The sequence below is a fragment of the Pholis gunnellus genome (genome assembly GCF_910591455.1).
Source record: "Pholis gunnellus genome assembly, chromosome: 12".
NCBI classification, from domain to species: Eukaryota; Metazoa; Chordata; class Actinopteri; order Perciformes; family Pholidae; genus Pholis; species Pholis gunnellus.
The window spans coordinates 20,613,178-20,674,125 of record NC_136539.1 but is presented as its reverse complement, the minus strand read 5'-3'; the positions used below and the strand labels follow the sequence as shown (position 1 = coordinate 20,674,125).

At 43.3% G+C, this 60,948-nt stretch overlaps 3 protein-coding genes and 1 long non-coding RNA gene across 5 annotated transcripts; 2 read left to right on the top strand and 2 right to left on the bottom strand.

The window, feature by feature from the left end:
* The first annotated feature begins 208 nt into the window (after positions 1-208).
* idh1 (isocitrate dehydrogenase (NADP(+)) 1) lies at positions 209-7,921 on the top strand. The gene is made up of 9 exons (XM_079170915.1): positions 209-338; positions 1,332-1,462; positions 3,273-3,564; positions 4,232-4,334; positions 4,788-4,965; positions 5,080-5,231; positions 5,391-5,531; positions 5,673-5,835; positions 6,931-7,921. Exons 2-9 carry the CDS (start codon positions 1,341-1,343, stop codon positions 7,022-7,024), a joined length of 1,245 nt encoding a protein of 414 aa, XP_079027041.1. The 5' UTR covers positions 209-338; positions 1,332-1,340; the 3' UTR covers positions 7,025-7,921.
* Positions 7,922-8,811: 890 nt separating this feature from the next.
* epsti1 (epithelial stromal interaction 1) lies at positions 8,812-21,449 on the top strand. Its single transcript, XM_079170835.1, has 10 exons — positions 8,812-9,044; positions 10,160-10,218; positions 10,327-10,410; positions 10,519-10,592; positions 11,152-11,235; positions 13,218-13,291; positions 14,786-14,870; positions 18,396-18,466; positions 18,836-19,032; positions 20,701-21,449. Exons 1-10 carry the CDS (start codon positions 8,878-8,880, stop codon positions 20,838-20,840), a joined length of 1,035 nt encoding a protein of 344 aa, XP_079026961.1. The 5' UTR covers positions 8,812-8,877; the 3' UTR covers positions 20,841-21,449.
* Positions 21,450-21,504: 55 nt separating this feature from the next.
* Positions 21,505-44,903, bottom strand: LOC306704438. 2 transcript variants are annotated; one of them, XR_013767311.1, is made up of 3 exons: positions 44,817-44,903; positions 44,491-44,580; positions 21,505-21,752 (listed from the first exon to the last, which is right to left on the bottom strand). It is a non-coding gene; the product is annotated as an uncharacterized lncRNA (long non-coding RNA). The 2 variants fall into 2 exon arrangements; XR_013767312.1 differs by lacking the exon at positions 21,505-21,752 and adding an exon at positions 38,547-38,604.
* A 3,338-nt stretch (positions 44,904-48,241) lies between these two features.
* tnfsf11 (TNF superfamily member 11) lies at positions 48,242-56,370 on the bottom strand. Its single transcript, XM_079170030.1, has 4 exons — positions 56,100-56,370; positions 53,970-54,005; positions 50,568-50,694; positions 48,242-50,080 (listed from the first exon to the last, which is right to left on the bottom strand). Exons 1-4 carry the CDS (start codon positions 56,298-56,300, stop codon positions 49,647-49,649), a joined length of 798 nt encoding a protein of 265 aa, XP_079026156.1. The 5' UTR covers positions 56,301-56,370; the 3' UTR covers positions 48,242-49,646.
* Positions 56,371-60,948: the final 4,578 nt, after the last annotated feature.

Below are 60,948 nucleotides of genomic sequence, written 5' to 3'. Positions count from 1 at the left end.
AGTGAGGGGATTACACGAAATTCATTTTTAAGTAATCACTCAGAATCAATGAATCTCCAGTCTATGTGGCGGAATAGCGTTATATATCTCGGACCAATCAGTGAGCCACATTTACAGACTCCGCCCAGGCAAATCACGCCCCTCCGGCTTGGTGGGCTTGTCTGATTGGTGGATCGTGTTTTTCCGCTCTTCTCTGATTGGCCAATGTCCCGTGAGGTCGGGATCTGGGTACCTGCCGCACCTCTGCCAGCGTTCGCCACTTTCACCTCTCATTCGGGCATCATTCCGCCTCCTCTACCCGTCTCTGACTGTGCTGTGGACCTTTAAACCCGAACGAGGTAACGCGTCTGCAACATATCGACATAACATAACGTAGCTAACCGCAGAATGAAGTGTTGGCGACGTAACGTGACAGGGAAATGTAACGTGCTGCTCGACTCTTTTCTCATTGCCTCGATACACTGGTTAGCCACAGTCGTGCTATACGGTGGTCAACAAGGCCCATAGTGTTAGAAAACTTCTTCCTGTTGTTCGTGGTGTTTATTAGGAGGCCTATGTTTGTAAAAACCTGCACGTTATACGCTGTGTTGACGGGTTTGCATTCGTCGTCTGACCTGCTAACAGACTGCCTCTGGCTGCTTAGCAGTCCCCTCCCCATCATGCGACGATCCGCCTGCCTGTGTTTCTGCTTTATGCAACTTTTTACAGAGCTTTCCTCTGTAACTTCACCGCCATAAGATAAGAGATCTGCAAGTTGTAAAACGGTGAAAATACCAACAATCAAGTGACCATCCATAACGATTTTCACAGAGAAACGAGGATGAACATTTAAGTCAATAATAGAACAAGATGAAGGGCACTTTAACTTATTCTATTAATGGCTATTAATACGTGTGTTGGCATTGGTTAGGCTTATGCTGCAGGGTTTTGTTTGGCCCATGTTTAAGAGGATTATGGAGTGTATCAGGTGGGGTACTGGTCTGACTACTCCTAGTGGATGCTTTGAATGAATTCATTCATTGAGTCTGCAGTGTTATGTAGAGAGGAACAACCACAGATGTGCTTTTTTAAATGATTGATTGTCCCATTACTTGTTTTTTTGTGCAATCATTTAACGATTTACTCTATGATACCAACAAAAGTATTTATCTTCGTTATTTTAGCTTTAATAAAATCCCTGAGAGAGATGGGTCAGGGGACAGAAGATGTCAGAGATTGGCGTCTGGCGTGTCCCGTCCTTCACCCGCCTCTCTTTCTGTCTCTCTTCTCCGCTGTAGTCCTCCGTCATCTGTCCTAAATGTCTGTGTGTTTTGTCCCCCCGTGTGTCGTAGGACTCAAACATGTCTCAGAAGATCAAGTCAGGCTCTGTGGTGGAGATGCAGGGAGACGAGATGACTCGAGTCATCTGGGAGCTCATTAAGGACAAACTCATCTTCCCGTATCTGGAGCTCGACCTGCACAGGTGAGTACGCCTCAAGTGTGACGACCACAGGGCATCCAGGAGCTCCACTTTGTCTATCAGCTGCTTTCATGTTCCTGTGAATCACGAGAGAACTGATTGGTTACATTGTTTACCCAAATCATTTTCTCTAATTAATGGGTGCATGCGTTTCTTCATTTTTTTGACCTTGTTGCTCCTCTTATCTCCCGCATGGACTTTGTTCAGAGTTGTATGTTATTTGCATGACCTTTTTTACGTGAAGTTCAAGTCCCTAATGTCCCCCCCCCCCCCATCCCTCATAACGAATCATATCTTCAGGCTTCAGTGGGGGAGAGGTAGCCAGCACTTTGGACTTGGACTTCCTTTTTTTAGATAGATGTGATTACATAATCATCACTTCTTGTGGCGCATAGTAAAAAGTTAATGATTTAATGTGCAGCAGGCTTTGGAAGCACACCTTTGATTTAATATGGTGTAATAAATGCTCTGTTTGTATGAACATATCTCAAAAAGTGTCAGGCCACTGGAAAAACAAACTATAACCAATTGGCATTGAGACCTCATCAGGACATTTTGTCAAATTTTATAAATCTCATTTTTAACTTTAAAACCACTTGTAGGGAAATTGATAGCAGATATAAAAAGGGTAAGCATGCGTGTGCATTCAGATAAAAGCATTTTTAAGTGTTACAGGTTGAATAGACGCACGACATCAATTGCTTAAGAACAAACTGGGACAACACACTCGTTAAAGTTTTCTGTCCATCTTGTTATGGCTTGGTGCTGTGTGGAAGGGAAGGGAAGGGAAGGGAGTGGGTGAAAGGTCACGGCTGCTTTCAAACAATGCCAACGGGTTTCAGAGACAGCTCGTACTTGAAGGGAGTGATAAGCACCGAGCTCGATCTCGCTGTATACTTCCTCATCTTACTGGTTTGTTAGGTTCTTTTTGCACAAGTGTAACGAGTGGAGCAACTCTTCCACTTATCCTGGCAGCGGACCCGTCGTCGTTGCACAATCGAGTCCTTGTTTCCTTTTGTCTTTGTGTTGCTGGCTGGTTTTGCAGATCCCCTTCTCTGCTATGCGAGTACCAGGCCTGTAAAGAGCACAGCACTGTGAGAGAAGGAGGCTAAATGGCTGTTCTTAATGCGAACACTGTGTCAGGTCTTCCAAGAAGTTGTAATTAGCGGAGATGTGGGGGGAATAAAGCCCTGGTTGAGTTATTCCTCAAGCTCACGCTCTCTTTCGCGACATATTAACGTCGTTCACGTCCTTTGAATCGGTGATTATGTTGCACATTGCAGCCGGTGTACTGTAACCTTCACAGTTTAGCTTGTAGCCAACTAAAACAGTGGCATATGTTCACTTTCAGTGCTTAGTTGTGCTCCAGGATGTTTGTGCAACTGAAGCATAGATAATCACTGTCCTTCTTGAAACAGAGCGCTCTGTTTTATGGCGTCCCATGCCTCTGCTGTCGAGCTAATGAATGCTCTCCGTGACTGGTCCGTTTCTTCTCCTTTACATCTCTGCTTCTCCTCGTACTTAAAGGCACACAGATATGAATCTTTCGGACTACTGACTAAAATATCTCTGTAGCATTTAGTATCAAAACGTGTCAAGTAATAGGAGCTGCCAGTGAATATTTGACAGCTTGTTTATTTACCAGAATCAGATATTTTCAGCTTTTCTAACTTTTGACAATATTTGACTAACAGGAGGCCAGACATGTTATTTATTAACATGTCAGTAGAATCAAGAATTTCAGGACATCACGGATGCTTTCTCTCCGGTACTTTAAATCCAAACTCTAACCTCTCCGTCTCCTCCTGCGAAGCTATGACCTCGGCATGGAGAACCGGGACGCGACAGACGACCGGGTGACGGTCGAGGCGGCGGAGGCGGTGCGCCGCTACAGCGTGGGCATCAAGTGCGCCACCATCACGCCGGATGAGAACCGCGTGGAGGAGTTCAAGCTGAAGCAGATGTGGCGGTCGCCCAACGGCACCATCCGTAACATCCTGGGAGGCACCGTGTTCAGGGAGGCCATCCTCTGCAAGAACATCCCCCGCCTGGTGCCCGGCTGGATCAAGCCCATCATCATTGGCAGACACGCCCACGGAGATCAGGTACGCTATTGGTTCATGGCTTTGAGTTTAAATACTATTCAACTGCAGATGAAAGGAGCAACGGTAACTGTGCAGCACGCATGTGAGAGTCTTTATCTATAAGCAAATACCAACACCCATTATTATCTGACAAAACCACAACTGCTACTGAAGCATAATATGCTGTGACTGCTGGGTTTGCGGTTAACTCTCGTATGAGCTCGGTGAGTTAACGTTTCATCGGACATTGTAGGGTTGTCAGGAGGGACTTGGTCAATAATTATATTTCACGGGCCGCGCTTTGGACCGTGATGTACCACCTCTACAGCCTGGACAAGCTGCAGCAACGCCACACAACTAAATCATGCGTGAGCTCGAGGCGCTGTGCCAGAGTCAACAGTCCTCTCTGCAGAGAGTTACGCAGGTGAAAGGTCAAATGGCTGCTTGTTACATAGTATCCCATGAATGTCAGAGGTATTCATCTTGTGTACTCTCCTGGTGATGACAGCCTAGTTCCGTCGAGGTGTTTATGACTTGGGCATTGTCGTTTGACCTCCCTCGGTTTTATAGGACGGACCTTCACGCCTCCCTAAAGCTGTCTGTAACGGCTGTGCGGTTAAGTGGGGATAAACGGCAACGTTGCAGCAGTATTATTAACCTTTCGTGTTTCTCAATGTGCTCCCCACAGTACAAAGCCACAGACTTTGTGGTGCCCGGGCCTGGGAAAGTGGAGATGACCTACACACCCACAAACGGAGAGCCGGTTAAATATGTCATCCATGAGTTTGAGGGTAAGAACACATCCAGCCCGCTGCACCGTCACGCTCCCGACCCCCCCCCCCCCCCCCCCCCCCCCACCCCCCCACCACCACCACCACCACCACCACATGTGAAAGATCTGATTAATAACACGACTGGGACAGTTTACTTTTAGTATCACAGATACTAGACGCGTGTGCAGAGCATCAGTCTAAGGTGGGAAATATCGCAGAGCACAGATGTCGGATATCATAAGGTGTGTCAGTCAATGTAACGGAGCTGGACCTGGCAGCACATTTAGCATTGTGTTCACATTGCAAATGAGAAAATATAAGATACGGCTTATCTATATGTGTCAATACTGAAGTAACGAACACACCTGCACAAATATAGGTTTGCAGACTGTGTATGTACATCTGAATGGGATGGTATTCACAGCGTATGTGACCGTACGATACTTAATGCATACGTTTGTGTCCGTCCAGGCTCGGGTGGTGTTGCGATGGGGATGTACAACACAGACAGCTCCATCACAGACTTTGCCCACAGCTCCTTCCAGATGGCTTTGACCAAAGGCTGGGCTCTCTACCTCAGCACCAAGAACACCATCCTGAAGAAGTACGACGGCCGCTTCAAAGACATCTTCCAGGAGATCTACGAGAAGTAAGGACTTTTAAATCACATGCACACTTTCGCTCTCTCTCTCTCACAAGTACACACACTTTTATACCAGAGTTCACAACTTTAACGCGTTGTCCACCTTCTTGTGTGTTCCAGGGAATACCGTGCTAAGTTTGAGGCCAAAGGCATCTGGTACGAGCACCGTCTGATAGACGACATGGTGGCCCAGGCCATGAAATCTGAGGGAGGCTTCATTTGGGCCTGCAAGAACTACGACGGAGACGTACAGTCTGACTCTGTGGCACAAGGTCGGTAGAAACGACACACATCAAAAGTTATGTGAATAAATATGTAGAAACGTCCTTATAACTCCTGCAAAACTGAATCCTAATAAAGAAAATAGAGAAAGCTGATTTTTTTTGCCTTTTCTTGTTCAAAGATGTGCTTTTTGTGTGACTCTGTTTCAGGCTACGGATCCCTGGGTATGATGACCAGCGTGCTCCTCTGTCCTGATGGACGCACAGTGGAGTCTGAGGCCGCCCACGGCACAGTGACTCGCCACTACAGACAACACCAGCAAGGGAAGGAGACCTCCACCAATCCCATCGGTACAAACAGAACGATGCATGGACTACGAGCATATACCCAGACATAACCTCCAAGAAAATACAAAGGTTCTGTTAATGTGATCTATATTAATGTGTAATATAATGTGTTCTCCCCTTCTCTTGTGTGTTTGTGTGCTGCAGCCTCCATCTTTGCGTGGACGCAGGGCCTGCTCCACCGGGCAAAGCTGGACAAAAACGCAGAGCTGCGAGTGTTCTCTGAGGCGCTGGAGGCCGTTTGCGTGGAGACCATCGAGGCTGGTTTCATGACCAAGGATTTGGCGATCTGCATCAAAGGCCTGGCAAAGTCAGTCTCTTCGTTATCTAGCGCTCAATTTATTCTGCGTTTTTTCCGCTGTAGATGTCGAGAACAGGGTTTTTATTTGGTGCAGGATTTTACCCACTTTCTTACCACCGTTTAAAGTCGAGCTGTATGCGTCGTTCAATTTCAGTCACTTAGATACGGCCTTTGTTGTAAATGCATCTTTTGTGCAGAAGATTATTATTATCTTATAAAATTCCATAAATGTCTTCTAACGTTAGCAGAGACGATCCTACATTTAGAGATGACTTGTTTCTGTCTTCAGTTAGCTCGTGTAACATTGATGTGCTAACAAGATAGCTGCTGTGTTCACACACGGGTGCACACTTCTCTAAAATCTGAGATTCAAACCTACTCTAGCAAAAACTCTAAATCCAATCGCTGTCTAATGCGCAAACGGCGACGAAGAAACCTGAAACCTGTTTTGTCAGAACAGAGAGCGAGAGTTAGCATTAGCATAGTGAAAGTCTTGACTGCTAACATGGTGGAGCGTTTGCAGGACCCTGGAGCTTCCTCCAATTATCTATCAAAAAATCCCACGAGATATTATTGTATTAGTGTGTTTTACAACCACTAATGCTGTGTCAGCCACTGTCTGTTACAAGCAAACAAGCTAACAAACAAGATAAAGAAGAAAGACGGAAACTTAATTTACCATAGTCGCCAGCTTTGGTCCACACCAGACTCCTCAGGGTCAAACATACTTGTCCCGGAGATTTTTACGTTTGAATATTCACACATAAAGACTTTCTCAATAATGGAGAAAGAGTAAATATGCTTCCAGCTGCTTTTCAGATTTTATTTTTTAGCAGAATCCATGTTAAACTAAATATTAATCATAGCAGAGTATTTTTACATTTAAAGCTGGAGGGGAACATTAAGCAAACAAAAAAAAAACACTTGTGTTTGAGTTTGTAATAACTCTGTAATAGCATCTTCTTGTCCTTTGTCCACACTGTGAGTTCTACTTTTGATTGAGGCATTCTTCAGTACTGCTATATGGACAAATATAACTCTGTACCTCCCCAAAGTAACGTTAAAGTATACTAAATCTTTTCTCCTCGTTGTCTCTGTTTGCAGTGTGAAACGCGCTGACTACTTGAACACCTTCGAGTTCCTGGACAAGCTGGCGGAGAACCTGAAGATTAAGCTCGCTAACCCGCCCAAACTGTGATCTCACCTCCCAGCCTCAGCTGCTGAACACACACACACACACACACACACATTGAAACATGTACACACAGAGACATCTACACAGCTACTGGAGTTGACGCTGGAGCAGCGAGGAGTGTGCCCGGGTACTCCAGGAGGTCTACGGACTGAAACCATGTCATTCCCTAACTGGGGGGTGTGATGGAGCAGGGTGCCTTGTCCAGGAGGAAGGGGGAGCGGATGTCTCTGATCAGTGTAGGCCGTCATCAGTAGTACACAGCCATACGCAAACATTACCGGTCTCCTGACCCGATGGCTCAGTGACCGTGTTTACCTTTTGATTGCACTAGTTCCCCTGACGTGAGTGTGTTGTCAGTAGTTGCTGGTGGTCTGTGCAACAGACGGAGGGACAGAATCTGCCTGAGGGAGCCCCGGGACCCTCACTGCCTTATTAGTTTTGTGTCAAAGTCATCGGTTGATTCTTGTCTCCCTCTTTTTGTCTTGCAATGTTTTAACAATACCTCAAGCTACCTTTTTATGTTTTAGTGCCTGCTAAAAACCACAGCAGAGCACCGTCGGCCTGTTCTCTAGTTTAACCCCTCGGCGTGGTGGTGGATTGACCACGCATACTATGTTTTACTGTTATGCGGCACCAAACGTTCATTTCTAACATTTACACAAGGACTCTTCTTGCACAACTTGTAAACAAATACAATACATTCCTTTTAGATTTTGTTCTTATTGATGTTGTCAGCTGTTTAAGAGGTGTATTTATTTGTCCTTCCTGTGCGTGTGTGTGTGCGTGTGTGCGCGGCCGTCCAGTATGTCCTGCCAATAAGATCTTCATCAAATATGTTGGTTTTTAATCAATATTGTTGCCGGTTTAGTCCAAATATAACTCACAATAAATGGGTTTTTGAAGAAATATTTGTCCTTTTTGTGTGTGCTGATGTCATTTGAGGCTGGAAACAACTATCAAGTCAATCTGGTGATTGTATTTTTTAATTAAACAATTATTTGTTTTGTCTTTATCATGTTTGGATACATTTTGAGGGCGACGTCTCCAGATATCTTGTTCTGTCCGACCAAAGATATTCGTTTTACACTCGTATAAAAGATTCATCCTCTATTTAAGAGGCTGGAAACACCAAATAATTAGCATTTCTGCCTAAAAAAATACATCAAATGATTCTTTGATTATCAAAATAGTTGCTGATGAATTCAAACTCAGCTTGAGTGTCATGAAATATTTATACGTTACAGAATATGATCATAGTACAAGATGTCTTTCTCTGCCGTCCCCTAAGTTTAAGACGTAAACCAGGGAAATCAAATCACAGCAGCAAACTGTAAAACAAGACGGGAACCTGATTATTAATTTGGTTCAACTGATATTTTGATTTACAGTCATATTCACTAATTTGTTTAAATCAGCAATATTTGTGGTCACAAGGTTTTTATTTATGTAGATGGGTACTAATGTGATAAAATATGAAAGTATTTGTACTAAATATTACACTGTACAGTCATAGCTCCACAGTAATGCAATGTGCAAGCAGGTAACACTGTGTACTCTACAGAATAAATGCTTAAAAATAGATCACAGAATGAGCTCTGCATTGAGTAGTCTATGCAGTAATACAGGAATAGGAGGAATACAGGAACAATAGGATCGGTTGGGAATTGGCAGTTGGATTATTTATTAATTTGACTCTTCTTTTGTTGAAATAGCGCCAACATCTGTTTTTACCAGTAGATGGCGCTATTGCATTAAGGCCCTCCCACCTTTCCGTATTATGCACAATGTGATATAGAATAGCACATCAACAGGACTACAGCCCCATCAGTCACACAGTCTCTCTCAGTGGAGGCATAATGGATCCTAATGATCACAAACGAAGAGACACAGGAAACCAGCCGAAGTCTTTCAACTCTAAAGACGGCACATCAGGAACATCTGGAGGTGAGCAGACACCTGAGAACGCAAACAGAGATGCAGCTGACAGCGGGAATCCACAGGCGACCGGCAGACAGCCGCAATAGTAAGTTACAGTTGTGTTCTACCAAAAAAGGATAAAAGTCTGACACAATACTGAGACACGGACGAGTTGTTGAGTTTATAATGACGTCACAGAAAAGTGTCAGTATTAGTAAACTCTTTAACAATACTCAGCTGGGCTGAACTTATCTCTGTTAGTGTAACATTTCACAAGTTAAATCATCTATTGTGGAACTCGCTGCTGATGTCTTTCACTTTCGTTTCACATGAGAGGGAAACGGTGCCTTCACTGTTTCCCGGAAATCCCAACTTTCACAAAGAACCACACACGTAGGCTAAGTTAAATTAACAAAAAACCTGAATAATAAAAGAAAGAAAAGAAAACACGTTAATAATTTAGTTTTGGGATAGAAAAATAAAATGCTTCAATTAGAAATAAAAGCAACAGCAATGCAATGTTATGTTTCTGTTGATGTGATAAACAGCCGCTGCTTGGAACTTTTTACTTTCAGTTTCCTGTCTCACTTTTAAGACCGAATGCTACTTGGAATATTATTTGTCGTGAAAGCAGCATTTTAATATTTTAGTAGCACATTATGTTGATTTTATCAGCTCTGTATACTGATACAGTTTAATCTAGGGACATTTTATAAACTGATTGTGTATATTGTATTAAAATCTTTGTTTTTAAAGAATGGTGTAACTAAATGTGGAGTTAAGCTTTTCTCTGAAACGTAACATCATCATGTAAGCAAACAGTTACTCAAATGCTCAAGTAAAGTTTTCATTTGATAATGTTTTTATTGTTCGTTTTACTTTTACTCCGAAATCTATCTACACGCCTACCTTTTTCAAAAGAGTTTGAAAAACTTGGATTTATGTCTCAGGTCATGTAAACCTAAATTAACATGTTTTCATAGTATTCTGCGTCATGAGAACACTTTGATTTCTTTGTTTTTTCTTGTTTTTGGTCCATAAATACATTATGAAATGAACCAAAATATGATTATAGCAAGAAATATCTGATCAGAAAATAGGTAAACAAGACAAAACATATTGCTCACCAAGCATTGTGTATCTTAACATTGATGATATTTGACAGTACCCACAGCCCGTTCAGTCCCTAACGAGTCCTTCATGTCTCCGTCCTTGTCTCAGCTCAGGCGCACACACCATGATCCCACCAAATGAATCTCGGCGAAACGAGCTCCGAAGAAGTAGGCTGACGCTGCTGCTCTCATCTATCATACCTGTATCGCTTTGATCTTCATACAAAAAAAAAATGTAATTTCTTTCCCAAATAATGAAGCTTTGTGTTGCTCTAGTCGCTCAGAAAGAAGAGGAGGATCTTCAGAGATGGAAGGAGGCAAACAGAGTCACCTCTGTGCACGTGACTCCAGCGAAGCTGGGTAAACCATAACTACACCCAATGCAAATCATCTTCAACCATTTGTATGACATTACTCTTACTTTATGCGTTGCACATTACTGATATGTAATATGTTTGATTCATCAAGGTGGTAGTGCATCATTGTCTGGAGCCAGGGAGAAGCAGCAAACAGACTCACATTGCTCCAAACTGCAGAAAAGGGTACTTCATCACATTTACTGTTTTAAATCACACGTCCTGTTTATCCTTTGACTCCACATACACCTCAGATAAAATACCTTCTGTCAGTCAGTCTTACAAGGTCTGTGAATTATAGAAGCTTATTGTCACCAGGGCTGGTCGAAAATGCAGTTTGACAATTTATCATTTTCAATGGAAGCATATCGTGATTAAAGTCACAATTACGCCGTATGAATTGATAATAACAAACTAGATTTCTCGTAAAGTCAAATTATTTTTAAGAAAATACTCTTCATTTGTTTAATTGTACATTATACAAAACCATGTTATTATTTGACATAGACTATTTATTTATAGAATAACCAGAAAACACGCTATAAATATAAATATATATCGTTATCGAGATATGAAATGACCGATATTGTGATGGAAGATTTTGGCCATATCGCCCGGTCCTAACATTAACACACCTTTCTTTGAGATGCAGGAAAATACGTTTCAGAGCGTCACCGTGTCCTTTTTCTTTTCTGTATTGGCTGAATCATAAATAGATATTGAATGTGTTTGTTGTGGTTTCAAGCTAAAAAAGCAAGAGTTGGACAAGAAGAAGAGACAAGAGGAGGAGGAGAAGAACCAGAAGAAGAAAGATATACAGAGGGAGAAGGTGAGACCAAGATTAAAACAACAAGATTATGTACTTTGGCAAAAAACCTCTTTACATCAGTCGCCACCTCTTCTATTTATATTTCAGTTCGAGGAAACACATTTCACACATTATATATAGTGAACAGTTGCACCACTTACTCAGAAAACGTCACGTCTGTGCCTCTTCTGCGATGGATATCCCTGGTTGTAATTGTTGAATGGTGCAAATAGACTCACCAGCCCGTCAAAACAGTGCACTGTGCAGAAATAGAAGTTGCAAGCTTGAGCAAGGCGAGTCTGAATTCTTTGTGTATAGAATACAAGAATAAATGTGACAGTGCAGTGTAAGAAATTAATAATTATTTCATAAATGAAAGGCCAAACAGAAATGTCTCCAGCCTCCATGTAAAAGAACTGAAAGTTACAGCAGACCTGCTAATCAATTAAAGTAGACTTTACGACTTGCATTGGATTGCATTAGACTGTACAGGTGTAACTAATAAAGTGGACACTGAGTGTATAATGAACGTCTTCTCAGGAAGGCTAAGGGAATCCTATGCTGAATACAGCGCAACCAAAGAAAACACATGCAAATAGACCAAACACATTTAAATAAAGAAATCTACAATCATTCAGCACAACAAAACTCCACTGCAAGAGAAACGTGCAGCAAATACAGAGATACTGATACTCTACGTTTTTGAAGGGTGCATATACATTTTAGTGGTGTTTTTTGGGTGGTGGTAGGAAGATGTGTGGACATTTCTCCCTGTGGGAGTCTCACCCTCCCACTGCATGGCACTAGTTTGTCTTCCATCAGTGAGAAACAATACAATTGTTAGCCTCTAGATGTCAGTAGAGTCAAGCCTGCTCCTGAGCTGTAGCGCCGCGTGCCAGAGCAGAGTCTTCCCTCACACAGCCCACCAGCTTCAGAGCCACTTGGTTAATGGTCTCATGGGTTTCCAGCAACCGAAGACAAGCTCATCCTTCTGCTCTCAGACGTGTTTCACTCCACAGTCTGGCCCCGCTTATATGGTCTAATAGTGGTTGATTGACTGCTCCAGTTATGTGGAAGGGTCGTTAATTATTAAGACCAGAGCTGTGTTCCACAGACCCTGTCCTGTTGCGCCATGACCTCCGTGAAGCCATAGGAATGTACCGGTAATCCAGCAAACAGATGCATGTGAAACGGCCACTTCTTCGTCTGTAGACGTGATCTAACAAGAGGCTGGCAGAAACGTGCCTCTGGGTCATAAATCCATCCTGACCCACTTTGGTTTGGGAGGGTTCGGGGTGGAAAATTATTCAGGGTTCAAACCACAAAAAACTGAGAATGCTACAGCTCATCACTGCTCCTGGACAGCCTGCCTCTTTGATTTGTTTTTACAGTGAATACATACTGTAACAGCCGACACGGCCGGGCTGCTCACGGCGCTGGTGCCAGAATACGATCTCAAAATGAAAATACTTTTGTCTCTATCCAGCAAAATACACTGCAATTACAGGGGACTAAACGGGATTTCCATCTCTTTATATGACAATGGCATTGAGAAAACGGGATCCATCATCTTACAAAATATCACATAAGATATAATTGAGGATGTTTTCTAAGAAGCTTGATCTTGTAGATGATGGAATCTTTTACATAAATATTTTAAAATACCACATCTTTTGACATGTTTCTCGTGGACTTTTTTATTGAATTGTTGAACGTGATTGAACCGTATTTATTGCTTTCATTGTTTATCTTCATAACATCATCAACTTGAAAGACACGTTTTTCATGACAGACAGCCAGAAGAAGTACTGTTCACGTAGTACACATGTGAATGTCATCTGTAAATAGTGTGCAACAGAACACTTGGTTATGTTCTACAGCAATACCTGCAGCCCACATACCATACATGTTGAATGTGTAACTGCATGTTGATGCATGGTGGCAGCACGCCATGCCTCAGGCTGTGTGCTGTGGTGTGACTGCTGTCTGTGATGCATTTGCAGGCTGAGCGCCTGGAGGAGAGAAAGCGACAGGACGAGCAGAGGAGTAGAGAGCAGCACAGCCACAATCATGCCAGGTCAGCCCCGATCAGGTTAACTCGGGCCTCGTCACTGTCACTGCGCTGTATTGTGTTGTTTCTGTGTGTCGTGTTGTGTTCTTTCTTGCTCTGCATTCGATCTATGAGCATCGGATGTCACAATATCCAGACCTTTACAGAGGAAGCGCCCGATGTCTGATCCTCTGCTGACCTATAAATGTCTCTGGAGTTTTAGCAAGCTGCATTCAGAAAACAGCAACAAAAAAACATATCAGGGGAAGCATGAAGACAAGGCAACATTAGCTTCACCTCTGATTACCCCTGATTACCTTTTCAAACTTGTAAACAGGCCCAATGCCTCTTTTCTACTTGTGTAAAATAAGAAATGATTTTCTTGGAAGCAGCGGTGCACCTTCATAAAGTTGTTTTAGTTGCAAGAGACAGAATAAACAAGAATAAGAGTTTACAACCATGCTGCACAGCAGTGCTTTGAGCTAAATGTCAGCCGGCTAACATGGACAATGCTAACATGCTAAAGGGCCAGTGTGTAGCATTGCAGGGGATTCTTTAGAAGAAATGTAATATAATATTCATAACTATGTTTTCATTAGTGTATAATCGCCTGAAATTAAGAAAAGTATTTGTTAATTTACAGCTAAATTACAGCTGAGGCAACATGAATGTGTGACACACATTTTATGACAGTATTGACAGTACAAACACTTCACTTAAAGCCACATGTAAGAGGAAAGGTCAGTAGGGTGTCCATGTCCTCTTGAAGTGATCCCTTCTTCTTTTCTCATGCAGATTATCATCTAATTAGCATTAGTATATTTATTACATTAATAAAAAGTGCCTGGGTGATGTCACTTAAGTCACTACTTCAGGGCCATAGAGGACATTATCCAACTGTTTTCACACACTGAGTAGCACTCCCCATGACGAGTGAATTGACTTTGACATGTAAAATGAGTGTAGTGCCCCTTTAAAATAAGCAGGGATTTTGGATAATGTAGTGAATGTATATACAATAATGATTTAGAGTGTTCTCCGTCTGCACAAGGTTTTCATGCTGTATTCTCCAACAGTGCACCAGACCGCTCTAAATCAATTACCCTGACAGTCGAGATGTTATTGGAATATTATACAAAGTCGGCTCTGGGGGAAATGGCTTGTCAAGTAGCATCTCTGGCGTCTTTACAAGAGAAACAAAAACAGGAGACAGCAGACCAATGTGTGAACCTGAAGAAACAATGAAGAGATTTAGAAACGGGGCTGAGGAGCTGGAGTGGGACGGCACACAGCTCTTGAAACGGGGAGAGCGGTGTCAGTGAGGGACAAACAAACTTGGTCAACCTTGTGGAAAATCCAGTACTGTCTGTATCCAAGGCCTGCGGAGCATCTGTGGCGTAAACAAATACTCCTTCATACCTTATTTATCAGTGTATGTATATGTGTGTGTGTTTCCATCTTTGTCTTTTTGAAATGTGTAACTGCAAGACAGGAGATATGACTCCTGTGTATTTATTCTAGGACGAATGAGAGTTTTCTGCAGAGTTTGGAGAGGACAGCCCCAGGTCCGCTGGCATCCAGCAGTGCCGCACACACGTCATCCAGGGTAAGCCAGCAACCACATAGTGTGTGTGTATGTGTGTGCACTTGTATGTGCTCTCACATGTTTGTGTTTACGTACATGCCATCAGCCTGTGTGCATGTAAACTATAGAAATAAAACAGAGGTAGAACGAACATTCCCTCTCAAATCAATGTTGCAGGATGGTCAGACCGGCGTCCATTTTGTATTGTGAACTGTTGTAGCGGGCTAACTTCCATAAACCATAATGACTCAAGACAAGTCCCGTACTCGCTGAGGTGAGATTTTGCAGTAACGACCAAAACGAGCAGATCATTTCACAGCTTAATGCTTCACACAGTGTAAAAAAAGCACATTGCTATCGCCAAATGAGTGACAACTTTGTTCAGTTTATTTCCTGTTTCCAGTGTAGCATTAAAGCATGGTGGAATAAACAAGCTAGTTAGCCAACTAGCGGACAGCTGGCTAGTTAGCTGGCCAGCTTGCTAATACCGCCATGCTTTAATGCTACACTGGTTACAGGAAATGAGCCAAAAAGCGTCTGGTAGCCAGCAGCGGCGCTGGGTCTTATTGTCCCTCTTTGTTACTTATCATGGCTCCGGAGAAAGACAAGCTAACTAGCTAACTAGCCAAGCATCCGTCTGCAGAGCAGCATTTTTATTTAGTACCAGTCAAATGAACAGTTCAATGTCCATTCTGCTCCAATTCTATTTCTGAGATGTAGGCACATATGTGCTTGAATGCACACACACACACACACACACACACACACACACACACACACACACACACACACACACACTTGCTCTGTGGGTCTCAGGGTTCAGTGTTGAGTCTCATATCTGTGGCCGTGGGGGTCGGAGACCGAAGCTCTGTGGTTATTCACACCAATAGATCTTTGTGAGCTGTTTCCTGAATAAATACTCTCGAGTGCGGAGTTTTCATCATCCGGGGTATTAAGCGGTATCCCCAGTGGGCCGGGTGGGGTTGAGGAGCCAGATCCCCCTGTAATTATCTCCTGGTCAGAGCCGGGGCAACACAGCAGTACAGCATGCTCATGCTCGTGTAAAAAGGAAGTGTAAATACACATATGCCACTGTTTTTCCTCTCCCTTGCCCCTTGATGCTGCCTGGCTGTCGGCTCCTTTCCCTCTCTTTTGTTTTCACTGCTTCCTTTTTCTCAGCCTCTCTTCCTCTCTGCTGCTGTTGGTTTTCCTGGGAGGGAACGGAGTGGAAGGCGGAGTTCAAGGGACTTCCCAGAGTTCACACTGAGCAGAGACCGAGACAAAACATGACATGACTGCGAGGAGTCTGCGGAAGGCAGAACAAAGCGGAATAACCTGCGCTAGTAAAAGTACCTGGAGGAAACCCAAGCCCCCCAACAGCCAATCACACGGCACGTCAGTCAAAACGGGGGGCAACCCTCGTTGTGAATAACTTTTGTGGGGGTTTAATGGCTGCTATAAATCTAAGAGGCCACGGTTATTCTTAGCTCGGAAAACATGCATTTATTGGAGAGTGCTGACAGCTTCTGTCAGAAAGTCAGATAGTAGTTATGCTAATGGTTCACCCAGCCTGGTGTCTGTCAGTGATGTTACACCAGAGAAGAAGAGAGCGTGCAGGAAATCACCCCGAGGGGACACTGTGTATGTTCCACACTATATCAGGCCGCGAGCGGATTATGTGGTGACGGACAACACTGTTAAAACTGCACACTCAGCTCCCTCGGTGGACGGAGGAAATGTTTTCTTTCTGGTCTTTTTCTCATCGTTGTGCCTTTCGTCTCTCTCTCTCTTTTTCTCACAGAGACTTTTTCACCAAACCTTTTTTTTTTGTATGTGAGAGACAGAGAGAGAGAGAGAGAGAGAGAGACCTTGGGTCAAACTATGGTGGAGAAAGAAACAGAAAGCAGTCAGTTACAGTAATAAAGCAGTCTCTTGTTTTATGGTGGGACACACACACACACACACACACACACACAGTAACACACTGACAAGCTAAATGGATTATACAGTTCACTGGATGATTCCAGGGTAACAGACAGCAACAGAGACTCACCTCGTCCCGCCTTCACGTCTCACTTTGTCTCAACTCGCTTTGTCTCCTCTCATTGCGTCTCCTCACCCATTACGTCTTCTCCTCTCCCGTCTTCTTGTCTCCCCTTGTTTCGTCTCATCTCATTTCCTGCATTCTCCTCTCCCTTCCCTTTCTCTCCTTTCCTTCCCCGTCTTATTGTCTCCTTGCCTGTCTTGTCTCATCTTGCCTCTTTTTTCTCATCTCCTGTCCTTTCCTTTCCTCTCCTTTCTTATCCTTTCCATGCCTACATTCCTTTTACCTTCTCATCACTTTCCTTTCCTTTCCTTTCTTCTCATTTTATCCCCTCTCCTTTCCTCTTTTCCTTCTGACTCTTATCCTCTCATTTGATTCCCTCTCCTTTCCTTTAGTTTATTTTCCTTCCCTCTCCTTGCCTCTTATTTCCTTCCGTCTCCTTTACTGACATCTACTTCTCTCTCCTTTCCCATCATTTCCTTCCCTCTCCTCTTTTGCCATTTACATCCCTCTCCTTGCCTCTTATTTCCTTCCCTCTCCCTCTCCTCTCCTCTCCTCTCTCGGACTCTCCCAGGCTGCAGCTCTCCCAGATAGACGTCACAGATTAGGAGATGAAAGCTTGCGGCCGCGGAGCAGCAAAAGTCAAACTTCTTGATGTGGTTCTTAGTGGGACCCTGGGATCTGTTGTTCTTTCTGCAATGGCTCCATAAGACAGATTGATCTCCCCTTCATATCCTCTATTAGTGGGCGTGTGTGTGTGTGTGGTGTGTGTACATGTGTAATGTGTGTGTCTGAGTGGGAGATTTTATGCTAAGCTTTGATGGGAGCACACAGGTGGGCTGTGAGAGAGAGAGAGAGATGTGTGTGTGTGTGTGTGTGTGTGTGTGTGTCTGAACAGTAAATACATGTATCCATGTTGAAAAGAAAATAGACATAATTCAGTTTAAATCTGGGTTAATAAATGTGCATTGAGTAATATTGGCTCAACAACATGTTAACAAGTTCTCCACCTAGAAAAGCTGCTTTGTGCGCCTTCTACAAGAAACTGATAGGACAGAGCTGGTTATTGCACAAGCCAAGAAACACTCATTGAACCTCCTCCTCCTGTGTTTTCATATTTTTCTGCTTATACTGCCGATATTTTGCTCAAACCCATAATATAGTAATTCTGTTCATGCATATATATGCTTTACTCGGCATGTTTGTCATTGCGCTATGTTCATAAGTATTGCATGCATTTGCTTTTCTGTGTATTTCCCATTTGCATTGGAATGTTTTCATTTCCACACCCTGATACTTCGGGAGTGATCTTATCATATTCCATGTCACACCTACAAATACCTTACGTTCAGCGGAGCCCTTTCAGGCCCCCCGTGGAGTTTTCCAGTTAACCTTTGAAGTTAGTGCTGCTCAGACACAATTTATGTCTTTCTCAGTTTCCAAAAGCACATTACCTTTAAGCCATCGTTTCCTTTATACTTTGAATAATGTTGTTTTGTCAGAGTGGGGCCGCGGAGAGTAAACCGAGAGAGGACTTGACAGGTGTGAGAGACGAACAGCAGGAACGCAGGAGGTATGTACAACATGTTTACACACTGTTATATTTAATTATGGTTCTGTCTCCCGAGATAAAAGGTGATTAAACTTTGAGCACTTCAAGTGCACAGAAGAATGTGCGGCGTCAGTTGGAGGACTCTCTGCACAGTGGACTCAACAAGATGAATCGTTTGTTTTGTTCATCCTTGTGCAATGACACCAGTACGGACTGGCCGGGTCGCTGAATGTTTACTGTGCAGTTTACTAACCAGTTTATTGAAGTTTTAAAAGCTTTCAAACACATCCCGCTCAATGCCGTTTAGAGCCTGCCAGCATGTGTAGTGATAAAGTACAGCATTAGTGTGTTTTATGTGACGCATTAGTTTGAGTCATTGTATTTTGACAGGGTGAATCAAGCCTTTCTGGACAATCTCGAGGGTCAAGGCAGGGGGAGCGAGAAGGACACAAAGGAAGAAGGCGTTTGGGAGTCCCCCCCCGAGGATTTTAGACACCGGCCGTCCAACCCCCGTGGACACCAACTCCCGCCCTCTCAGCCGACCCCAGACCCGGATCAGTGCTTTGCCGACTGGGCAGATGAAGCCGGTGAGCCTGTCTACTGTTTCTCACGCCTCATGGCTCAACGCTGGTTAACCAAACCTAAATCAGACATGTGACGATAGTTGCCCACCTCATCCTTTCTCAGAAGGACTGTGATTGTCTGTTTAGTCTGCGTTAAATCAAAGGCTTTACGTGCTTCACATATGTAGGCAGGAAGTTATGCGTGGTACGTAGTGATGCCGTAGCTCCGGGCGTTCAAATCCTGCTGATACTTGTAGTTGGTGAGAAATGTCTGTTTGTGTCGATGAGTGTGCGTAAGAAAGTATTTCCCCTCCTTCTGGACACAAACCTTACGTAAGATGGATTGAGCAATATACTCAACACATTTTAAGCGTTTGTTGACAGGACGCAGAGAACATGTCTGACAACAACACACTGAATTGGGCTCCTGTCAATCAGAGAGGAAAATTCTCAGGAACACGGGCGAGACTGACTCTCGGCATGCAGCCAAACGACAACAGTCGTGTCCTTAATTGGCCCGGATTCACATACTGGGTTTGATACCTGACTGGCTGCCATACAACACAAACATTATTACCTGCTGCTCTTAATAATTTGCTGCTGCTGCTGCACGTGTGCATGTGTCACTCGTTCTTTCTATAATTTATTCTTTAGTTTCTTTTATTTTGTAATACTTGTTATAATCCAAATATCGAACCTTTTTACATATATGGCACTTAAAGGGGAGACATACACGTATCTTGCTCATTTTCAGGTTTATTTGGGGTTTCCACTAAAACATGTTTACATGCTTTAATGTAAAAAACAACATTATTTGACTCATGCTGAAATCCTCCGTTTTAGCGCCTGTCTCTTTAAGCACCCCCTCCCGCACCACAGCCTCCTCTACTGTAGCTGACAGGTCAAAGAGGTCAAAGCGTCTTATTGTGCAGTTCATGAATCCTCCTCTGTCTGGTATTCAGGCTCTTGTCCGACCTTACAGCCCGACTATCTGTCCATCCAAACAGAGGTTAAAGCTAACTTACCCCAAGAATATCTCAAACCTTCAGCCCTGGCACCGCCACCGCGGGGACAATTCTGCATGTCGGAATCCCACAACATCCTCGATCCGTGTCAGGCTGCGTCCGCCAGCCCCGGTCTATATTTTACCAGCCCGCTTGATCGGGTCTTTCCGTGCTGTAACTACCTTGCCAGAGCCAATCTCCTGCGTGATCGTGTGACGGCCTCTCTCGTCTGTCCCCTCACTGCTGCCCAGGCCTGCATTTAAACCGGACCAGCCCGTGGCAGGGAGAACCACCGGGCGTCCGATTCCGGATGATGTGGGTAGTTGTAGGGAAGAGATGCCAAAGTGGTCAGACAGAAGAGCTTTCAAGCTGCCTGAAAGACATGACTGCAGACTCCTGAGTCCCTCTTTATTTCTTCTCGTTTTAGTGGATTTTTTTAACTAAACAGCTGACTAAAGAGCATTTTGGGGATTGCCTCACAGATCGTGTGTGCAAATGTTCAACAAAATAAATCCCCAACAAGAAAAGAATAAAACATGTGTCTCGTCTGCTGTGCATGAGAATGACACTGCGCTGTGCTGTATGGGATGACAATCAAAGAGCCCTCTTTTTCAACAGGGGCCTTGTGGGAACAATGATGAATAAAGTGGGATCCATGAGGATGATTTCTTTCCTGTGTGCTTTCCAGATCCTGACTATGATTGGGCCTTGGTGAAACTGAAGAAGAGCTTTCCAGACTGCAGCAAAGTCTTCCTTGAGGACATCCTGGACCAGTGCAACAACGACTACGAGCAGGCCTACACACTACTCCACTGCACGATGAATTAAACGGTATATACATGTTTAACGGGAGGACTGTCTCTCCTTTAATATTGAGTTTGACACTTTGGGAGTCGGGCCAAGTAAAAGTGCATAACCAGCGCTCATGATGCTAAAGAAACGATAGACTTGAGGTACCTACCTTGGTGGTGGATGTAAATGCTGACGGCACTACACTGCTGCATTGATTATATACCTACAGAGCAGCATGTGCTTATTTTAATCTGTTTTTGATAATGCCATTGTAATTGAGTGTTTGCTGTCTTTTATCTGTCTGCATGCACTCGTGAGTCATGTCGGGTTTTCGCCCTGACGTCGAGTTGAATTGATGTTCGTTTTTCACCACGTTGAGCTGAAGGTCGTCGCCATGACTCACGATCTTCAGATCATATTTGGGGCTCTTAATTAAATCAGCGTGCGGAGATGGAAGAAAAGCTCTACCCACATACATGATGCTTTTTGTTTGTCTTATAATCAAAGTCACATGGGGGTGTATCTATTGCAGGATTCTTCAGGACAACAAAAGATTTTAAATCCAAATGGGATTTTCTTTAGAAAGGGCTTCAGTGTAAAGGCACAATAGCTTTAGAGGACTCCAATAAAACGGCTTCTTGAGAACTCAGTTTGTCAAAGCTCTCTCTTTCATCAGTGCCTTATATCGGACAGGGTGGGGTTTCCAGGTGGGCAGCTGGCACAGAGCGGCTGTTGAAGCCGTAAACGTCAGCCTCATAACAGCACTGAGGCCGGACAGCAGAGATGGTTATCACCTGACCGAGGCAACAGAGAACAAAGGGTGGTGCCTCTCAACACGGGGGACCAGAAATCCCCTTCTACTCCGGCATGAAGTCATGCAGGAGGCGTTTCTCTGCTGATGTCATCCAGCAAATGTCTTTGCGCTGGAGATTAGCGAGAGCCCCAATTCTGTAAAAGAAATCTGGACTTTTTAAAATATAGCAGCAACGGCCAATAGGAACAATTATAATTATTATTATCAGAATCAGGTTTGTTGTCAAGTTTGTTTTCACATACAAGGAATTTGCCTTTTGGTTCATAACAATAAACATAGGAGAAAAATAAAAACAAGCACTGCAAAAGTCAAGAAACATAAATATAGAATAGAACAATGTACAATAAAAAACTATTAAAATATGTACACTACACTACGTTTAACAATAAAGCTCTGCAGCAGTTCACAGTATGAAGTCTAAAGAATGTGTGCAATGTATACAGAGATACAAGTGGGAAGGGGATCCTGGGCCTTGTTGAAGAGGAGAAAATGTTCTGTGTATTTGTATTATTGGTGATAAACATAACCATATATTTATAACTATTGTGATACTGTGATGTCTCCATATAATGCAGCAGTGTGTGTTAACATGTTAAGGAGAACAGCTTTATTTGGGTTACCAAAGTAAGAATAAAAAAACCTGATTTAGTTATTGTAGGTTAGAGTTCAGTGTGGGTGGGGAATCATTAGATTCAGATGTGTACCGCTATCAAGTAAAGAGGAAAAATCTTGAAATGAACTGGCTGTGTGAACGTGAGCGGAGGTGGGGGGGGACACACCACTTCTCCGTCGCCTAATCAATACAGTTCAGTTGTTGTCCGTGAGCTGATGAGACGCGGGCGTGGGAAGGTATCGCGTGATGTCTCCTCAGGCCGTGCGGCTCTCTTACAGGACAGTTCAATCAGCTCAAATGGAAACAGCTCTGGGATCCAGCGCAGCCGATCCGTGGCTGGTTCCAGGAAGCAGGTTCACCGAGTTATTTGGAAAGAACAGTGAAATCCCCTCGAATTTGTTACATGGACTGATAGAGAGAAGTGTAGGAAAGTATAAAAAAAAGTGCAAAACTTCAACAAACACATCATGTTTGTTCACACTTATCGCAGGAATCACCTCATCAGACCAGAGAGTTAATCAGGGGGAACATTTGATTCGGCTGTTCCGACTTGCTGAAACCTATCGCGGTTTATGTCGTGTAACCGGTAGTATGTGGACCCAAATGCAACACACAAGATTCCAGGGAAGTTTGGCTTTTTATTTCAAACTTCCAGGCACAGCAGGCAGAGTAAAACAGTGTCAGGATCAGAAGGCTGGTGGGTTTTAGATCAGTCCGGGAAAGAGTGCTGGAGAGTCTGGCATGGAAAAACCGAAGAACAATCTGTCAGTGTGTGTCTGGGAGGCAGGAGTCTAAATAGTGGCTTGATTAATGATCAGTGACAGGTGAGTGAACAGGTGAAGGGCGTTTAGCCTGATAAAGAGGGAGTGAAGCTGAACTGTGACATGTCGAGCTATTGTTTCTTACATTTCCTTGGAACTGGGGTGAGTCTTTCGCAATAATACGCGGTAACTTAAAGGTGAAAAGAGTATAGATGCTGCACAATTCAACACAGCAGTGATATATAGTGGCGATTGTGTATCTGTCAGATGGAAAGAACACTGATGTGAGCAGAAGCAATGAACCAAAAATGGTAAAGTTGTGGACTACATTTGTTTTCTTCTTGTGTATTTGTTTCATATAAGAGTTGCTCTCATGTTTGCTCTCACTGTGGCTCTTAAAGCCCCGCCGCTCTACGTTGCGCTCATACGGCGGGTACTCCAGCTGATCAAGCTTCTGCGACAATGCCTTGGAAGCATTCAAGCATTCACCTTTGTGTGTGCACTATGTATTGGTCCTGAAGGGATTCCTACATTTTAATGTTCCTGCTCAGTGTTCATCACTTGGGGTGTTTCCCCCGTTTGTCTGTTTTCAGACAACCAGACTAAGAAAGATCGAAGTAAAGAAAGTTATCAACGCAACCTTAAAAAAGTCTGTAGAGAAAAATAAAATGCTCTAAAAAGTCCCAAAGTGTCAGACTTCATGTTTATTATCATAATAATAAACATGAATCATCATCTGATCTCTATTACTAATTGTCCTCTGGAGAGCTGAGCAGCTCAGAAGGCTTGGATAGATGACTCACTAATGAGCAGAATTGTTTTTTCTGCATCATCATCCAACCAAGAAATTGAAATCCTCCAAGCTGTTGTGCAACTTAGCATGTTAAAGTGAGGATAAGACGCTAATCTTTGTGTTTGCTTGTAACATGACAGGTCGTAATAGTCCATGTGGGAACTGATGGAGAAATATCTATGAGCAGCTCCCCTCTGGCTTTACAGAGCTTTATAGTGAGTTCCAGCTCATTGTTCAGCCGTCCGACCCGCAACTCGTACTGTTCTGGTTCACTCTCACCGCTCTCTTAGCGTCGTTTTCCCAGTAAAAGCTGTATGAACCCCGCTACAAACAGCAAACAGACGTTCCCCTCAGAAGATGGTGGAGAGCAATAAACAGCTAAAAGCGAGTGAATATTAAACTTATATCTGCCAGGTGACCGAAGACATGACTCCCAAGTGAATCATCATGTTGCCCTGTAATTGCTGGATGCGTAAATAAACAACAGTTTGCTAACAAGTTCAACATATTTACTCAAAAGGTGAATATGTGTCACAAAAAAGTACTTTGTGAAACTTCAACCTTGTAGTTTTAGTCTAACCAAACCTCAACCACGGCCATGGCAGAGAAGAAAAAGAATGCTCATAGTCATGAGTCATTTCGGAAGGCCCTGGCAGTTGACCTACTTTGGCCTGTAGGTAGGAGTACACGTTTCTGATCCCCACGTGTGGTACAATCCTCTCTGTTCAGAGAACGGAGGAGGAGAGGTCTTGCAGCTGGTGGAGGGTCCAGCAGCAGAGAGGAAGAAGGGGGGGGCAGGTGCAGGAGGAGGCAGATTCTTTCCCAGCGCTTCAAAGCGGGGAAACCTTTGCCTGTGCAACACCCAAAGCGCACAAAACAAACACACGCACAGTAACTACACTGACACATGTGGAGGTAAAACGCACAAAACACCCACATCACTCCCTCCGGAGTGAGGAATACCGATCCTTTCCTGTCTGGTCACCAGCGTTGGTACACTGTTGATGTTGAACCGAGATGAATCACTCTCACGCTGATACCCTCCTCGCAGGTCTTCCGTTTCCCCCCTGATAGCCACTGGGTGTGTCTCCGTGTGATAAATGGACTCCAGTGAGATCAAATGAAAGCAGAATTTATTTGAATGAACTCAAAGGCTTGAGCTTGCATACATTACTGCCAGGCCCCACAGCTGCAATAAACATTACAGCTGAGCTTCCACCAGTGGGCCTCAGGGCTGAAACAAAACATTTTAGCCTGTTTAAGGAATTAGTTTGGGGTTCCGTGTTTTACAATCTTACAGCTGCAGCACTGAGGCAACTTCAAACTTTGTTTCACCCCACTTGTCGTACCTTTTTCTTCAAGCAATTGTGGCTGTTTAAGCCACTGGACCACCCAGTGGTTGTGAGGATGAGCTGTCCCCATGAGGACAGTCATTACCTCAGCATATGGCAGAGCCACACACACACACACACACACACACACACACACACACACACACACACACACACACACACACACACACACACACACACACACACACACACACACACACACACACACACACACACACACACACACACACACGCGCGCATGTATGAATGCAGAGGCCTACAAACAGTTGGGAGTTGGGGGATTCCCAGAGAGCGGTTCATAGTCAGAATGAGGTCACCTCATACTGTAGTGTCACACACACACACACACACACACACACACACACACACACACACACACACACACACACACCAAAACTTCTGGGTGAAAAATACATTAAAATATGTCCACTTCAGAAACACCCCGGCAGTCACACACAGCCATGAATCTCTGGAGAATATTAAGTATTGGTTTGAAAAGCATAAAGCGTCTCGATATGTCTGAAATCACCACCATTTGTTTTTACAGTGGTTACTTGGAAGGATATTTCGCATCAAGTTACAATGTGAGCTCATGCCTGACCAGCAATGTGAGAGATTTTAAGTCACACATCCGCCTTGTTCCTCTGCCAGACAAGTGCTGCGCTTTGAGGCAAGCCAAAGAAGGTGGTCCGGCACATTTGCATATTTCTATTTGGCAAAGCTCTGATGACGATAACATCTAAGTCGAGTTGATCTCAGCAGAAAAAAAATAGATTTTTATATATCATCCGAAATGTTTGGGCTGATCAGCTTTAGAGATCTGGTCACCCAGAAAAAGTACCACAAGTGAGATGCACAGCCAGCTAAGATTAGAGCGACAAACGGCTTAATTACATACAAAAATGTAGACAACAAAAAAACATAAATAAGCTCTGTGTAATCAACACTAGTAGGTTAAGCCTAAAGTTACTACAAGGAACTTTTAACTGGTAATGAAAGACAAATCTCAGCTTGATACTGATGCTTCTATATGACCTACATCAGTAAATGAGACCAGCGAGAAGATTTCCATATTATACTATCATCTGTGCCACTGGGTTGGATTCCGATGTGCAGGTTAATCCGAAACTCAAGACTCCAGCGGTGCCACCAGCCCACCAACCCAGAGCCGGGTTGGTGGGCAGCGCAGAGTGTCAGAACCTTCTGCAAAAAAATGTAGGTTTTCTAAAGGGACTCTGGTTTCTTGAAACACTGTCGCTTTTATCCACAGGGACGCAAAAAAATCAACACAAAATAAAAGTTCCTTGTATTAACTAACAAATCAACTAGTTGATCTAAGTTTAGCTTATTAGCTCATTAACACAAAGTACATCTTAGGCTGCCGGTGTTTGGTCACGAACTGGACACATTGAAATGTTGCCCTGATGACGGTGCTCGATGAAAAGTCAAAAGATCGCCAAAGTGATTACAATACATCCTAAAGGGAGACACGGATGTCTAAACCAAACTTCATGGTTAATCCATTCAATAGCTGTTTCGACATTTCACTAAAACTACATTCTCTAGGAACCATGCATGTATGTGCCAGATTCTGTGCCAATAATTCAAGTAGTGTTGAGATATTTCATAGGAAAAGTTCCTTCATTGGAATTGTATTGATGAATATTGGGACTAACTATACAATCATCTATTTATACACACAGTTATGTACAGCTATGTAAAATACATGGATGTATTTTTTACAGGTAAAAATGTATACGTATTCGACAGAGATAAAGAAAAAGTATTGGACTATAATACTAGAAATAAGCAAAGAAAATCACCGTTATTGTATTAATCTAAAAGTGCAAGCAGAGAGTAAATATCTATTGAATGACCAGACATTACAGGATGAACAGAGATAATGAAGTCATATAAACAGTCATGCATGTGGACAGTTTGTCATGTTAAATTTTCCACACAGGAGACTCATTAGTGATGTCAGCTGACAGGAATGACTTCCTGTATAGCGTAGTGATGTCTAGCCATGCAGTTCATTTATGATTTATGTTCTTTTCGGTTTTAAGATACCAGCCTCTTTAACTTTTCTGCCACAACCACAATACAGCAGTTTCATTTGTTGGCACTCACAGAATTGCCAAAATGACTTTTGGAAAAAGAATGTGCAGCAATATGTCTTCTCAAAGACAATGTCCTGGTTACACTGGGCGATCCACAGACCTCACTGGGCAGCGTGCACTGGGACCATTTCTTCAGGAGAAAGTAGTTCCAATGAAAACTGTTCACAATGAGGTCTGTGGATCATCAACCATGACATTCTTTCTAGGAATAGCTTTTCAATTGTAATTTTTCATCACGTTGAACACCACGGGCAGAAGTCCAGTCACCTCCATTGTATTCGGGGGTGTTGTAAGAAATCTCACGGCAGGATATTTCAAAACTTCAGCAAATAAAACCAAAACTATCTGCATAGTTTGCCACCACTAGCGGTAAGCGAGGAAGGTTTTTTTTTTGTGATTCGAGTATACAGAGCCTTTAGATTATTTCCAACCTTCAAGTTGTCGTTGGCTGACTTTGGCCTGAACGTGCATACAAACATAAGAATGTTTCCTCCTGCAGCAGACGAGACCAACACTGTGCGTTTTTTGGTTTTGATAGCACCCTGCACGCTCCTCTTAGACTTTACATATGAGGCGTAGTGGTGTGATGTCTGTACCGACCGTCATAAAACATTTCCCACTGAGAGGAGGGAGAGGTACATTTGCAGGATACCGGCAAACCTCAGATTGACCTGAGGATAAGCTCGCCCGTCCTGGGACGCGATCACGCAGACACCTAAAAATACTTCAACAATGCTACACAATACACACACACACACACACGCACACACACACTCACAAACAATGTCAAACCACAACTGAGTCACTTCGCTTCCTGAGGGAAAATTGGCTCCACAAGGAGGGCAGTGAAGGCGCTCCTTGACTGTTGGCCCGATAGCGCTGACAGCTGTACTTTACACTCACATGTCCTGTGCGCTCCCACACACTCTGCTCACACTCATCCGCTGGAGCGCATTCACACACTCTGCGCCCTTCAAAAAAATCCATAAATCGTCAGCAGAAGCAACATAACTCCCCCCCCCCCCCCAAAAAAATAGTTTTCACATAAAACCATATAAGAAAAAGACAAACAGGTCATGTTTGGAGCTGGGAGAAATACGAGGGATCCTGACGCAAAGGTATGCAGAGTTTCTGGCTCCTCATCCTCAGTAGTTTCCTGTGTGGTCCACATGTTGCGTCTTGCGTTGCACATGCCTTGCTTCATCCAGCATCTATCACACAGACGAATCCGGGGTCGGAGCACAGATATTACCCTGTAATGATGATTTATTGGCCTTATGCATAACTCGGTGACATGCTAGGAAATGTAGAGTAGTGCGATAATACACACGCGTGTGCTTTAGCTGAAACCTTTTGACTTTTTGGATGCAGCTCTCTCACACACTCGCACCGTCCAAGTCCGTGACACGGTTTTCCGTCTTGACTGCATTTCCCTTGCGCCACAAATCCATAGGAAATAAAAATGTGACCGGAGGGAATAAACCCGAGAACTTTAGCTATAATTGCAATGCAAGTAATGCCATAGAAATATCAGTCAGAGTTAGCAGAGTGGCCGCAAACAGTAGATGACGGATGTGTGTGGATCAAGAACTACACAGCCTGTGACAGGGGAGTTGGTCCGTCAACTGGTGTTTTTTGAATCGCCAAATGCCGTGACCTCGGACTGGTCTGTGCATCCATTTAGTTCTAATGAACATGACTCACCGTGTTTATAATGGCAGTCTCCCTGTCTAATCTCCAGTATTACGGCAAGTTACAAGTTCAGCTGCTGAAAAGATGCAGATACTGTGGGGGGAAAGTGAGGTGAAAGGCTGCCGGGTTCAGGATGGCATGTACTCAAAAACACACACAGGTCAAACGTTTCTGCGGGTATTGGAGTAACACGTGTTTCTGGTAATTGGCCCCTCGTGCAAAAAGCCAAAATATATGCTTTCAAGCTTAGCAACCGTCAACAGTGCGACCAAAGGCAATGTCATCATCGGATTGGTTCTGAGTTTCCTCCACCCACAGACTGGTTTGCCCGGTGCCCCGTTTCTATTTTATTGCTTATACTCCGGCACAAACAAACACACACACACATGCATTGCAGTGGGATGAAAATGACTGAAACCACTAATCACTTCAGGGCCACTGTGTCGATTCCCACTCGTCTCTAGACCCCAGAAAGGCAGAGCGGAGACAGAGAGAGTTGTTTCAGGTTTCAGCTTCGCATCCTGAGCCCCCACGACCCCAAAACACAGAAACGGGTGGGCATGTTTAGTCTTTTTGTATGTCACTTCCACAGCGACGTCATCGGCCCGTAAATCTGTGCTGTGGCTGGTTCTATAATGCTATTCTGAGTGGAGGTTTGGGAATTGAGAGAGAGAGAGAGACAGAGAGAGAGAGAGACAGACAGAGAGCGAGATGACAATGCTTGCAAACTGCCTGTGGATGCAGACCTACAGTGCAGTGCGGCTGGTTAGCGCAGCGTACAGTATGTGGTCCAGTGGGAGTCGACAGGGAGTATAATTAGAGGCTTGTTTCAAGTGGAACAGACCTTACAGTAACAAGGCTGTGACGGTGACAGATTGATGGTGCTTAATGGGAGGTTAGGACAACACTGGAGGTCCTCCTCATGAATGGATGGGCATTTTACCTTCTGTGCTGCAGCATGTTATGTACACGAGCTGTCCCCCCGAGTCTGGGAAAGAACTTCGGGAAAATCCCACGGGACTGCGAATGTGCACATGAAGCACACGGCTGGTTGTTCCTCTGACACATGTATATTTATAGAGATAACAGAACTCAACGATCTTTTTTGTTCAAATGATGTCATGCAACTCAATTAAAACAGAGGCAAACGACAAGTAGCTCCCCTGTCGTCATTAATAAAGGTCCCGTGTAACAGCGGCGTGGCGCAGTAGAAACGTTCCATATCAAGTCACACATTACCGAGGATTAATGGAATACGAAAAACCTCTGTGGGAAAACAATTTGCCCAGTTTGTGTGGTCAAACAGGAATGACTCAGAGAGATTTAGCACTGTACAAATACTCTTGTACAGAAGCCTGATAACATTTCCAAACACCCAAATTGCTCACGTTGAAATCAAAAATGATTTGCGAGAGCGCAGCGGTCCAGAAGCGTCTTGATTCAGGAGCAACAGAAAGAATAACACAAACAACTTACAGTACCGTGAACCCAAAAAACACGCGGGTCAGCTCCTTTCCCTAGAAACATTCCCTGAAACAAACTCAGTGACTTAATATAGCCATTCCCTTCGGACCCGGCCCTGACCCAAGCTTGACCATGTCCTGACCAAACCTGTGGTCGCTCGCTGTCTCACTAGGATCCTCGCTGATGACTCTGAACTCTCAGCAACGCTTTGGCTCGGCGGACCCACTTCATCAAGTCAGGAGATTGCAGAACAAAACCCTCGCTTGCAGGGGCGCAGTCTCGCGTGCGCGTACAGAAAACACACCGAGCACACACACACACATTCACGCACTACAATGCTTTCTCAGCACACTGTAGCAGGCTGCTTTTGCGCAAGGGCCAATTCAAAGCAATTATGGTCTTCCTACCAAAACAGGTCTCCTAAGACTCCGTCTGTCCAACTGCTCCGCACAAAGAGCTTTATTTCACTGGACCCATCTCATACAATAAATCATGGGACGCTACAGCGTAATTGTGATGTATATGTTCTTGTGGTCACATCTTACCAGACTTGATTGGATACATTATGCAAATACTTTTCTGTCAGGAACGTTGATGAGCTTTGCGACTGGGTTCACCGCCTGCCCCGCCCTGCGTCCCTTTGTTGTGTTTACGCTGGGGTTATTGTCTTTGTAAATCAGATGTTTCTGAAGTTTTTGGCTTTCAAGAGCGTCGCCTGAACAATCGGAAGAAGTTATGAGAATGTTCCGTTGACATGTTCTGAGGAAGTATTTAAATGTTCTTTCCTGGGTTTTGAAACCGTTATTGTTGCATATCTGCTAAAACTAGGCGTGAGAATAGGTTCCATAAGATGAGGAACCCCGAGGGGGTTGCAAGATCATTTCCGGGGGAGTCGCCTGTACCAGTGATATCATGTGCCTTAGAATATCTAGATTTTATTGAGTGTGTGATATGAGGAAGTGTGCCTTCACATTTTACGGGGTGAGAAAAAGTCCACAGTGACCGGCGCCTCGGGGTCACGAACACCAACCTGATTGTTCTGCGGGGGCGCGACTCTAAAAAGATTGAGAACCGCTGCCATAAGGAACGTGAGGAAATCTGTGCTGTGGAGCACATCCACAATCAAGTATTTGGTATCTATGAAATCATAACTCAATATCAATGATATTTACAATGGATCTAATTTCTTTTTAAGGGTTCGTGTTAGATACATGCATACGGAGCACAAACAACCACCTCACTACGTATGTATACATTCTATTTCTGTTATGATTTAATTAAATGTCAGTGTGGTCGATGAATCAGAGATGTGGAGGTGCTGTGTAGGCCTGCTTGTGGATGCTTTTATTCTCTCTCTCAATATCTTGTTCATTTCGTATGTGTGTGTCTGTGTGTGTGTGTGTGTGTGAAACACACGTATACACCTGCAACAGAAACACAACGGAAAAATACGTTACACCCTCAAAGGTGATTAATGCCCAGTGTCGTTCTCAGAAGTGAGATCTGCACCACAACCACGCAGCCAAACCCCTCGAACACACACACACAAGCAGACACATGACGAGTGCATGAGCGAGTGTTTCCTGGCCTTCTGCTCCTCTGTGAAGGAGTCTTAACCAGAAACGTGTCCGTCCGAGATCCACCAAATCCTTCTGAGGTCGGAGACGTAACACCTAGCTCGACTCCGCCGTCATTTCCTAAAGTAAAAGCCCTCGTCCTCCCCCAACTCACGTCTGCAGCTCCATGACCACAATGGGTGGACGGGCTTAACTAATGCTGTGTAATTCTTGCAATTATTGGGAGGACAAATCAAATGGTATAAGACTTAGCTTGTCTTGAAAAGCCAGATATTTTTGGGTACCAGTCTGCTGCCTGTTGACATGTAGAGCCGTGGCAACCACTTGCGCAAGGCTCGTCAGAGTCTTAGTTGAGAAATGGGTTTTGACTCAGCGGGTTGATTTGCATTTTGCGGTTTTTGGGGTCATTATCCGGTCGTTGGTGCCGAGTTTGTGCGAGCAGAGAAATGAAGCATTGCGCTTGGACCAGGGATCGGTGGAAAGACAGATTTCAAAACCACTTTTGTTTGAGAAGTGTCACACCCTTTCTCCTAATTGTCCCTTTTATCTTTATGGTGAAATCGACCCTGTGGATGCCTTTTAAATGTGAGATACAATCAAGTTGTGATGTTTTTGCATTCCAGGAAACATTAAGTTGTCGAGTATCTTCAATCCTCTCTTCAGGTGTGACCATATTCCCCCCCACCACGTCTTCAGTTCATGATTTCCCCGGTTTCTGAGAGTTACTTTCAACAAGTTCGAGACAACAGATGGAAACTTGTAACGTTCAGAAAGCGCAATAGTGGTGCTGGCAGCCTCGCAACATTTCAATTGTGTTGTGGTTGCGCTGCATTCTGGCCTGCTGAGGCAACTGTCAGTAAGAGATTAGCCTCTTTGCCTATTTTAAAATCTATTGGTGGCAGTGGACAGCAAATCGCTGCATCTGCTACTTTGCTATTGTTTTCTCGAGAAGAAAAAACGACATCACTCGTGTGTATGTCGAGCCAAGTGTCTCAGATACTAAGAGGAAAAACAGATTTTACTTTATTGCACGGAATATCTGATGCTCAAGACCAAGATAGTAGATAAAAGAACAGATTTTTGATCAATTCTTGCCACATGTTTGTTTAGCCGTGACATTTTTAAGGTCACTTGAACTCACAGTAACTATACGTTCTTGAAAAGTCTCTGCAACTCTCGTCTCATTTTCACTGAGTGTAAAAGCCACATCTGACACAGGAAGCAGGAGAGGAAATGCAAGGACAGTACTTGGTTATCCGTGGGCGGTGTCAGCTTTCACAACCTTTCTAAAGAAAAACTGCAGATGTGCGGTTTCCCTTTCAAAGTGCCGTTCGGTTTATCTCTGACACAGATTTTTTTTCACTACCCTATGAGCTGCAGCTGCAAAATAAAAAAGTTTTGCAGCCCCGAGGAGCGCTTCATGTCGTGTCGAGCGGCGTCGGCACGGCCAGCTTTGCACTCCACCACAATAAGATTGAGGACAATCAATCTAAAAGGCGTAAGCCTGTAGAGTCTGCATTGCATGCAACTGTTCTTGGTACAGAGAAAAGTGAAGTCACTCTGGACAGCAGTGACGTCTGCAGCTGCATTCCAGCTCAAGTGGCGCTCTCATACGAGACAGAGGATCCTCACGCCGGTTTTTGTTTGATTGAACGCAGCCTTTCGCTGGACTCCGCAGTGAATAATAAAACTAATTCACCCGCTCTGTGGGAAATGTCAAACCCGCTAACGACGTTCAATAAACATCCAGCCAATCTGGATCAATGTCTGGCCAGCGTCAACGGGCCGAGACAAGGAGGCTTAGCAATGGCAGTGACACATAGCACAGCCAGGGCATCTGAACTTTTCCCCTTCTGTCAGTTTTAATCTGCACGTTGTTTAAACTAATTGAGATCAAGATAAATCTGTCAGTTTGCCTGCCTGCGGTCACTGAAGCGAGGTAAGGAGTGTTAATATCGCTGGAACACGTCGCCTGAGGATTCCCTTAAATGGACAGTTAAGAGGAATAACAGTTGTGTGGCGTGAGGGTGTGTGTAAGGTTGAACATGGTTCTCTCTCTGTGTGTGTGTGTGTGTGTGTGTGTGTGTGTGTGTGTGTGTGTGTGTGTTGGCTTGAGGGACTATACAGTGACTCTGAAACCAAAAAGAGCCCAGCCCACTCCCACAGTGGAAAGAATGATGTGTTATTCTGTAAATGAAAAAGATGCTTGCCTGAGGTGAGACACTGGGCATCATGTGTGTGTGTGTGTGTGTGTGTGTGTGTGTGTGTGTGTTGTTAGGAGGGACACAGCAATTTAATGCATGTGTGAATCACCTTGCGTGCAGTCGTTAGCTATCAAATTATTTTCTTTACTCCCACATGTGTGTGTGTGTGTGTTTATGAATTCGTGCTCCTGCAGATAATTCTGGACACCATCATTGCGGCCTCCTGTGGAGTGTTTGGTCAGTAAATCCATCGTCTGTTGTGGTATCAGTGTGTGTGTGTGTGTGTGTGTGTGTGTGTGTGTGTGTGTGTGTGTGTGCACAGCGAGGGGGCCGGCCCCCCTCATTGTACTCTCTCAGGGTGATTTCTAATCACACCGGCCGCAGAGGAAGTTGTTTATGGTGTGTAGGTGTGTGCGTCCATGTGAGCAGCCGGTGGGTCCGTGTATCGTGAGACTGCAGGTGCGGATGCATGTTTTGGTTTATGAGTGTGTAAGTGAGTGAGTAAGTATGGTGTGCGAGAGTGCCTGAGCGAGTGTTTTGCGTGAGAGCCTGTCTCCCTTCATGTGGTCTCTGAATCTTGCCACAGTTAGCATAATTGTGTTTACAGTAAAGCTACTGCCTACTTCTGACTGGCCGTGGAACAAACACTTACTGGATCAGAATCCAACCGGAGGCCAAGTTCTGGAGTGTGGGATTTAAACGTTGTGTGCTCTCGACTATCAAGAAAACACAAAAGACAAAAGACTTCAACTTTTTCTGTTGACCAAACGAAATCTTAATTTGTTTCTTATGAAACGAGCAAATCAACCTGAACCCTGACATGTGTGAACAATGCTTTTTCCACAGTATCGAGGCCCAATTAGCTTTGGGTGGTTTAAATGCAGAGGTCAAACTTTGTGTAGGTACCTGCAGGTAAGTGTCGATTGTTGTTGCTCCTGACCGTGTCCTCCCACCCAAGCCCACAAAACCTGCTGCTCTCTCCACGTGTAACTCACCAAAACAGGCATAAAACATGAGAAATAGGAGAGAAATGCAGTGTAGTTTGTATATAGCCCATCTTATTGTGAGCCAGCATGTGCAGGTCTGCCTCCAAGCATACAGAACTACAAAGTCCATGTAGTGAGGCTGTCGTCGTGGTTGATGGACGAGTCAAACAAACAACAGGACTTTCACTCAGGAGACAAGTGTTCGTGTCACGTGTGAAACTAAAGGTCGATGGTGACTTATTTGAATCTCTTATTTGAATTTTCTTCTGTAACTTCTGAAACAAAAGTACTTATTTAACCCAAAGCACGATCTGTTCATAAACATTGGTAATTTTGTTGCCTAACAGATTCTGCATTGCGGGGGCTTACGCAGGCATGCGGAGTGCTCGTGTCGCTGGATATTTGTAGGAGAACACACAAAAAATCTTGTCTTGTATGAGGATATGTTGCTTGAAAGAAGCTTTGACCAAAACATCCTCCCCAGTATTTGAAAGTCTTGACTTATATCTTATTTCCCAAACTCTTAGAATAATATGCAACCGTGTTCAGGTCGAAGATCAACTCAAATCACTACAATTTCTTTCCAAATCAATTGAAAGTCCGTCTGTAGAATCTGTACGTTCCGTTCTGGGTCAAGGTTCTTGATCGACACCCTTTTCGAATGATTGAAGCATTGTGAATGCCACTTGTTCTGTCAGGTCTTCAGTGTTAATCCTCCCAATCTAAACAAACTCACCTTCAGCCGCCTGATGTTTCACATGACCCTAACTTACTGGCTTGGTCGTCGAGTGTCGATATTAGCTTCTCTGTCAGGTGTGTCTTTCAGAACCATCCCTAAAGTTATCCATCATCCTACCCAAAGAAATATGATGAATGGTGTCAGTCCATCCAAAACAAAGACCGGTGATCAGCACGCCAAAGCGGTAAGAGTTGAGTTTGAGCAACATTTTTACATCCAGCGATGTAAACTCTGGTGAAGGATGGAACACTGATGGAGATTGATTGATACCTCAAACCACGTTTCCCGCTGAGATGTTTTTCCTGTAAACTGCCCAACATTTTGTTGATTTTGCAACTTCAAGAACGCCGCTCTGGCAGATTGGTAGAAATAGATACCTGTTTGTTAGATTATGGTCTTAAACAGCGCGCCAGCAGTCAACACTCCACATGCAGACATCAAAGAGAGATTACAAGAAATCTATGAATATTGTGTGTTTTCCCACATCCTCATCTGTATTTGAATGTTGCATGAGTCGCATTGCTGTCAGTGAGTTCGTCACCCTGACTATGTAATTCCAAACAGCTGTTTGTGTGTGTGCGCGTGTATGTAATCCCGTGTATATCAAAGTGTGTGTGTGTGTGTGTGTGTGTGTGCATGTGTGATCCTCTCCCAGACTGACGTTAACCCCAACACACCACACAGACAGACGGTTGTTGATTCCTGGATTCCTCTCTCTAATCTGCTGCCGCTGCTGTGGTTTGCAGCAGACAATCTGACGATTCGCTGCAGGGAAATGGCTCTACATGACATGTTTGTTTCCAATCAGTGCAGGGATTAAGTAAGAATAAATAGGGTCTTCCATCTCAGGTGATACATCTCCGGCAAAATGCACACATCGCCTCCAACTATGAAATGCGGTCTTGCTGCCGGTTAATCCAGCAATGACTACGGTATTTGAGTTTGATCCCATCCCGAGGTCGACTGGATTCTGGTAAAAGGATGTTTGGCAGAGCTGAACGAACCCATGTCAATAACCCTGTGGGTGGAAGTTTTTTACTAGCTCTCCGTGTGTGTCCTCTTGTATAAGTGTATGTGCATGTGCTTGCCTTCCCCTCCTTTAAAACATCTCGCTCTTTTGCACAAATGTCAAGACTGCTTTTGCCGGCTAGCTCGAGCCCATTTGTTTGTCCACGCGGTTTCACAAGTCGTGGTAGGAGCAGCGCGTAAGAAACCGGTGATGAAATGCACTTTGGGAATGAAAGTAAGACTTTAAGTGAGAAGAGAAACAGAATCACAAGGGATTGCATAAGGACTTAGAGAAAATCATGCCGCTGTGATCAAAGCGACAAGCCACAAGTGTCTACTTTACGATTCTTAACTGCTGCAGACTACAGACTTGCTTATAAATCTAGAAAATGCCATGCGTGACAGTGAATGTAATCAGATAACTATGATTCAAGGCAAAGGAAAGAACACCGTAATAGAAATGACAGTCTCTATTTTGTCAACTGAGTGAAGACAATAGTATACAAACGTTTTTCATACAGGGCAGAGCGTTTTTGTGCGCCGTTGTTTATGACATGTTGGAATAATCTGCCACTCGGGGACAAGTGTGGGTTGAAAGGCTCCTGTGACAGGATGTTTCTCATGTCACAGGAAGTGAACAGGGTCGTCTGAGCTAATGATGTTTCCCCCAAACAAACATCTGTTCAACTTGGTCCAAATCGTCACAGAAACTGTGGTTTCTGACAAATACTCTGCATCAGGAAAAGCATATGATCACTTTTTAAATTCCTATATTAACAGATTTGTTTAGGTCAGTGATTCATATTTCCAAATAGCTTGTGAGCTTGCTCAAATGAGTTTACACTCCAGCAATCCAATTTACCAAACGCATCTGAAAACACTTTTTCTTGTCCAGTTAAAAGTGGAAGATACTGTTGTGTTTGCCAAACAAAAAATATCTGCTCATACGTAAATGGCTATTGTTAGCACGTCCAGCTAACTAGTTTATATACCTACAGTAGTGACAGAGTGTTTAGGCCTTTTCACACCAAATCTGTATCATTTGTCTGAAATTGTTGTATTGTGGAAATTGGTGTTCTTCTTTTTAAGAAGCAGTAAGTAGCAACCCTACTAGCAACCCTACTTACTGCTTGTACATTCACTGTGTAGTATTTCCAGAGGATGATCCTGGATCGAAGTTGAGGCTAAACGTTAGCGGCTAAACGTTAGCGGCTAAACGTTAGCGACTCTGTGATTGGTTTGGGCATGTCCGCACTTCGGAAACCCCAACTTTACCTGAAATTACTTGACATTTTAATTTGACAAAAATATAGTTTAGTCCTAAAAGCCTAAAGTTAAAAATACAATTTGTAAAATAAGCTAGAAAAGTTTGAATGGAAATCAGATCCTCATCATACTTATAATATACGACTGACACAACTACACTGCAAAACAACGCCGATACCGTTTCTTTATTTCTTGTCTTCCATGTAACTCCATCACTGCTGACCCATTCATGTTCTGCACGTACACTCCCAATCTTTTGTCTTGTTTTGTAAGCAACAAAATCTTTATGGACAAAAAAGATTTGGTACGGCATATTTTTTTATTACATTTGTCACTTACCTGCAGGTACATGGATCATGAACTGGTGGGGGAGACTTTGCAGCTTCAGCCTCATATTAGATCTCTTGGCTGCTGTTCAGCAGAAAATAAATAGTTTCAGTTCAAGTCACTTAGTCTACTGGCAAACCATACAAATGATAAAACTCAATTCAGCTGGCACATGAAACAATCTAGAATTCTAGCGTTTTTTCATATTTTATGTTAAAAAAATCTGCATGGTTAATGCTCGGAGAAAGCACAGAATCAAACACGCAGGAGATTATCAAGAAACTGAAAGGAACAGATCCGGGCAGAGAGCCAAAAAACACATGCGTATAAACTGATAATTAGTTAAGTATGTGTTACTGTTGGACTACAATAAATCTGAAAAATCACAATGGGGATCTCAGAACCAACCTCTTCAGCTGCACACAACTCCATGTGTGCTGCTTCTCAGGCCTTTTGTCTCCACAGATACATGGAAAAACAACGCAATGCACAGTTTCCTGCAGAGATCCTCTTAAAGGTCAACTTCTGGGCTGCTTGTTAATAAAACGCGGTGGGTTTGTGGCCTCTTTTAAAAAAAAACATTAAAAAAATAATGTTTAAAACAAATGCTTGAAAGTCTGGGGACACGCTTAAAAGATACACCGGAACAGTCCAAGACTACTGTCATCAAAGCTCATTTGCATATGAAGAGAAAACACCCCATTGTAAAATAAATACATAAAATACACACAGAGGTCATCTTAACTAACCACAAACATAAATGGATATCATCTGTATATAATCAAATGGTTTCAGTTTACAAAAAGCCTGAGTGTTTTTCCAGGAACACGAACTGAAGTAACGGCGCAGCGATGTTGAGCACCATGTGAGCTTCCTGCCCGTCTCAGCTCCGCTTCAAATCTAAACTTCAAACTTATCTGACGAGGAAAACTACCTCTGATTCTGTAAGAAGTGGTCTTTTCTCTTTTACCTTTTCTACGTTTTGCATGGCATGTTTTGTCTGCAGCAATTCACATATACATATGCATCTTATATCTATCTCATTGTTTTTCACCCATTTTTGCTTCCCAAGCAAATATGTTGTATTTAATCACTTACAGTATGTTTTGTATTGCTACTTATTACTTACTTGTGCAAATTAATAAAGATAGACTGATCAAATGAATAAAAGAGACTTCTCATCAGCAGGACAAAATGATTATTAAAGTGGAGTTGAACATACGGTGGATGTGCTCGCGGCAATACAAGCATTGCGTTAGTGAGCACAATGAACCTTGGCCTGTTCAGTTGGAGTTTGTGCAACAGCACTTCAACCTCCAAATATTTCCTGACAGCTCATCGTTCCTGATCTTGTTCCAAGTCCACTTTCAACCACAGCGCTCTCTTTATAAACCTGATTAACCTGTTCTGTCATTGTTGCTTTCAAGAAACTTCTATGCCAATGCTGCCAATTCTCATACGAGATTAAAGTGTCGAGCTTTAACCCATATTTCAAGTCATTCAACAAAGAGTAACATTGCATAAATGTTCCGTCAAGCTGCAACAATACATTCCTCCAACAACACATCTGTAAGGAGATAGACAGACCTTTGGCCCACTGTCCCTTCTTCACATTATCCACAATGTAATACGAGAATTCATCTCCCGATGTGCCCAAACAGCCGTCGGTCTAAATATTCGCTGACAGCGGGGAAAATCAGCAGGAGCCATTTTAATGAAATGAGATTTAGATGTATAAAGCCATATGGACCTGACAGATAGGCTGAGGAACTTCTCGGTAAAGCAGCGTGTTGGTGGTTAGCATGTGTTGTGCGGTCGTATATCGAAGTCTGCTGGAAAACTGCTGCTCAAATCATATTTGAGCGTCCGAGATAAAGATAAAGATAAAATCGGCTTGGTTTGACAAAGAGTCAGAGAGATTGCCAATCACGATACTGATTTCCATGTGAGTGTAAAGGGGAAGTTTTTTCATTTGAGTTGTGGAAAGTAAAACATGTTGGTAAGTTGCCTGTGGCCTGTGGTCACCATTTAATACGTCGTCTTTCAACTGCAGCGACTTGTTTTGCTCCTCGATGCAGAGATAGAAGATTCCCCTCCTCTTCAACTGGTTGGCCCCCAGGCAACTGCTCTTTCTTTTCAATACACTCCTAAAGAGAGCATGCAACTACTGCAATCTATTATATATTACAACCAACAATTGTATTGTCTCCGTAATTTGTTACACAATGCGAGAATTGTCCAGATTATAATATTTAGAATTTACACAAACAGCCAGCCGGCCATGACCGCTTCGCTACAACCCACTGGACAATCAAACAATCAGCCGCGCAGTAACACAAACAACCAACCCGAGGACCGGCCGACGAGACGACGGGTCAGTCGGGGAGATAATGAGCTCGTTTTTCAACCAACCAATCAAACAACTGACATGACACATGACTCACGAGCCACCCGGTAGGGCTTCAACAATTATTTTAGAAGTATTTTAGGAACAAGAATTATTGATTCTAAATGTCTGGCTCGCTTTGTTTCATCGCAGAACTAAACAGCAGACTGTTTGCAGCAGGAGCTGAGCCTCTAACTGCGTCTTTAATGCAGGACTTAAGGAATAAAAGAGGAAATCAAATCAAAGGTTTGCGCTCATTTCAATTTGGAAGTGGCCACATCCATTATGGTAACCATGAAGAGCTAGCTTTTTAGCCACGGTTCGCTTAGTTTTGAGTTTGCAACTATTATATGATCAATGATTAATCTGCGGCTAATAGATTGAATGTTTAGTCAATTAATAAATAAATAAAAATGCACCTGAAAGTATGCCAGTCTTCACATTGCTTGTTTTGTCCAACCAACAGTCCAAAAACCCAACAATATTCAAATTACATATATATATTTATATATATTAGGGTGACTTTGGCTCAGTGGAAAGCAGGGCCGTCCTTCAATCAGAGGATCGGCGGTTCGATCCCCGTCTCTGGCTCTGCTAAAAAATTGCTCCCATAGATAAAAATGTCTGCTTAAATGACTGTAATGTGTGTATATATATAATACAGACTTAATAGGCCAATCATGTGCACTTTACACACTGACTGAAAGTAGTGCTAATGATGGGTGGAGATGCAACTGTCAGGTTAACAGCAGGCGGAGTGGGTCAACGGTCTTTTAGGCTTTAGCAATTGTGAATAAATAGTGTCAAAATGACTCTCCCGTCCGGAGATAGTTTGTCTCCTTATATACAGAAGATGTCCACTCCCTTTCTGAAGGAGAGGATATACCGTTCTATAGGATCCCCAGCAAAAACCTGTCTCAGACATGGGCCTCCGGCCCCCCATCGTAGGCCTGTTCGATAATATAAACATCTGGACATGCCTCCTCCATGGGCCCTCCTTTTTCCATACACCTGCTCCTTGTAAGGACATATTCATGCAAGTATGCTGTTACATAAGATGGAGGAAAATTCACTACAATAGTATGATAAAGAAAATGATATTATGTTTTTGAAAGCAGCATATTATTAAAGGGACCTCATAATGACTCTTACTTTAAAAAACATTCAACGAGGCAGCCGATCAACTATCACTGTCCTGCCAAAGGGTCAACCAACCCTGACCTTATGACCAGCAAACCTCCCAACCAGCAACATGACGACCGGTCGTTCAACAAATCTTTTGAGTCAACAACTCAGCCAACCAAACAACCAAGCAGCCGACACAACTCCTCGACATGGGACGGAAAAAGAAACTCGGAGAGGAAGGGAGCGAGGCATGAAATCAGCACCATATGAATGACATTCCAGCTCGTCTCAATTCTGGGTGTGTTGCTTGTTGTTGCTGGTGGTTTGGGAAGTCTGGGAGCCTCTGCTGATTTAGGTCTCATATTCTGACATTGTCCTGGCTCAACCCTTTCGTCTGAGTCATCCCCCTGCCGTCACTGCATCACAGATCAGACCCGCTGACTGACTGACTGACAGACAGACAGACGAAGGACAAATTCAAATGTTAACAAGACACTTAATTCATCTTCAGGATATCTAAAGAGTATCTGTGCCTCTTTTCAATAGTCGGTTAATACTGGGGGCTTTGGCTTGATCACATCGGGGGCACTGAGCTGCAGGTGTCCTCATGAGGATTATTGTGTTATTCTGTCCAGGTGTCACCACATCTTAATGGAAGAACTGATCCATCTGACACATTTTATCCAGGGATTAACCCTGAGTTATTGCTGCTGCATCATGGCTGGGGATTCCCTCTGTACGTGCATGTGTGTATCTATGTGTGTGTGTGTGTGTGTGTGTGTGTGTGTGTGTGTGTGTGTTTGAGGTATTGCGCACATACTTGAGTGTGGTTGCATGGATGCATGCATCTGTGTGTGTGTGTGTGCGTGTGTGTCTGCCTGTCTTGTCTGTGTCTATTGGCGTAAGTCTTTCCTGTTTTTAACTTTATTAACATTCCCTCTTCCTCTGGGAGTAATTTGAAGTCCCTTGATTAAAACCAGTGATCAGAACCCTGAATACTGGAGGATTCTATTCAAGGCAATAGGAATTTGAAGGCATGCAATCAAAATTGAAAGGAAAATATTGCATTTAATAAAACTGTGATGATCCCCATGTTGTATTGTTTATAGTTGTTTTGTATTCGATTCTCAAAGCTTTAACATGTTTAATATACAGTGGGATCAAGGTAATTGGTCATGTTACAGGATGTGCTTTGATGTGTGTTTTGCCCAATTCAGACTTAAGCTCCACTGCTCTGTCCTGCTATTGGGTGATTTCGGGTCGGTTCCTTCAAGTGTGATCAGTGCAAATTAAGCTTCGCATGGAGCAAAATGTGGAGCAACAATTTTTCGGACGGCAGATTGTAGACTGCATTTCAGTTATGTTCAGCTGAAGGTCAGTTTTTGATAGCCCATCATTGCATAATGGATCATTTGTTTTCATGTAATGAAGTACTTTTCACTAACTACGAGCCTCATCATTGCACAGCTGACTGTGGAAAGTATAGCCTACGGTGCACGTGGAGTCTACATGAGTCAGAACCCTTCACATCCTGTAAGAAGTGTCTCACAAGGTTTTTAACAAGCTGCCACTGCCAGTAGTATGAATACATGAAATAAACCTTGTTTTAAAGTACTGTTATCTGTTTGTTTGTGTACCATATTTTACTGTAAAGTTGAATATGTTTCTATTTTTAAATGATGTCTTGATCATTGCACTGTGTTCATTGTTTATCGTTATGCACCATTCACCAAATCAAATTCCTTGTACGTGTAACGTACTAAACGGTTTCTGACTCCGATTCTTAATAAAAACACAAATAAATAAATAATGTCAATATATAGATATCACATCGCCTGTGTGTTCATACATGACCACATGCACACTCAAGATAGAGTGTTGGCATTTGTATAAAATACAATACAGTACACTTTGTCAGTGACAGAACAGTAATTCTTTTCTTTGTCTCAGATTTTTAAACCTGATTCCTATGAATCCATGTTGGGAAGTACATCCAGTGTGAAGGGTTATTCGGCCTCTTTTCATGTTATATTCCAACACATTTCAAGAATGTTTGAAAATCTGCAGAAAACAACATTGTTTTAATATATATATATATATATATATATATATATTAAGTACCAGTAAGAGAAAACAGAATCCCTTTTAGTGAAGTTGGTGTAGAAATACAAACAAAAAAAAAGTAAGTTTTCAAAGTTTTCAAAGTAAGTACATGTTCATTTAATATTAGTAATTATATAAGTAATTAAATATAAGATTGAATTGTGAACTGATTAGAATTTGGTGGTCAAAGGTCACTGTGACCTCACAATAACTCAAGAATTGACAATTTCTGGCAAATGTCTAAAGAGGTGACATTTATAAAGAGACGACATTTTGGACAGACATGGATGTGAACTGCAGCTTGCCTGGTTGGCGGAGGCTGTAGCGGACCCCAGCCGGACAATGGTGAAACTTACTGATATTTCCAGAGGCCTTTATTCTTGTTCAACTTTCATCCTTCCTTTGATGAACAGAAATATATGTTTCTCCAGAAAACACCGTAAGAGCTACGAAACAGATAAAACATGAGTGAGCTCTTACGAGTTTAAACATTCAGTGGCTTACATTTAAATATACATGGGGCATTAATCAAACATTTTCTCATGTATATAAACAGCATATGTAAAACCGAAATCTAGTATTAGCTTAAAATTACAGCTGAGTCATTTTGCTATACCCGTTAAGCTAACATTAGCATCTAGTTGAAACAGTAATACAATAAAACAGAATAAACACACAATACCTTGTTCCCGTTCCAGCTAGGTGCTTAAACGTTAATTATGAAAATATATTGCAGAGTAATATATTTCATGTCACCTTTCCTTTCAGTCTGTACCGTAAATTTCTTTCTTAGCTTGAAGCTAAGTCAAGCTACCATACTCAGACGAGATATGGCTCTGCTTCCGCTGGCCATAAGGACTTCAAAATAAAAGACCCAAAACGTAAAAAGGCACTTACAAAATAAAAGCTAGCAGGAAGTGATTAACTTGGGTAACTTGCAAAGTAAAAGGTTTGGAGGAAATAATCACATAACCTCTTAAGAGTCCTTTACAGAGGCATAGAACCTTAAGGTGGTTATTTATTTATTTAGTTTAAATAAAGCTAGTATCGGCATTGTGTGGAAATAACTTAATGATCTGACTATAACATCTCCATTAAATTACATCTTTTGACATTAACAACACTAGAAATCATATTGCTGAACTCACTGAGAATCTGCTGGACCTTTTTTTTATTGGGATTATTGTGATGAGTTATTCCTGAATTCAGCAACATCTTATCACATATTAGTGTGTTTTAGTTAAAGTGTATTGTGAGCGTGAATTTCCATTCAAATATTTCCAAATCTCTATGAAATCAGAGCTCAGATTTCTTCTGGTTTCAGCACTGATGGCCAGTTGTTGGCTCAAAGCTTGTGAGAGTCAGCTGGCTCAAAGCTTCTCTGATGTGCCAACAGCAGCGCAGACTGCTGGGTATTTCTTCAGATAATGAGGAATTTGTTCATGAAAAGCAACAATAATATTCGCTTTTCTATACTTGATAAATGTTCGTTGCAAATGGTAGTTTATATGAGGACACACTCATATTTTGACTGACCACAGCCACACACACACACACACACACACACACACACACACATTGTAGGCACACTTACACACCTGGAAGCTGCCCAGTACAACCACAGTCTGATCTGTTGGCACTTGAGCATTTGGAGGTGAAGCTCCTCAGCAGCTCAGCGGTGGTAACATGCTTGTTCCACGCTTAGATCTTGTCCACATACCCAAAACGAATGCCCAGAGCTAATGCCCAATGCCCTTTAAGGCATTGAAGGTCAGATTTAGATGTGCTATCCATGGTGCTGAAGCCAGGTCAAAAGAGACAAGTACAAGGTCCGAGGGGTCACTGATGTCAAAAGATTTGTACTTGATGGAGTGAGAGAGGGGGTGGATTTGAACCTGTTGGGCTGACATTGTATGTGCCTGAACCAACTGACCCGTTAGGATAGCTTTCATATTCGTTATGAATTTGCTCATGGGTGTGTCCTTTGATTGAATAAACCTCTGGATGGCTGACGACCTACACATTTTCACACAGACGTAGACAGTCTGGCACACACTCTTTGCTGACAGCTCATGCAGGAGATGACAGGGCCGGGTTACGGTAATAACCCTCCCGCTATCTCACGCCCATGCGTCTACAGCATAGCCTGTAAATCTCATCACTCTGTTATTGTTTTAATAACACTAATGTTAGCATTAGCCAAGTGGTAAAAACGTCAGACATCAAAAGCCAGAGACATCGGAGCTATATCGGGGTGAAGACAAAGGGCGAGGGCCCAGCCTGTGAAAATAGCCGGCCCGTGCTGACTCAGCAGCAGAGGAGTGTGTGTGTGTGTGTGTGTGCATACAAGCGTGTTAGCATTTTTTTTAAATGCACGTGGGCACACATTTCTACGTGCGAGTGCGCGGATATTTAGATGTGCATAAACGTGCAAAACACTAAGCAACCGGACTGCACATAACGAAGACCTCCAGCTGCTCGGTAAAACTGAGCTCCATTTCCTCCAAACCGCAAAGTCTCGTAAAGCTAAGCACCCATAGTTAGCTTGACTTCTATATTGATGCCTCTGGTGCCGCTTATTGGGGGAAAGCACCCTGATACATTTTCCAACACATGACTTTGTTTTTCTGAATCAACAGCTCCACCCCTTTAAAAGACTGTGGAATAATGTCTGATGGAGTTGCAGCATCATGAAACCATAAGAGGACACGAATAAAGCCTCTCGTCTGCAAACGGAGCGTCATGGAACATGTGAAGAGCAGCAGACAGGAGCGAAAAATACAAGTCAGCAATCCGTGTCGTTCCCTGTAATAGTTCAAATCCATACCTACTCTGACGTGGAATGGGCCATTGCTTTTCATAGCCCCCCGTGTTTTTACATATGTGAGTAATAAAATAAGTCGGTAAGTTCTTGCACTTGTGCCAAATGGGCCCATTTCACGAACCACTGAGTGCAGCAAGCAAGTGAAGCTTCTCTGTCTATGTGTGTGTGTGTGTGTAGGTGTGTGTATGTGTGTGTCCAGTGTGTGTGTGTGTGTGTGTGTGTGGGGGTGGGGGTCCAGTGGACGCCAAGCTTTCCATAGTGTTTACTGACACAACACATTTTAATGGTTTCTTGTTCAGCGCCAAGAATTGAGAAATCAAGTCACTTCAAAAGGGTGGCACACTACGCTAGTCCACTGTTTACACTTATGGCTTCAGCTATTTAAATCTGAAACTGAGCAGGTCTTTGGACGCCACAGCTGAATTGTTTGTGTCGTTGCAAAACTGCAAGTGCAAGTTGTTGTATGCATACAATCGTTCTCAAAAACAACTTTCATTTAGGGCACACGTGAACCATTTCCCTAAAAAAGAAATGTGTTATTTTTTGCAGACACGAAGGTCAATAAAATGTTACACTTTTGCAGTCAGTGAAAGAAAATATGGCAATGAAAACCATGTCAAAGCTAATTAGCTCCTTGTACACCTCAACCCCCAGATTTGATGTCAAACTCTCAGTTACGTTTGAACAATGAGCTGAAAGCCGTGTGAGGTCCCGGCGTACAGCACAAACGTGTGAACCCCAGCCATTCTCTGGCCATGTGCCGGTGAACGCCCAAGTACAGACAATAGAGAAATTGTTTGGCTCCGAGGTCCCAACTTTAAAAACAGTTTCTCTCACTCGCGCACGCCGCAGGGCTTCATGGGAGACCCCATCGCCACAATGATCGAAGCGGAGTAATGAAACACTCGTCATTACTCCCGTCCCATGCAGTCTGTTTCTTGTTTATTCTGCAGGTCGCTCTGCGCTGTGGTCCAAATGTCTGCTGTGAGTTAGCGGCGCTTGCAGCAGTGGGCGGTTTTCTTTCTATACAACCTATCTGTGTAATGGGGTTGGTGGGCCGCTCTGACCGGAGCAGCGTGACTTCACTTTTTTTGGCCATCGTGGTGTTGAAGTTTCCAAAGGTTGTGGAGATTATCAGATTGCACATCACAATGATATTACAGTCAGGGTGGCCTTTTCGTCGGGTTTCAGTGCAAGGTGGCTGTCATCTAATCCGCCTCACCGCAAACAATAGCACCAGCCTTGAGTCGGGTAATGTCAACACACATGAAACACTGTTACAAAAGTAGGTTTTTTTTTATTAAAACATACACAGACATAAATAAAAAAAACACTGAATGGAAAAAGAATCTATCAGATGAAAATCTTACAGGTATCTTGTAGAAGAAACAATATATCCATATTGCTTTTGGCTAGGCAAGTGCACACAGAATTGTCAAAATCAAGATACATAAATATGGAATTTAAAATGAAGCCCCTGTGTTTTAATAAGAAAAAGCGTGTCTACTATTTCCTCTAAGTGCTGCATAATGAATGTCATACAGACATAAAATATAAATGATTTTTTTACAGCCGAAAGGTCACTGTAACAATGATCTGTCTCTGTACTTCTATAGCTAATAAATAAATATTTAGTGCATATTCCCATTTACCTCACTGAAGAGCCAAATGAAAAACAAAATTTAAGTTAAAAGATGAACCAAACTCAATTCGGCTCCTCTAGTTAAAGAAGACAAAAGTCTATTTGTGTAAGTTATGGTCAGACAGTCCAGCTATCTGCATCGTTTGTTGATCGTCATAAACATAACACACAGATGTCATTCCCTCCCTGGTTTAAAATGACATTGTCTCGCGTAACTGCCTTCAATGAAGCAGGCCACTCTCTGATCTCTTTAAAGACAGAAAACTGGAAAGCAAGTTGAGTTTTTGGAGCACACACACACACACACACACACACACACACACATACATACACACACACACACACGACCTTCTTTTTAAACTGCTTGTGTTGCTTAAAGAAACAACGTCGGCGTCAGAGTGAATCTTTTGAGATGTTGAGGGTGATATAACTCACCGTCTAACTGCCTATTTCAAATTATACCGTTGAGTTACTTACTGTGAGGACGCCTCATTTCCCGCCTTGTTCACACTCACAAAACCTTTCGGGGAAACATTTGTGCATTCACTGCCGTGGGTCAGAGGCAGGCCTGGCTGTTATTTTTATTCTGTGATAATCTGCTAAGTACAAGCAGATGCTGCATCAGCTACAACTCTCTTTTTGGACATCGCCCCCCCCCCAACAATCAACATTGATAAATCCCTTCTCACTGCACTTCTTGCCAACAAACTTACTCCCTCCTGATTTGATTAATTAGTGCAACACATGTCTGTGCTTAAGTCTAAATGTTGTAATATGAACTGAAATGTATTGACGTTTCTCAACACAAACCACAATACTTTAAAAAAAAAAAAGCAAGACAAGATGTTAAAAAGGTGACAACCTTTTTCCATTATTTTTCCCCATATAGATGACTCGGCAATTTGGTGAAGAGCAATGTAAAAAAAAAAACGACACATGAACGATACAAAAACTTTTTCCGACAAGTCGACACTATAAATCGCTAACAGTGGTTCTTTGGCATATCAAATGTTCAGTAGCATGTCCGCTCCCCACGTGTTTCATTTTCAGTTACCCAACTTTATGGCCCCAAAATACGTCCCTTCTCCCTCCGGGTCCAGCATCCAAGCGTTGGACACGTTGACGTACAAGGCGTCCCCCTCATCCAGCCGGACCCCTCGGCCCTGCTGGGCGCAGTACATGTTATAGGTCGTGATGTTCCAGCGCATGGTGCTGCCCGTCTTCATCAGCACCACAGACTTGCTGTTCTGTTTGATGCTCTCGTGGTAGACATACTGGATGAGCTGGGTGTTGCTAACATCCACCGGCGGGAGCCCGGCCGGACTGCTTTCCTCCGGTCTGTAGTAGCGGAAGCAGGTCTTGGCGTAAATATAGTAGAAACCCGACTCCATCACCAGCAGTTTCCCCTTCTGGTAGCCCATTTTGTTGCGGTATCCGTGCTCCTCGTCCCAGTCGATGGTGATGGCCTTCGTTAGACCCTCTACATGGCAACAAGAGCAACATAAGCTTTTGGTTGATCATACACCAAACAAAAGAACAAGGATTCTGTGTGAAGTCATTCAGACGTTCTAAGTACCGAGCTGGTTTCAAACTAGTGATTCACTCAATCGCGTTGTGTAGTATCTAGGAAACGTTGGTAGTGCAAACAGGAAGCAGCTGTCGCATCACAAGCTGTTAAATGACTTCCATAAGTTACAGCTGGAGGTGGTCAAATGACGCATTAAACTTTATAAATATATGTAATTGTGTTTAGAAGTGACTTCATGGAGAGTTGGCATTCATGCAATGTCCCATTATGCTAAATGGTCATTTAGTTGAACTTCTTTGGCTATTGTTCAATCACTTAAAGTATGTTTTTGTTCTTTACATCATTATTAAACACCTGAACTTAGGAGAGAAGTTACATCAGATATGGCTAAATAGCTTCTAGTGCGAGAACATATGGATGTTAATTCAACCGGACTCACTCTTTGAGTACTCCTTGGTCTCTCCGATTGGTAGATGAGCTGATGGAAGGCTCTCTTTGGAGGTTTTGCACCGTCCTTTTTTCCTCGTGTCTTTCAGCGCGTTCAGCACCGGCTCCGTCTGCACTTCCTGAAGAAGACACCAAAAGAAAACAGTTGAACAAACGCCGAAGAACAGAAAAACAAAACAACAATATCCCAAAACATTTTTGCATGTGTGTGTGTGTGTTATCCTACTCTGAGAAGTTGCCCAAACTGAAACTTACACCCACAATTAAAAATTAACCCGCACGGTACCCATAAATGACTTTTTCTCGAAGCAACAATACGGTTTTGACCTATTTTACCACATCTTTGTTCAGCTGTCTCTTTGAATATCCGTCTGTTTGTGCGAAAATTGTGCGCGTGTGAACACAGCAAATGGATGAGCATACACTGACTGTCTGTCTGTCTGTGCGCATTATCAATCCTGCTAACTTCTCATCACCGCCGTGGTTGTACTCGGGGGCCGAAGGCTGTGACAGGGAGGCCTCCTGGTGAGTGTAACCTTTCAGATAGATTGCGCTTCTCACGGATTTGGCACAAATAGTATCTGGACTGCATTCAGCCCAGAGCGCCGATTCTATTCAAGGCCGATGAACCCGCCATCCACAGTCTGAACTGGGCTGTCCTGCCTCAGGCAAGACAGAGTGTATACACTCAAGGAAAACATGGTTTCCACGCAAGTAAACAGTTACTGCAGCGGAGCTGCCAACTCTCTTACACATCTGGCATGAGATGAAAATATAAGGCCGTTTTCTGCATCAACCTATAATCTTTCACTCACACAAGAGAAATTATCTCTTTAAAGTTGTACAACTTTGTTAGGTACATAGAAGAAAGGCCTTGCAATGTTTTAAGCAAGACACAATTTGGGACGCAACCAGTCCATCTTTATTTAAGTGTGCACGTATACATATGTACAGCAGATACAAATAAATGTGGTTGATTACAAATGTCAGTCAAATGTCAACAGATTGTGTCTTTATTATGTCCTGAAGGTGTTTTAACATTTTTTTATACATTTTCTCTGATACAATTTTCTCAGGTATCCTGGCAATATCATCTCACCCTAACTCTGAGACGCCTAAAAAAAGAAAAAGACGGGGAAATGGAAAGTGTTGTTTTAGAGGGAAGCATTACACACACACACACACACACACACACACACAGCGCCCTCGAGCACAAACACTGCTACAACAAACTCTACTACAGGGCCGGTCCCACCAAAAGCGTTTACATGTTTTTGCAACACTGCACCTGCGTCGTGCTAATAACATTACTGTGAAGTATTCACAAGCCAAGTCCAGACAAATTTGCATGCCTCTCTGACTAAGATTAGCAGTCTATCCTCCAAAAACAATTTGCTGCACAAACATGTTTATAGCGCTGCGTCTTGGACGGAGACGGGGGTAAACATCGTCTTACCGAGGCTACAGAGTAATTGTGAACGCGCTCCCAATTGGCCCTACACTGTGGGATCTATCTTGATTTGTGGCGAGACCGCGTCATACCTCCTTAACCAGAGAGGAGAGATTATTTAGACAAAGTAGCTGCAGCTTGGCAGCGTCCTGATCTACAGTGTGATCTAGAATTAAACTGTGACAACCACTGCACCAGACGGAGCTGCTCCATGAAAGCGAACTGTCTGACTCTACATCTGTGTGTGTATATATATATATATATATATATATATATATATATACATATGACTTGACCTCATATGCTTGTTCTCTGAATACCACAGTGCACGCAGGCCTCAGTTCAGCCCTTTAACTACCGTACGCACCGCATGCATCATTCAACATCTCCATTATGTTGATGAGTGGCTTCGGAGACGAGAACAAAAGTCCTCTCACCACTCGAGGCTCGGCCACCAAAGCAGATCGTCCCTTTGTGTTTCGCGCCGCGTCAGTCAGATCTCCTTCTGACGCGGTTAAAACAGATCTGTACGGACTGCAAACATTCAGATCACAAGAGTCCGATTCGTGATCTCACCCCTCCCGAGACTCTCGTCCGTCTCACATCAAAGCTGGGCTGCAGAGCTTGACAGCTGTCCACCGAGGCCCTGCTGTCGAGCAAAACCCCTGAACTGACAGCGGAGAACACCGGCGGTCTCGGGGCTGACCCTAACACAACACAGTGGTGTGCCAAGTGGGCCTGTCACCCCGACACCTCATAAAAGATCCCAGCAAGTCTCCCTGCGCTCCATGGGAAACAGCCGAGGGCTAACGGCAACAATGAGCTCCTCAGTCTAAGACCGGCTGGGTGGTTTGTGTAAAGTACTCCGCCAGGGATACCCAGGGCACACAAATACATAATATGAGAATGAAATTAAAGCATTATGGGAAACCAAACACCAGTGAAGCACAGCAGTCCTTTTATTCTGTTTTGTTTTACTTCCTGGTTTCATAGTTTCCTTATTTTTGCATTTGCTCTGCAGAACCTGTGCCAAAGAATGGGCGGCAACTTCCAAAAAGGGATTAGAAACTAAATATATGATTTCAACGATTAATAATTCCTATTTTACAACTCCCTCATGCCACTGCTGATCGTCGAAGGAATACTCTGCAACCACTGTCGCCAATGGATGACTCACTAACAGCCGATGCAGTAAACTACTTTTCTGTGCACAGTGTCAGTAAGCGATGAGGCTCGTTTGGGAAAGAAGCTAATTGCCTCTTTAACAAAAAGGCAGAAAGGTGTTTTTCCTGCTGTGGTCAGACCTCTTTCCCAGCCTTGTGTGACCACCACCTGGGGTTTGGTGCTTTGCAGAAGCTGTGGTATGTGCTGAAAACGCACCCATGGGGGAAAATCATGACTTCCATCAGTGCAAACTTGCAGATGACTATCTTATTTATTTTATGCTTTTTTTCCCCCAAAAACTAAAGCCAAGTTGTTGCACGTACTGTACTTTCCCCTCGACAGTGTCAGCGAGGAAATACCTGGTACGCTTCAAAACATTCTTACTGTTGCCTCGGAGATGTTTTGTTTGGCTCTGCAACTTTATTCCCCCACAGTTTCCTTTTAGTGACATGTCGACGACTGATCGATCAATCAAAGTCTGCTCACATTGAGTTTGTTGAAGTAGAAATTGAAATAGCGGAAATCAGTGCTGATGATTAATTATCAATAACAAGATGATTTACACAGCAGGATTCCTGCCATTAATATCAAAGACTTCAGGTGTGTGTGTGTGTGTGTGTGTGTGTGTGTGTGTGTGTGTGTGTGTGTGTGTGTGTGTGTGTGGCGTTGTAGCAGGAAGAAAAACCTGTTAAAATGCAATCTATCTGAGTGGACTGTGCTCCAGTCAGAGGGCGTGTCATGCGGCAGGGTTACCTGGGGTTAACCAGCGGTCACACTCACCTCTATTGGCCGATGTGGGGCTGTGGACAAATCTACCTGGAGACAGAAACACAGGAGCCGAGGTTAGAGAGGTCGATGGGAGAAAAATAATACCAGAGTTAAGCCTTCTCAAACCAGCAAGATCTGCTGGGAGAATTTCCCCCCCGACAGGTGTGGGTGGGAGGAATATTTGACAAGACTTACAGAAAGACATTTCAGTTTGGATATGTGTGTGTGTGTGTGTGTGTGTGTGTGTGTGTGTGTGTGTGTGTGTGTGTGTGTGTGTGGGAGGTTAAGTTGTTTTCCACATGCATTCCACTGCAGCAGGCGAAATTCAAAGGGATTTGGAAGCTGAGCGCTGGTTCTCATTTGCAGGGCTGTTGTCTCTGAATAATTTAACATCTAATACATTTAACGACAAAACAATGTCCACGGGGGCTTTCATGCATGCGCACGGCCTGATGCACAAAGACGAGCTGGAATCAGAGCGGCGTTTCTAAAACCTGCCCCGATCAGCACATTCCTATTGGAGACGCGGCGCTGTGCAGATTCCAGCTCTCCTCCAACATCTCCAGGAAGTTCTACAGGTGCTGAAGGGGGCAGATGATGGTCCGGTGCCAAACTCCACTCCCCCCCCTACACACACACACACACACAACTACTGACTCACGCTGAAAAGTGCTGCCATATGCAGCCAACATGGAAATCGGAAAAAGGCTGCCTGTTAATCCGAAGCACGGCTCCAACTCCGGCCAACCCGGAAGGCATCTGATGCTGCTGGGTATTCGAGGAACACTTTGATTGCTCCCTAAAAAAGGTCTGGTCCTGCATCCCTCTCATCACACGATCAGATAAAACCCACATGTTATTACACAAATACAAATAGAGCCGTGAAAGGTCTCTTTTAACGATGGCCTTTTCTTTTCTCTGGGTATTTTACTCTTTTGCCTTCCTCTCTTTTATTTAGTTCCCCCCCCCCTCTGGCTCACATCCAGAACATAACCAGCCACTACCACACTGCAGTGTGTTTATGCCAAAGACAAGCCAAAGAAATTCAACACACAAACACTGGGGAAGAGACAGAAGCCAACAGACAGAGAGCGAGAGAGAGAGAGAGAGAGAGAGAGAGAGATGCTCCCCAGGTGAACTCCCAGCATCCTGACAGAGCCGGGATGCGGTCTGCTCTCTTGGCTTGTTGAAACACGACAATTATTCAACTCCCAAACCCGCCATAAAGTTACAAAAACAGTTGTGGCAGAACATAGAAGTTATTTTACAAGCTCACAGACACGCAGCCTGAAAGATGGCAAAGATGAGCTGACAAAAAGGCGATGGGGCATGCAGGAACATTTGTATTTTCATAGCATCTCTGGTCTTCCTTGAGCTTTGCCAGACATTCTCTGCCTTCAAACTCCTTGAAAACAGCTCTGTTTATGCTCGAGAGTTTACAACTTATGACACATATAAATTACAAATATACGCCCCCCGATGGCATGTAAACACTCACAAGAAAAACTCCTGGGAGGCTCAAGTGAAAACATCTGCATTTTGCAAACATTGACATCTCGCAAGACCGACAGATGTTGTCACTTCAAAAGGGATTCGCGATGCTTTGAATCGAGCTGCCTGCAGCCCCCGAGAAGAAATATCTTGCTGAAATAACTAATCTTTGGAAAATGTCACGCGGGCTTTTTGGAGATGTTATCTAGAGGTGTTAGTAGCGAGGCAAGAAGTGTTTTAACTGCCTGCGGCTGAAGCGCAGCGCCTTCAAAGAGTGCACGAAATCTTAGCGCACAAAACTGCAGAAGTTGCTCGATGTGGAGCCTTTTTTCTTTTCTTTTCTTTCACTTGTGCAGATTACTCCTTCTTTACATCTAAGAGCGCACGCCGCCAACTTTGATATAGAGGTAGGCAACTTACTTATCTGTCACTTTATGGCATTGTAAAATTGCGCAAATGTCGTCGGACTATCTTAACTCGCTCGTAGCCCACTAGAGAACTATTGACAGTGTTTGTAGATAAATATTTACACGCAGAACCAAAGCCTGAGTAAACTCGGGCCCACGGCAGTGCGTGAGTTTGCAAAGTGTTTCAAAGCGCACTGGAAAATGAGCTGCCAAACCGGAGCACGCAGTGTCACATGGAGCCTACCTCTTGAAGGTAACCCGTCAGGTGTAATAAGATCGCCACGCTGGAAGCCACCTGAAGCAATCCCATAACAGCGAGGGTCCCGATTAGAAGCGGCCGGTAAGTGGGCTCCGAGCTCTGCACCGGGTGGAAGCGGTGCTGCCCTGCCTCGATGTCGACGGTGTTCCGCAGGTAGCCTCTGTACTCGCTGTGGGTAGCTGCCATGGTGCGCGCTCTGTGTGTGCCGTTCAGCCCCAGGGCCAGGTCCCAGACTCAATGTAAGGCAGGAAAGAGAGTCTGCAAGAGTCCCTATAATCAGCGGTGGGTGGGCTGAAAAGAGCTCGTTTCCCTCTGCAGCCAATCAGAGGGAGCCTCAGACAGAGCGACGGGACAGACTGAAACAAGACTGGCAACCGGGCCGACATGAACGCACGACAGGTAAAGCGAGTCCTTTATGGCTCCACGGGGCCAACGCACTGACACGTGATCCACCCCCCCCCCCCCCCCCCCCCCCCCCGATGACACCCCCCTGCGCTGACGCACAACTGGAGATGCAGTGGATCTCTGCAATACCTCATATGAGTAATCAGTGTACAGCCTATAAACACACAAACAAACACAAATATATTTAGGTCAAACATAATAACAAAAAAATAAAAGGAAGAAAAATGCTAAAGTTATAAAAATGTCATTAATTTGAAACCAGAGTTTTAATTCAAACATTTTGAAATATTATTTACATAAACAATTTACACAATAATCTGATTATTTTTCCATTCCATATGCAAATATTGTTTACTACAAAGGCTTCACTTCAAGAGGTGCATCCTTAGTTTTTGTGCACTGGAGGTTTTAAGTGTCTTGCATCACACTTGTGTAAGTTACATTTTCGACCTCGATTGGCTTCCATCTTATTTAGATTTAGGGTGAGCACAGTGGATATTTCCATCTTCAGCGGTGAAACCATCTCTAGTGTCAAACTCTGTGAAGCTCACACATCCAAGTGAAGTAACAATAAACAAAACACATTTTAAAGCTTTGTGTTGTAAATGCATGCATCTCAATAATACTATAATATGGATTCCTTCACACTGGCAGTTGGTCACATAATTATCAGTTTGCTCCTTTTGTTTTCGGATCAGTGACTCATTACTCATCCTGTGCTGGTGTGGCAGCTTAGAGCTCCAGAGTCAATGTGTGTCACCCACACAGCTGTTAGTCATATCAGACAAAAGTGGAATTCTGATATATGGAAGTATATTTTTACTAATTTTAAGCGTACTTCATCCATTAGCCTTTATTGTTGTCATGTCATTCAAGGAAGCTTGTTTTTTTGTTGATAGCATGCCTCAGTCCAGACCAGAATAACTGATAAGGTCTTAGATCAAAACACTCTTCTGTCAAGTATCTAGAAAGAGTTAATCATGCATTTTTCACATTCTAATGTTCTCTGAATGGGAAGTCCCTGGCAGCTGTCCAGCAGCAGCTAAAGACACGGAAGCTTATCAATCCACTCCTCACACTCCTCCCATCACTTCTTGTAAATGTGTGGATGGATTAAATATTTGTTAGTTTAATAAAGGAGCAGTGTGTTCGATTGAAGGGGGTTTATTGGCAGACATGGAAGATAATATTCATATGATTTAGTGTTTTTCACTATGTTTTAATGTGTGTAATCACCTAAAACTAAGAATCCTTGTGCTTTCGTTAGCTTCGGTCGAGCCGTTTATCGTCTTCGGGAGCAGGTCCTCAGAGTCCGCCATGTTGCACCGCCATGTTCCTACTGTAGCCCAGAAAGGACAAACCAAACACTGGCTCTAGGAGAGACTTTGAGTTTGTACATTACCTGAAGGCCGCTGTAGTTCTCCGACACGCTTTGTAAAGGGAGAGATGAGCTGTGGGGTAGTTGGTTGAAATCTGCACCCTCACCACTAGATGCCACTAAGTCTTGCTCCTGGAGATGCATAAAAAGACCCTTTAATTCTTGACAAGGCACTGTGCCCCCATCCTCATAAGATGAAAAAAAACTGAAAACTAATAAGTCAAGTCGCGTTTACTTGTGGACATCAATTTTACTTATCACTTCTTAACATCGGAAGCTGCAGCCAGTTACCTCAGCTGAGACTACAGACTGTTGTGCCTGGCTTCGTCCAGATGTGACTAAATCTGTTTACAAGCGCCTCTAAAACTCACTTATTTACTGAAGTATAAAAACAACAAATGTTGACAGCCGGCAAGCAGCAGAGACTACAGGAAGTCCCTGCAACCTGTGGACAGAGCCAGGCTGTTGCTATGCTAAGCTAAGCTAACCGGGTGGTGATCTGAGAGATATCGATCTTCTAATCTTACTCTCAGCAAGAATTCTCAAAATGTTGAAGTATTTCTTTAATGTATCCGTTATCCTTTAAAATAATTTATTAATTAATTAATCCCTTTAGTTCTTTATTTTCTTCTTAAAATACAGTATATTCAGATTTGTCTTATTTCTCAAATAGAATTACAAATGCAATGCTTTTCTACACACAGTCACCATGACAGGGCCAATCCTATCAGGATGAACCCGTCCTATCTGCCAGTCTCTTTGCACATCAGTGATGCTCTCCAAAGTGGAAATCATCTTTCTTAGTGGTAAAGTGGTAAAAAAAAATCACCTCTATTAAGAGTAGACTTTCAACTTTTACCTAAAAAAGTCCATAAAATAGCATCTGCTTTACAAAAACAGCAAAGACAGCCCTCGTCATTGCTTAATTTCAGATTTTTGAACACAGATGACAGAGCAAACCTGGATTTCCACTATTAACAAAAAGTGAAGAAACTTTTACAGGAGAACACGAAACGTCATGCTGAGTCATCTTGTGTGTGTGCGTTTGTCTGACCACAAATGTCCCTAACAAGCCTTTCTACATGAACACACAGATGTAATTTCCTCTCACCTTCAGTTATTCTTTCACGAGTTGAAGCTGCGTCGTACCTCAGTCTTCTGCAAAAATATTATCCCATTGTTCAGCGAGGTTACACCTTTTCGTTGCGTTATACAGTATCACGATAACCCAAAGTGTTGCACAATAAAAAAACTTTTTTCCATCATGATGACACGTTTCAGTGTTGTAAGGAAGATCTCAATTTATGACTGCTGTTTGTTTGGTCACGTAAATTAATCCGTGTTCGTTGTTCATTGTTTTTGTTTTTGTCTCTGAAAATACTACCTTAACTTACCCGAACTCAACTCACTTTTGATACCAGAACATTTCTCTATTTTATTTTCCACCAACACGGTTGTCAGAAAGAATGTTGGCATCATTGTATGTTTACAAAATGTTTCACAATCCCACATGGTTAACGTTTGAAAATGCTTGGTTAGGTTTCGGCAACAAAACTACTTGGTTAAGGTTAGAAAACGTAACAAAGTAAGGTAACAATGTAACGAAACAATGTAACGAAATAATGTAACATAACATCATAACAAAACAATGTAACATAACAATGTAATGTAACAATTTAATGCAACAATGTAAGGTTACAATGTACCTTAACAACGTAACTTAACAATGTAAAGCAACAATGTAACATACCGTGACAATGTAACCAGACAACGTGACGTTACAACATTACAACGTAATGTTAAAGAGTAACGTGACAACAAAGCTGAACAACCGTTCCAAAATAATTCGCTTAAATTAATAACAATCGCCCTCAGCAGACCTTACGATACTTTTGTTTTACTATTCCATCACTTGTATTATCAATTGTATGGCGTAGTTTGCGGACCGACAATTTAAAGAATCTAGTACCAAAATAAACCAGGTACCAGTTACTATCCACAACTTTTGCGAATGGAAAACCAAAAAGGAATGAGCAGAGCTGAGTAGAGCTTTACCTTACCATGCAGTGGAAGGGTGGCATAAAGCTACAGCCAGTTAGCTTAGCTTAGCATTAAGACTTGGAACCGTGGGAACTAGCGTGGTTCTGTCCAGAAGTAAGCAGGATTATTTCTTGACCAGGCATAGTGACCATGACGGGCAACCAGCAGAGCTGAACAGGAAGACTCTCTGGCCCAGCTTGGTCGTGTATAGTAATTTAGTCATTTAGTGTTTTCACTGAAAACAGCAGGCTGCAGCTGGAAACACGGCTGGTGAGAGTGAACCAGCACAGCAAAGTCCGTTAAACCAAAACAATCCATTGAAAGATGGTAAAGCGCTCTGTTGAGCTGCAAGAAACTGATCATTCTCTGAGGTTTTGTCAATAAGAGCGACACACGCATTCATATGATCTTGGTAATCCAGAAATATTTGAATGAACTGTGCAAGAATTCGTCTGTGCTAGTATGGCGAACTTTGTGTCAAGGCTTCGGCTACGTCCCTAAAAATAGTAAAGATGACAACAACATGATACTATTAATTCCTTCACATCTCCTATTATAATCCGCTTACACTTATGTTTTCCCAAAATAAATGTGCACAATAAGGTATTGTCGCATGGAGTATCCACAGACGGTCCAGCGGTCACACATCGTGGCTGTTGCAGCATCTAAACATGGCAGTGGCTCCTGTTAGCCCAGAGAGTGACCTCGCTAACCTCTGCCGTTTTTCCCGCTGCCAGCAGAACAACAGTGTAGTATTTGAAAACCCAGCAGAAAACCAGCCTCCTTTAGGAACAGGAGTTATTTTAGGGCAGAAGCAGTGACAATGGAAAGGAGGGGTGGCTGTAGTAGGTTCGGTGAGTTTGCGAAATCCAAGCGAAATTTCTGGGTGCCAGAGGAGTTCATGGGAGAAAGCTGGCTTTTTAAATGTGCCCCTCCCCCCGCCTAAAACCATCAAACCTCATGGCGCTACAATCATTTAATACTCCGTCATTATGGGCATTCTAACTTCAT

Bases quoted from the DNA above. Each gene is read 5' to 3' on its own strand.
- idh1 (XM_079170915.1), top strand. From the start codon at position 1,341: ATGTCTCAGAAGATCAAGTCAGGCTCTGTGGTGGAGATGCAGGGAGAC. The intron at 3,565-4,231 runs GTACGCTATTGG...TGCTCCCCACAG, and splicing joins GACACGCCCACGGAGATCAG to TACAAAGCCACAGACTTTGT. The intron at 5,836-6,930 runs GTCAGTCTCTTC...CTCTGTTTGCAG, and splicing joins TGCATCAAAGGCCTGGCAAA to TGTGAAACGCGCTGACTACT.
- epsti1 (XM_079170835.1), top strand. From the start codon at position 8,878: ATGGATCCTAATGATCACAAACGAAGAGACACAGGAAACCAGCCGAAG. The intron at 9,045-10,159 runs GTAAGTTACAGT...TCCTTGTCTCAG, and splicing joins ACCGGCAGACAGCCGCAATA to CTCAGGCGCACACACCATGA. The intron at 13,292-14,785 runs GTCAGCCCCGAT...TATTTATTCTAG, and splicing joins CACAGCCACAATCATGCCAG to GACGAATGAGAGTTTTCTGC.
- tnfsf11 (XM_079170030.1), bottom strand. From the start codon at position 56,300: ATGGCAGCTACCCACAGCGAGTACAGAGGCTACCTGCGGAACACCGTC. The intron at 54,006-56,099 runs GTAGGCTCCATG...TTCTGTCTCCAG, and splicing joins TGACGGGTTACCTTCAAGAG to GTAGATTTGTCCACAGCCCC. The intron at 50,081-50,567 runs GTGAGTCCGGTT...GTTGCCATGTAG, and splicing joins GACCAAGGAGTACTCAAAGA to AGGGTCTAACGAAGGCCATC.